This window comes from Lygodium microphyllum, chromosome 5 (genome assembly GCF_053477565.2).
Source record: "Lygodium microphyllum isolate KBCC chromosome 5, Lygodium_microphyllum_v1.1.10, whole genome shotgun sequence".
Taxonomy (NCBI): Eukaryota; Viridiplantae; Streptophyta; class Polypodiopsida; order Schizaeales; family Lygodiaceae; genus Lygodium; species Lygodium microphyllum.
The window spans coordinates 72,676,683-72,748,771 of record NC_141139.1 but is presented as its reverse complement, the minus strand read 5'-3'; the positions used below and the strand labels follow the sequence as shown (position 1 = coordinate 72,748,771).

At 38.8% G+C, this 72,089-nt stretch overlaps 1 protein-coding gene across 4 annotated transcripts; it reads right to left on the bottom strand.

Annotated features, from left to right (window-relative positions):
* Nucleotides 1–14,028: 14,028 nt before the first annotated feature.
* Nucleotides 14,029–48,769, bottom strand: LOC148035972 (protein NPG1-like). Of its 4 annotated transcripts, XM_087677962.1 has the most exons (7): nucleotides 48,624–48,769; nucleotides 32,463–32,686; nucleotides 31,621–31,834; nucleotides 19,251–19,491; nucleotides 15,998–17,199; nucleotides 15,760–15,904; nucleotides 14,031–15,031 (listed from the first exon to the last, which is right to left on the bottom strand). In XM_087677962.1, the coding sequence occupies exons 3-7, from the start codon at nucleotides 31,819–31,821 to the stop codon at nucleotides 14,709–14,711; spliced, it is 2,112 nt and encodes a 703-aa protein (XP_087534088.1). In that variant the 5' UTR covers nucleotides 31,822–31,834; nucleotides 32,463–32,686; nucleotides 48,624–48,769; the 3' UTR covers nucleotides 14,031–14,708. The 4 variants fall into 4 exon arrangements, with proteins under 4 accessions (XP_087534089.1, XP_087534088.1, XP_087534087.1 ...); XM_087677963.1 differs by lacking the exons at nucleotides 32,463–32,686; nucleotides 48,624–48,769 and adding an exon at nucleotides 30,650–30,797 and having other exon boundaries at nucleotides 14,029–15,031; nucleotides 31,621–31,752; XM_087677961.1 differs by lacking the exon at nucleotides 32,463–32,686 and having other exon boundaries at nucleotides 14,032–15,031.
* Nucleotides 48,770–72,089: the final 23,320 nt, after the last annotated feature.

Genomic DNA, 72,089 nt, shown 5'->3' with positions numbered 1-72,089 from the left:
CTCCTCTAGACTATCCCTTGATGCAAGTGTAGCCTTGGACGCCATTAGTATATGAATTGCTCATTATGGTGCTAGACTCCACTTAGCTTATGTGTGGTCAAGTGGAGCCAATTAGAATGGGGAAGTTTAGACCAATTTCTACTATGTATCTTATGCCAATCCAATGTTGAAAATGTATAGAAACTCATCAGATCTTGAAGCCACACATGTATGAGATACTCCATGAGCTCATTTTCACAATTTATAAAATGTACTATCACAATATCCAACGCATGAAAGGGGACCAATGGTGGGATGCAAGGTGGAAGCTATGGAGTGCAAGAGAGTTGAGAGATAGAGGAGCACATGAGAGTCACATGGGTACATAAAAAATGGTACCCTTATTCTTTCTTATCTTCACTTATATATATGACTATATAGTGTGTATGTATACAAGGATGCCTGTCTAGCTACTAGCCATTGGTCTTTACCTCAACATCCTCACCCTTAAATGATAATGCACCTTTATGGGAGAGTAAGAAGAAAGTGAAGAGACTCTAACCAATGCCCATCGACACTCTATCGTGTGATGCACTCAAAAGGTAAACTCTTCATTAGAAGATTTGCAGGCTTATCATCCGTATGTACCTTGACAAGCTCAATGTGCTTGTCCTCAAGCACCTCATTGATGAAGTGATACTTCACCTACATGTGCTTTGAATGGCACTTTGACTAGCACACTACAATATAGGTACCTCTTCTACACTAGCTAAGTCTCCCATTATATAAGCCATATAGATTCCTTGAAGGCTTTAGTGGCAACAACATATTTGCCTTAGTTGTAGATAAAGCTATACATGGCTATAATCAAGAGACCCCAAGAGACTACACCACCTGTGAAAGTGAAGACCAAATTTGTAGTAGACCTTCTAGAGTCTACACTCCTTGCATAATCATCATCTACATATCCAAGAATAGATGTGTCCTTTCTTTTGAAGCATATGCACATAGTCCTTGTGCTATTCAAGTATTGATACTCTTTACTACCTCCTAATGCTTCTTGCTAGGGTTTTCCATATACGTGCTAGTTACTCCCACTGCAAAGGCAATGTTTAGATGTGTAGCAACCATGGCGTACATTGAGCAATGAATTGTGGATGTATACGAAACCCTAGTCGTTTCAACCTTTTGGTCATCTAACTTGGGTTTGTCCACTTTCAAATATGGAGGCAATGAAACATTGATAACCTTCCATCTCTCCATATTGAAATGCTCCAATACCTTCCTAATGTATTCTTTTGAGACAAATAGAGTATCTTTTTGTCTCAATCTAGCATAATGCACATACAAAAAACATTCCCTGAATCTTTCATGTCAAAGGTTGCACATGCAATCTTTTCTTTGAAGCATCCACATCCATAATTGAATTCCTAGCAATCACCATGTCATCCACATAAAGAATGAAGATCATAAGGCTACTAGCTTGAGCCTTTCTAGCATATACACAATATTTGGCCTCACCTCTAGTGTATCCCTAAGATTGCATAAAGGCAATGAACTTATAATACCATTCCCTGGGAGTGTGTTTCAAACCATATAAGCTATCACGTAGCTTATACACCAACTTCTCCTTGCTTTCCATAACAAACCCCTCAGGTTGCTACATGTAAATATCCTCATGCAAGTTTCCATGCAAGAAATAGATATTTATATCCATTTGAACCAACTCTATGTCCTCTCTAGCAACCAAAGCAAGAAACATACAAAGATTGGTCACCACAATCCGTGACCATGACATATTCTAAATATTTGGCAATCTAGAAACCTTGATAGTAGACATGCATAAAACTAGGTCAATAGAAGGCTCTAACTCTCCCACTTATCTATCATGTAACATGAGGTTCTATCACCCTGTGGCACTCTCACCTTAGCATTAGTAGGCTATCCAAGCCTTGCATAATGTGGAATAGGTCGTACAATCTGCTCATGTTTTGGTGGCCTATCCTCATGAAATACCACTTTGCAAATCTCAATAATTTTAATAGGTTGCTTAATCATCTTACTCTCATTAAAGATATCATGTCTCTATATTGCCCTTCTAGATTTAGAATCCCATAAGAGATAGCCCAATTTCACTGGACTCTCCATAGCCAATAAAAATGTATTTCTTGGACTTAAGATCAAGCTTTTTGTGCTTGTCCCTAAGTATATGCATAAATGCCTCACAACTAAAAAAACACAAGTAATCATAACTAGGTCTCTTGTGAGACCATAACTAATCTGGCAGCTTATCATTCAAATTTCCAATGGTTTGTTAGGAGACCTACTGATAAAACACTTTGCTCTCTTTATAACTTCAGCCCAAAATCCATTAGTGAGACCATCCTTAGAGAGCATACTATGGACCCTTTCCTAAATGCTCCTAATCATATTCTCAACCACACCATTTTGAGTAGGATTCTTTGGAGCTATTAATTCCCTATTGATTCCATGGCTTGCAAAAAAGGTTTGTAAAGGCATGCAAGGTGTACCCTTCACCATTATCAATCCTCAAGAGCTAAAGATTCTTGCTTGATTGCTAATGACTTTTGAAATACATGCAACTTCTCAGTTTTCTTGCAAAGAGGATAAGCCCAAACCTTCCTTGTGGCATCATCTATAAAAGTGACAAAGGACAATGCTTTGCCAATGAAACCATGATCATTGGCCCAAACAATCACAATGTATCGAGTCAAGATATTATGATCTTCTAGCACCACTACCTCTCTTATGCAAAATTTTAGTTTTCTTTTCAAAGATATAATGCTCACTAGAATGAAGATCATAAGAATTTAGATAAGGAAAATAGTTCAAATGACACAAAGCTTCCATCCCAATGATTGACATATGCCTCAAACATTGATGCCATAACGAAATAGATGGCTGTTTAGGGATAGCTACAATGGTCTCTAACCTTGGAAACATGCAAACAATATAAAGTATCAGATTTTGGCCCTTTGGCCCATAACAAGAGACCCCTTATAAATCTTTCTTACATAATCACCAAATATCACTGATCGAAATTTTTGTCAAGTCTGAACATGGCATACATTTAGCAAGACCAAAGATGAATAATTTGTGTTTGACAAATCTATATCCTCAAATGCCAAAAATGTTGTAGGCATAGTTATTTCCATGAATAAACACATCCTCTCTTTCTTACATCATAAGTAGAGAACCACTCTCTATCTAGGGTAACATGAAATGATCCTCTAGAATCTGGAAGCCACTTCTAAGATATTCTATTATCCATGGTAGTTAAGAATGCATCACCTAAAGAGGATACATACAAAACATCACCATCATCACTTTGCATGAATTTATCTCTTCTATCTTTGCCTTGCTTTTCTCTTCCTTTTTGCCATCATTATGATTTGCCTTTTTTCTTGCTCTTTCACTTGAACTAGTCCTTTCTATGTGTTTCTTTTTATTATAGAAGAAGCATTCCATATCCTTTTTACTACATGACTTACTCCTTGACTTACCTCTCTCATGCGAGTCCCCCTAGCATTTGACATTTGTCTCACTATCAGTGCATTGGAGCTCTTTGATCTTGCATTGTTCCTTATATTTATATCCTCAAAGAGCAAACTACTTTTAACATTAGAACTTGTAAGATCAGATGCTTTAGCAAGTGCGAAGCTACTTATAACTATCCTAAAAGTGTCCCAACTCTAAGATAAGGTAATTGACAAGAGAAAGAATCCCAAATTGGTGTTCTTGGTTTTGAGCTTAAAAAACTCAAAAATACGAATCCATAAATACCAATATGAGGGAGATGCTCACTTGCGCATGCAAGCACATTTTACATATTCTCTTATCATGCACTTCTATCTTAATTTATCTCTTGCTCTCAAGTGATCTCACAATTTCTCATGATTAATTATTACTTGTGCAATAAAGGGAATAATGCATTGTGTGTGTGTGTGTGTGTGTGGCCTTTCATTAAATCATGAAATAAAACCTTTTGAGATGTCAATTGGTTGAAAATAGTATCGAGCTCATTGAGGTGATTAGACATCAAACCCCCTTGTCCATATAGAGATCAATGAGCTTATTCAACCAATAAACCTATAACGCTACACTTTCTTTTTTATATAAGTCACCAAGCTTTTGCCATACATCATATATACCTTTCGTATTCTTCACATTAAAATACATGGACATTGAGAGTATCGATATAACAATGGTGCATGCCAACTCTTCCAATTCCTTCCATACATCGACATCCATGTTCTCAGCCTTAATCCCACTAGATTTGGTTCTCTACACTTGCTTCTTCTAGGCCAATACAATGTATACTTATTCTTTCTAATATGAAAAGTTTGTTGTAATCCTCTCTTTTTAACATCATAAGTAGAGAACCACTCTCTATCTAGGGTAATATGAAATGATACTCTAGCATATCGAAGCCACTTTTGAGACATGCCATTATGCATGGTAGCTAAGAATGCATCACCTAAAGAGAATACATACAAAACATCACCAACATCACTGCTACATGCATTTATATCTTCTATCTTTGCCTTGCTTTTCTCTTTCTTTTTGCCATCATTTTGCTTTGCCTTTTTTCTTGCTCTTTCACTTGAAGTAGTTATTTTTATGTGTTTCTTTTTATTACAGAAGTAACAGTCCATATCCTTTTTACTAAACTTCTTGACTTGCCTCTCTCATGAGAATCCCCCCTATCATTTGACCTTTCTCTCACCATAAGTGCTTTGGAGCTCTTTGCTCTTGCATTATTCATTCTATTCACCTCCTCAAAGAGAAAACTACTTTCAACATTAGAACTTGCAAGATCAGTTGCTATGGCAAGTGCAAAGCTACTTCTAAGTGTCCTAAAAGTGTCTAAACTCTAAGATAAGTAAGTAATAAGAATGTGGCCTTTCATTGAATCATGAAATAAAATCTTTTGAGATATTAAGTGTTTGAAAATATTATTGAACTCATTGAGGTGATTAGACATTAAACCCCCTTATCTATGCGGAGATCAATGAGCTTTTTCAAGCAATAAACCTACAAGGTTGCACTTTCTTTTTTATACAAATCACCAAGCTTTTTCCATATATTATATGCACATTTTGTATTTTTCATATTAAAATAAATGGACTTTGAGAGTGTCAATATAACATGGAGCATGCCAACCCTTCTAATTCCTTCCATACATTTGCATCCATGTTCTTAGGCTTAATCCCACTACATTTGGTTCGCTACACTTACTTCTTCAAGATCGATACATTGTATATTTATTCTTTCCAATATGATTTTTTTTCCATGAAGGTACATTAAATAATGTGTTATCTAAACTAGATGAGGAAGCCATCATGACAAAAGCATGTATGGACACAAAAAACCACATGATATACCCAATTACAAGGTCAAAATAGACTAACATATGCAAATGGAGTGCCCTTAAAGCCAAGAAATGACTATCCAAATATCAAGCTAGCATAAGACTAATGAAAAAATGACATTTTAGCACTTGCAATGGCATAAATTTTTTTTGCAAGATTTTCCAAGTGCTTTGACTATCTTTACAGCATAAAATAGCCTCTAGAGACCAATTACATGCAAACTTCATTCACAAATCAATTTCAACCCACATAACCTTTGCAAAGTGAGCATATACTATTGTGGAAAATCCTTCAAGATGATAAGTCCATCAAATTCTACATGTAATTTGAAGTTGAGAGTAATTTAAGAACCTCCAAGTGCGAACTAGTCCATTGGCAACTGATGTCATTGAACCTTACATAAAGGTTCCTATGATAAAATGGATGTCTTGTGGCTTCTAGAAAATAAAAAAAAGTGGGATGACATCTCCAGCTTATGTTTCAATGACAAATAAGGCAATTAAGCTACTTGCACCAGTCTAGTCTAACCTTTTGGTGGTTCTATAAGCAGCTCAAGTCACCAAAATGCATTAACATAGATTGTCTTTTCATGAATAGTATCTTCAAATATTTGAATCAGTAGCACAAACCATAGACATTGAGATCTCAACAAATCCTCAAGTCTCTCTCTTTCCTTTTCTTTATTGCAAACACAAGTAGAGCCTTTGCTTAAGGCCCTAACTTGAGCCCCTTGCTCTTAAGAGACAAGTTGCCCCCTTAAGCAAGCTCCATGCTTGCATACATCAAAACTTTGAACCAGGATCTCTTCCTAAGCATCCAAAACTAATCTCTTTTGCTACAATCCCAACCATCCATGTTGCCCAAATTAAAGCCAAAATGGACTATTCTTGCTCTAAAATGAGCCTTAGTGCCTCAAGCACATATTCATTCACCATTTCTCACTTTACCCAATGATCAAGTCCATATAGGCCATCTCATAACCATGTGATCTATGAGGTTAGACCCCTTTGAATGTCTACACTACAAATTTCTACTAATTTCTAGTGCCCATCATTCAATCTCCTCGTTCGAATGTCTCACAACATTAGGAACTTGGGGCATAAACAGAGAGATGGGTATTTGAGTGACCTCCAATATCACCCTCTTTAATGTCCACCAAAAACCAAACAATTTATTCGATACAACACTAAGTTGATGGAGATGTTGAGTTAGCTAATCACTCCCAAGAGTTAATGAAGATGTTGAGCTAGCTGATCACTCCCAAGGGCCTTGCTAAATATGTTAGCACATTTGTTCTCTATACAGTAGTATTCCATCTCCATAACTCTATCCTAGTGAGCTCTCATACATGATAACAAATCTCTATATGCTTCATGTACGCATGAAACACATGGTTATTTCAATCATCGTGAAATTTTGATTCTTGTACTTCATATTTGTTGCCTCTCACATAGGAACTTCTATGCCTCCCCAAATTATTCTTAATCCAAACTTTTTACAAGCAGAAAACCATATTGCCATGTAATTAGAATTTATAAAAAATAATGATACTATGGATTTCTTCTTTTGTTGATCCAAGTTAGTAGCAATATTCAATCATGAATTTCCTAGAATCAATACCTCTGGCCTCACGATTTAGCACATGCATCCTCACTTTCCAATGGTTTGCTCATGGCTCATTTGAGAATGTGCTTACAACTCCAACTACATTAACTAAGCTTTGGCTTGGTATTGCATAAAAAGATAAGAATTACCATGATATTTTAATATTGGATGATTTCCATAAGTGCTGATGCATCCCTTGATGATAATTTTGCATTTACTTTTTCTTTTTGAAACCACTTTGTTACAATGTCATCTTGAATGCCTTCAAAATCTCACTAGCATATCTTCATTTTGACAAAGGAAGATTTTGCTAGGATTTTGAGGCATCTTAGTGCCCAACAAATATTGCATAAGCCCCAAGTTTGCCATTTCAAACTTAAAATTAGCATCTCCATAGTCTTCTAAAGGATATGCTCATAATCTCCTACGATGATCAAGTCATCTAAATATAAACCACCACTATATATAAGTTCACTTGTGCCTAAACACATACAAGTTAGCATCACAAGCAATGCTAGTAAATTTAATGCTTTTGGAAAATAGATGTATCCTTTGGTAATGTGCCCCTGGGGCATGTTTTAGCATATACAATGTGCCTTTCTAAGTCTATAAACCTTGTTTTCTTGACTAAGCACTCACACCATGGTGGGTAGGTGATGTATATCTCCTTCTTAATGTGTCATTCATGAATGTAGATTTCACATCCATTTGAAAAAATAGCCACTCCGTATGATAAATCAAAGCTAGTAATGCATGAATAGTAGTCATCTTGGCTAGACTTGCAAATATCTCTTAAAAATCACAGGCTTCTACTTTTGAGTAGCCTTATGTAGGAACTTGAAACTTAACTTCTTCAAAGACCCATTCGATCTGTATTTGGCCTCTTAAATGTATTTTGTACCAATCATGTTTTTATATTCTTGCTGATCAACTAAGTCCCAAGTCTAATTTTTGATGATTTTTCATTCTTTGATTGCATGGAAGCTTTCCACTTTGGATTATCCATAGTCTCATTTGCATTATCTTAGCCAACAAGATCATATTGAAAATGTGTTCAAAATCCCTCTCCGCTCCTCTGTTCTTGGGTCCTCCTTAATTGTTGGACCTAGATTCTTATCATCGAAGAGTTGTTTTGTGCACTTTGTAAGTGGCCTCCCTTATAGTTCCAAAGTAGCTTGTGGATGAAGAACTTCATCATTTGAGAACTCCTCTTACTTCTTATGGTAACTTTAAGCATTTGATGTAGGCATAATATGGGTTTGGTCTTTACTCAATGATAACGTAGGACACTTTCTCCCTGGCTACATGTGGTTGCTCCGCAAGCACCACATTACAATTGGGAATTATCTTCCTAATCTCATAGCTATAATTCAGTAAGTTTTAAACTCTTTATTGTACTAAGGAAAGGTACATTTCATGCTTTTGGATTTTAGCTCGGTTCTTTTCTTAAAACATCAAAGACATGACATTCACATCTAAATGTTCTAAAATAGGCAACAAAAGACTTCTTACTATAGTGTGCCTCCTCAAGTGTTTTTAACTTTAGCTCCTTAATGTAGCTTCAAGATATACATTACCATGTTGATTGCCTTACCTCAAAAGAATTTTGAAAATTTTTCCCTTCTAGCATGCACTTTGCTATCTCCATGATAGTACCATTGCATCATGCCATGGCACCATTTTGCTGAGGAGTGTAAGCTACGGTCATCTTACCACATAATGATCAATATGCATAAGCTCCATAGGAGTCTTCACTTGATTGATACTCTATTATGAAAATCACTTTATTTTTTGCTTGCCCAATTACAAGCTTAACATGTTTGTTGCGTTTCACCCAACTTAGATAAATGTGTAACCATCCTACTCTTTTGTATTTCTTTAAGCACTTTGAAGTCAATGTGGTAAAATCATTTATTTTAAAGATTACTAGTACCTCTCCCAATGGTGGTAGTAAGAGTTTGTGCTTATATAGTTTTCTTGGACATACACATTTTCTTGATCACATTGCTAGCACCATCGAGAATCTCTACCCCCATATTGTCAGAGACACTTTTGAGACTATGGTTTGTAATTTAGGCTATTGATAGCAAGTTCTTCTTTATTTGAGACACATGCAACACATCTAAAAGCTTCTTAAACTCTCCACTTACTATAAAAAATGAATCAATACGTAGTTGTTTGACTAGGTATTATCATAATGATAGGTTCTCTTAGAAGACCACTCTTTCTTGGTGGTCATGTGATGGGAAGCTCTATTATCTAGTGTTGAGGATTCATCAACCTTTGTTCCATTTTTATCAAATATTCAAAATAAATAAGACTCGTCCACTTTTGATGTCTAAGCTATGAAACAAAGCAACACAATTGCTAAGAATAGCTTGAGAACTCAACTTCAACATTGTTCATGGAGTCTTTTCCTTTGGAAGAATACTTGTAGTACATTCTTCTTGCCACTCTTTTTCTTTCTATATTCCTTCACCATGTGGCTACTCTTTCCATTGTAATGGTACTTTCCTTTGAGACTCTTCCTTCCATCCTTCTTATTCTCACCTTGAGATTTGGCCAGCAAACACATAATTTCCAACATTGCTTCCAAGATGGCTCTTTGGCCTTACATCCTCTTCTAATGAATATAGCATTAAACATCTCAAAAGTGAGAGAAGTTATAACTTGTGTTCAATGTTGTAAACCATCATACTTTTGTGGGGCGGACGGGGGGGGGCGGGGGCACTCGAATGCATCTCCTAGCCTACTCCTCAATGGTCTTTGCTATCCTAACCATTGCCATTTTGGTTGGGGTAAAGGCTAATGGCCAGAGAGTACTAGGCCAAAATTTGGGTGAGCACCCCTTATATATGTACACATTGTACATTCATATATAACTAAAGATATTTAATAATAACTCATCGGTTCCTCAATCCATTGGCTCCACAACTCGTCAGTTCCTCTCAACTGGTACCAAAGCATCACCTATGGGAGCTCATGGTTAAAGTGAGGAGTGCAAGGAGTTAATGCCTTTCGCATGATAGAGGAGTCTCAATGATCACAAATTCAATGCATATTCTGAGATTATTGTTTGCTATCCAAATTTGAAAAATGTAAAATCCTATCACCATGCTCTCTAATAAAAAAGTACTTCGATTAACTTGCCATTGAGGCTACGTTTGGGGGCAATCATAGCCTCATTTCAAAGTGTTTCGACAACCAATATGGGGTGGAAACATGACAAATCAATTGGATTTTCAAATTTCTTGAGAAGAGATTTGGTTCATCTATTGATGTACATGAGCATGGGGATTGCTAGGGGCAAGTTATTTTGTGGAAGCAAGGGTATAGGTCGAATGAAAAAGAAGGGGGTCTACTTGTTGGGACAAGGGCATGGCTGCTTCTTGAGTAGAAAACATAGAAGAAAAAGAAGACAAGGGCAATTTTGTTTATTATTGAGGCCTAAGTTTAGCCTTCGCCTTCCAAACTCAATTGTGTTATGCTAGAGGATGTGTTTGACTGATTCGTTGCCATTTAAGAGATGCCTAGGGTGATTTGTTCAAAAGGGTGCCAATAAATATGGGCCACTTGATTTAAATATTGGGCTATTGTATCCTTAAGCTTCACACAAAGGCTAATTAACCTTTAGTTGAAATAACAAGTTTGAGTCTTAGAGGACTTAAACTAGTTCAAACAAAATTAGTTGATCTAAATTTCTTTTATACTAGCCACATTGATTGAACTAGTTAATTTGAAGTTGTATTCACACTTGACTTGTAAACTGGATAAGAACCACTTGAGCAAGAAGCTATGTTCACACTACAAACAATTGAACTAGTTAATTTTTGCATCACATGCAGAGAATTATTTTCACATTGTAAAGCATTAGAAATGGTTATTTCAACAAATGGGTTCAACTTGTTTGTTTTCACATTGCAAAGAAGAAAACTAGTTGTTTGGATGTCTTAAAAGGTAATTTCTATGCATTAAAATTGGGTTAACTTGGTATTGTATTTGCCAATGGTTGGAAGTTGCGGTGGCACTTCGATTGTAATTGTATTGGTCTTCTTGGTTGTCTAATTGATATTATCTTGGTTGCTTCTTGCTTTGCATTTGTTAGAGTGGTTTATGGCCTCATAATCTACTTTGGAAAATACGAGGATATCATAATACACCCCTCTCATGATATCCTCATAAAGTAATGCATATGGGAAACTCTCTCTAATGGTGAATCTAGACCATACTAGAGAAAAGTAATATATTGCAATGTAGATATTCCTAAGTCAATCTATGCATGCTCTAATCCACATGTATCTTACTTCAACATTTCTATGCACCACATAGACTATACCTCATAGCCCTGCTTTAAACAAAACTGCTACACTACATGATCTTCTTATCCCTTCAAGCTTCCCAGGCTGAGGTCAATATGTATTTTTTGATTGATATCCATGTACATCATGTAAGTTGCTACCCACACATTGGTATGTCTTTGTATACATAGAAATATTAGTGTTCTTAAATTTTTGAAATTACCCTATGTTAAGTCTCAAAGCTCTATTACAATTGCAAACTATCATATGAGGTCTCGTCTGTTGCACACCATTATGCGGATTAGTGTGTGTAGTGATCAATTATCCATTACAATATACAATATAGTTTCTCTCTTTCCTTATCTCAAGGATGCACAACATGTACTTTCTCATGTATACCACTTGGAGAGGAGCAAAATCTTTATTTAAAAACATTTCCCCCTTTGACTGCTTTATTATATGTTAGGAAATCTTTCTTCTTAACCATATCTATAAATTTTAGGACTAAAATCTTCCCTTGGCTGTCCTTATTTTTTCTAGTGTGCCATGTAGCCATAATATGCACATGTATTTTGTCACTTAGTGACTTTATATCCTCATGCTAGGTGCCTTTTTCTACCCATCCCACAACTTATACTAAAGGTGCACATATCTTCCTTTTTATATCTTCATCAAGTGTGTCATTTATCAATGTCACTTTGTTCTCTAGCACTGTTCTTTGCTTCTTGACCATTTTATCCATTAAGTATTTTCCTTAACCATGTTTTCTATATTTTTCCATCTTTCTCTTTGCTCCTTCTACCACATTTGCTTATATATGCATATTCATTTTCAATTCCTTCATCACTAATTTAAGCTTTGGTTTTTCCCCATAATAATTTAATTAATAGCAAGCACTCCTTACATGGCATTGTGGAAAACCTAGAAAAAATTTCTATAGTACAATTTTCTAAAAGCTTGCAAGACTATGAGACCACATGTTAAGATTAAAAGCCATATAAATTACAATATGTAAATAGAACTCAAATTGTGAAAAAAGCAAGCAACTAAACTCAATAAAGAAGTTGTGCAATCATGGTAGTGCAATAAAGGACTTGGAAGAAAGATACAAAAGCAAACGTAGCACGTAATGGTTGTGCAACAACTCTTACCGAAAAAGGCTAATAATGATGATGAGCATGACAACACTAGCACTGCATAAGGAGCAAATTATCATCTTAAACATCCTAGGTTATACAAGGTGAGAATATGGATAATTGGGACGTTGATTGTTTGTCCTATTATTTTGTTCAAAGACATTATCAAGTGACTGTTTGGTGGAATTGTTTACTAAGTAGAGAATGTTGATGTTTATGCAAAAAATAATGGGACATTTGATGCAACAATTTGTGCTTAGAACATTAGTTAACTATTCACATGAATATTATGGAAAATAGTGGATTAAACATCACCTTAAAATCAACACTTGCAAAAAGAAATGTTTCAAATTACATAATGGTATTGATATATTTTGTGCAATGTTTGGTTATCTCCTTATCAAGCAATTGATAACATCCTCAAGTATATGCAACATACTACTCATGTTCAAAGTGTACAAATATAAGGTATTCTTGCATAGGGACTTGGTGATAATATCCAACCATGAGATACAAACTTGAGTGCACTAAACAATACAAATGATTACTTTGGGTTGCTTGAATAAGATCTAGCAACTGCTTATTTTCAAGGCCCTTAAAACTCTTGAGGCTACATGAATTGAATATAGTAAAAGTGTTTTCAAGCCCTTAACACTTAAAGTAGATTGTAAAATAAGCCATGTGTATGCCTAGTTCGAATTAACACCAGTCTCGTAGCAAGAAATCCACTTTTATAACAATTTGAACCCTTTACAAAATATTCAATTTGTAATCAATGAAAAATATTTTTAAAAATATGTTCAACATAAAATAATAGGTTTTTTTTTTAAAGATCAAACTAAGTTAGAAAGTACATACTTTTATGTTTATCTTTAAGAGAATTTTAATATTTCTAATAAAAAGCATCCCAATTTTTTAAAAATTAGACAAAATTTCATTAAAAATACTTTGATATGTATAGTATATATTTCCCTTGAGAGATTTGGAATTAGGTAAAATTTGTTAACCTTTTAAGAGCTCAAAATCGCATTGTTAAATATTGTTATGACCGATTTTCATGTAATTTTATAAATCCCATTTTTGTAAAAAAACAAAATTTCACTTGAAACTTAATCCAAATCTCACTCTACTATCTTACAATGTTGATAAAGTCTCATCCACTTTTGATATCATATACACATGTTATCTCAAAGATAGTGAAATACTACCCAAGCCTCTAAAGTGGCTTGCAACCACTTTTGTAAAAAATGACAAGACTAGTGTTAATAAATATAGAGTTCTTGTGGCAATATTGCCATGGTTCTAGTCCACTTGAAAGTTGGGACTCTTTTGAGACAAGTTTCATTAGTGGCTTTGTTATTTATAAATAACTAGTGTCCCATACCAACTTCATTGTTCTATTTGCATTTATGATTAAAGAACAAGGCCAATACCAACTTCATAGTTCTGAGTGTGATGGAAAGATCTTTGAAAATGTAGATTATGAAAGAGGATCTTTTACCACTTATCATTCTGAAATTGCATACACTCGTATAAGTGATAAACCTTTAATGATTAACAATTTATTCATGGAACATGTGCAAGATTTTCCTTTTGTGCAACTAATCTTCATCATTTCAGGACTACCAAAGGCAAAGGTCACTGCAACTTACACTAGTAGGGCTTTAGGCAGAAAGCTTGAATTTTCTGGAAAGATTGAATAAACTGGATTAATCCCTATGCAGTCAGTCATTATTCGTTAGGGGGAAAGTTTGAATTTTCTAGAAAGATTTGATATATAGTCATGGCAAACCATGGCCAATCTGCCCTAAATTTAGGGCTTTCTTTATGAAAAAGAATACATTCCCCTTGGTTACAGCATGTATGGGTTGTAACCAGTGCTAAGGGTTGTTTTATATGTGCCTTGAACTGACACATATGAAGAGGGGCAAGAGTTTTTGTGGCATCAAAAGCTGTGCTGTTGGCTGAATGTGGCAGCAGATACAAGAAATGAAGCTGATGTATATGATCAAAAGCTGAAGTGTAGAATGAGCACAGCCCCCAACCAGTAGATGGATATGATGGTGTGCCATCCATTTGAATGGCTACACCAGTCATTGCAAGAATTGAAGGCAACTTGACTGATTCGTGAGACCAATTTGTGTTTCATCAATTGCAGAACTTCAAAGATCTGTCCTATGATATAACTTGGACTTTGTGCACATCATAAATGCCAAGGCATGATGCCAATCATTCAATCAAACTAGCCAATTAAAGCTCAAGGGTAGCTTTTAGTAATCTGATTTGGTTGCAAGATTTCATATGATTAAGTGAAAGTCTTCCACTGGATCAGAGTCCTCAAGCAGATGTGCAGCATGAAAGCAATCTGCAGCCTCAGCAGCATGGCCCTCCATTTGCTGTAGTAGTCCTAGCTCATACCAAGCAGCAGAGAATGTCACATCTGCCTGAAGAGCATCTTGAAGAAGACTCCTTGCCACTGGTAGACCTTCTAGACCTGTGCTGTTTCTTAATATTCTGGCAGATGAAAGTTTACTACTGACATGATCTGGGTTGATGGATAGTGCTGTGTCATAGGCTAGCATGGCCTCTTTTGTCCGACCCTGTGCTTCAAGAAGACTACCTGAATTCCATGTTTGATGTGTGATATACTTCCAAATAATGTGCACTCACTCACAACACAAACTTGAATGCAGCGCATAGAAAAGATCCAGTTTGAGCATGACGCAGTATTAGCTAGTATCGCAATCCAAAAAGCAGCAGGCGGTCTCTTTCTTCTTGCTTGCGAGAAGCCAACTCATGATATAAGAATTATCATAATCACAATGCATTGTTGGCAATGTTAAACAATGTTGAAGGCAATAAGCATCACGCGAGGACTTAATATCTTTCTAGGTCTGTTATGATTCTGGATCAATGAAGTCTCTAAGTTACAACCCCTCATTTACTACCTTGAAAACTGTGCAAGGACTTTCTACTCCTGTCACTATCATACATTTGAGTAGACACCATCCTTCATTCAAGGGTCTTCACAACACAGACAAAGGCTGCTTCTATTCCCACACTTTGTATAGCTGATCTGAATATCATGCAGTGAATGCAGATACTATCTAGTGTCTTTATAGCTCAAAAAATGGAGTGAGTTGCATCTATCTTCCTGCTAACTGCTTGATTGGGTATTAGACCACCTCATATGTGCAACTATCATGCTGCACACTTAAGTGGTCCAAATTACGTAGCACAATACATAAAATTCTGTGTGTAATTGTCACAGGGGAAACATTTTTGCAGGGGAACAGGCATGCTTGGTAACAGTGAATTAGATAGAAAGTGCTGAACAGAGGTTATTACCTTTAGTGTGCCAGGATGAGGCGCACCATGGTTTGAGGAAAAACATTTTCTCCAAGCAAACTTCTGCATCACTCCATTTTTGAATGTCAGCATACAGAATAGTTAAATCTTGCCATACATCTATTTCAGTGACTCTTTTGTCTACCTGTCATAGATCAACCAACTTCCATGTCACTCATTGAGCTCAAAGAAACATACTTAAAAGAGCACCTCAACACTTTGGAAAAAAATGCATCACCTTACAGCTTGTATTAAAGCTCTTCTTTTGAGCTTGCAGAAGGGCAAGAATCAGCTGGTAAGTCTCAATTGCACTATTGACCTTGCCCTGCACAACTTGTAGCTTTGCTTTGGTTCTCAACAAGTCTGCTTGGTTCCATTTCCCAGTTTCTTCTAGAGCAGTCTCAACAATCAACTGTGCATCAGCATAGCGCTGTTGACTTGATAGGATGAGTGCAACTAGCCTCCAGCAGTTCAAATGTGCTCTACTGCTCAAGTCCAAGCATGTTTTAGCACAATTTAGTGCCATTTCTAGTTTTCGCTGTTCAGAAAATGCCATAGCTAGCTGAAACATAACTTCAGCATCATTTTTTTCTACAAAAGCTGCTGTTTGCAAGGCATTAAAAGCTTCTACTTGCAATTGAATTCGCTGATTACTTATCAATACTTGTTTTGCCTTAACTGATAGAGCTCTGCCAAGAGTTAGATAAGCTACACCTTTCATATAATCACACTCTCTGTCTGCATTCTGAACAGCCTTCCTTGCATATCCTATCCCTTCATCAAAATGTCCACTTTCTCCAACGCATAGCTTAGCAGCCACTAAGAGTCCCAAGATGTTGTTAGTTTGTTCAGTGTCACTTAAACACTTTTTCAGCAAGTTAAGTGCTTCATTTTCTTTCCCAGCTCCAAAGTAGCACATGGCCATGTTGTACCAACGTTCTGCTCTGGTGTAAGTCCCTGGTAGAACCTCCTCAAATTGATGTGCTAGTACCTCTAGCTGCCTGTTTACAGATAATGCATATGTAAGATGTTCCATGATATCAGGATCCCACATGATTTTTTTAAGGACAGACTTTCTCAACAGTATCAGCAGCAGTAAAATGGCCTCTTCTATATTATTTCTAGGAATGAAAGCCCCTTCTATGTGGAAGGCAAGGCTTGGGGCACTTGCTTCAACACCCCAGTATAGCAAAAAGACAGCAAAATCTTTCTGAATTCGAGCACAGCACTCGGGAGTGAGATTCCAATGGGTGAGCAATCCTCTCCTGTATGCAGCTATGGCTTCTTGATATAAACCAGCTTGCTTCCAAAGCTCTGGTAGCAGTTCCACAGCTTTGCTGATTGTTTCTTGAAGCTTACTCTCTCCAACCTCCTCTAGCAGTTCATGTGCTAATGTGGACTCGATCACGTTCAACAAGTTCTTGCACTCTTCAGCAGCCTCTGCAAAGTCAACAATGATTTATACGATTTTATCCAGTCTGCAAAAGAACAAGAAGGCCAAGAACAATGATTTCACATGTTCCACTCAGTCACAGAGAGAGAGAGAGTAATGTCTGCAAAAGGCCAATGTAGAGTGGCTTAGTTTGTTGTACGAGAATAGTTTCATGCATGGGTCTTTGACCCATGCTAGTCATCTATTGGTGAAGGGCGACATCGAAAAGGTTTAGTCAAAAGAAACTTAACATCGCCCAACCTTGGAAATGTAGTCAATAGGCAAATGTGCCATCACTTGACAAGACTATCTATCATACAGGTGAGCAAGTTCATGGCCAATATCCCATAAAGACCCCCTACAACGAGCTATTGTGGATTGCAATTAGCAGCTGACTGGCTAAGTTCTTTTGTGTGAATGTAGACAGAAATAAAGATGGGTTCTCGACTGACCATGCCTTTTGATGTAGGTATATTCGAACTTACAAATGTGGATCTAGTATCCTGAATTCTTTTCTTTACCCCTGCCGCTTCTGGCTATTTCAACCAATGTTGTCGATTACGGTGTCCCAAGTTTCCATGAAAACACACAATTGCGTCTCCATACTGTCTAACCGAGTCATCAATAATTCATATTGCTCATGAATAACTACGTGATCTTTCCACATTAACCTCTTCAAAGGGCTACTATGATTCGACAAGTGTGCTGCTTTTTCAGCAGATTCTTTTGGCGAATGGCAACTTATGTATTGGCAAATGCTTTGGCTATGGCCTAGCTATGGCCTAGATGTTCATATATTACTCACTTCATTGCCAATTGGAAAGAAGCGGGTCACCTTACATTGGTAACTCTGTTAGGCTACAGAGTGTCTGTTGAAGTAGCACCTCTGAAGTTTGGTCTTGTGTCAACCTCAAAAAGCTTTCATTTTGCACTGAAAATATATATCTGCAGCACTGTATTGAGTTTTCACAAGAATATCAGAGATGGGATTTAGGGCTACATCATAATTATTCATGTGCAAATGCAACCTGGCTCTCAACAATTGAGCTCAAGATCTGGAATTCGCATAAACCATCCAAGTGGTGAAAGCTCATTTGAGCAAGTTATGGGTAAATAAATAGCCATTACAACAAAGACTTTTTATGGTAACGCATTGCAGGTTCTTACCAGCTGGGGAAGCTTGGGCAAACAGAAAGATAGCTTTTACACATTGCTCTAGATTTGCTTGTTCCTTGGAAACACTGTTGCACTTGCCTTAGGATTGTCTTGGTGCCGAGGAACTTCTGTGATTTGCAGAAATTTTTGTTATGATTTGTCTCAAACTTCCACGAATCTCTTTTCTCTTACATTTCTAGGACTTTGACTAATATGACAATGTTTTTGCAGGGACAAACTATACGACTGTTTGAACTATATGGATTGACTGAAATCATAGAATCTTTGGTGCATCCATGATTGACAAGCACTTCCACTTTCATCCTTCATTGCATCAATCCTTGCACGACTGCTTCAAAATAGAACAGATTGATTGGTCTCACCAAGTCTGGCTTTTCAAAATTTTTAATGTACTATGTGTTTCTTCAAAGGATCTCTCATATCAAGAATTCCTCTTTAACCTCTTCAGGTTTCCAGCTAATAATATGTAGACATCAAGCACATTACTACTAATCAGAAAATTAGCCACAATTAATGCCTGGACGTATGATATAGTTCTCAACTAGAGTTTGAAACAATAAATGCTGTGGCTTAGCTACTACAATAAATCTGGCACTAGTGTCCACCAACTGTACAGCTCAAGCAGCTGCTTTATGTTTTCTCCCTTTGGCAATATCTATTGGACCTTTGCATGTAGCACATGCGTGTCTAGTACCCACTTCTTGTTAAACAAAACTGTTTGTGTGCATGTGTGTTGAGAGACATTAAAATGTGGAAGAACCAAACGAGTATCCAAGAAACCACTAAGTGAAAACATAAGCAGCAACACTAATTGTTTAGGGTGGCATAACAGTGAATGGGTGTCAAATTTCAATTGGGCATGAAATTGAAATGGTTCAAATACCTCTTGGCCTATCAAGCTCTTGCAGTGACTTTGCTTTCAAAAAGATGGCCTCCAGCAGCAAACAAGCAGCATGCGTAGACAAGGGATTATGTGATTTTCCTCTTCGATGTCGATTTTTTTCTGACAGAAAATGCTTCAGTTTGGAGACAATTGCACCTATATCAATGCCATCAAACACCTGTAGGGCAGCTTCAACATTGCCTCTTTGGTATTCAAGTCTACCCAACAAAGCTCTGGCTTCCTGCAAAATTGGAATCCAAACATGGTAAGTAGAAAGTATTACCAGGATATTCCTGCTGCCCAAAAGACAAGTGATGCCAATCAAAACCATGTCACTAATCTACACATGGCATCAATCAGCTACACAAACTTTTCCCTCAACAATTAAGTTCATCTAGATAATAGCTTGGCCTCTCTACACCACGACAAAGATGTTGTAGAAACAAATGCACAAAATCATTGTTAACACATCAACACAAATGCTCAGTACATGAACCAAAGAGATGCCAAGTTTGTAGATTTCTATCCTCCTAATGGGGCACATGGCAAAAGCATGTCCCACATGTAAACCTCCCTCCACCACAAAAAGTTATCTTGGAGAAGCCATTTGTGAGCATTCTGTATGTCATGCATGTAATCTCTTGGTTGTGAGCCACACCAAAGTTTGATGGACACAAGCTGCTCTTACACACTGTATTTTTTGCATGTATATATTTTTGCTAACCATCAAATCATGAGCATTTCCAGCTCCTCCTTGGCATTTCCATCCATCCTATCCATCAATTTTGGGACACACTTCTTAGCCTGCGATGTGGCAGACAAGGGGTCAGCATTTCTGCATTATTTTATGTGGGTCCGGACTGTTTTCAGCATTTTCGCCTCTACAGGCAGCAGATTGGCCAGTTTGGAGATCTATGTCTTGGTTTCTGGGGTGGACAATCCATCAGATCAGTCATCTCCATTCTCTCTCTTATCGCATGCATTCTCTTCACTCTCTGCCACATTCCAACACCATCATTGACTCAGTCCAACAGCATACACAGGCTGACTGTAGGAGCCTTGTATTCAGCTTTAGATCACTGTAGACATCTTCCTCCTTGCTCTACATTCTCCCCCTTCTTCTCTGTCCATGTTCACGATCTGCTTCCATTGTGCACTCTCACATGGTATCATTACCAAAAGAGAGGAACCGGAGCTACTACAAAGGAGACCTTTCCAAAGTGTTGTAAATCGCTCCCGATTGCAGCATTTTCAGCATGGTGAAGCATCTACTGCTCAGGGACTATTGAACACAGCTGATTGAGTTTTCACCTTCTCCATCCTAAAGACCCTTCTACAGCAGGCTGCTCTCAATGCATGGCGGACTGCTACAATGAGCAAGAGCGGGTGGAACATCGGTATGATGGGGACCATGAAGACCGCAAAGTGACAACTAGGATTGCAAGGACTAGTGTTACGACAACCAAGATCAAGAGGATCGACGCAAAAACCATCACATTCGTGCAGATTGAGAGGAGTGACAAGCACCATGGCGCCACAGCCATGACCAGCCTCCTTCCCACTCACATCCCTTCAAGTTTCTACCCTCAGTGGCACCAAGGGCCCTCGAGCTAATAGGCACCCTCTGCATAGGTGCCTCTTCTACCCTCCCTCCCGAGAAGTTGGATAGGCTCCAACTATGCCTTGTGGTCATGCAAGATGGAGCGCATCCTAGATACCTTTGATTTATGAGAGTCCATTACCTTGCCCATCCCCCACCCTACAATGGATCCCTACAAAGGATTCACAACCATAGTTGCCAAGATTTTCAAAAATGGGAGAAATGAAATGGGTTTCAATGGTTTTGTATGAATTTCCTAAAACATAAGAAATAGGTTTCATCCGATATGAAAATTATTGAGATTTACATACATATAGATGTTAGAATTTGCCAATTCTATGGGCAATGCCCAATGTTTTAGTTAGTTGGCTTCTAATGTGAACACAACCACATTAATAAGTCATCACCACTTCTAGAGTTAATTCTGGTTGAGTTAGGGATAGGTCTAACTTAAAACTTATTGTACTTTCATTCTATCATTCTAGCACTTGCAACTTTCGAGTATGAAACTACTATCCACTCTTGCTCTCTCTCTTGTGTTCTCTCTCTCTCTCTAGGGGTTTTGGAGGTATGGCCATACTATACCGGGAAGACCTCAAAGGGATAGTGCAAGTAATGAAAAGAGATGATGATGCACGATATTTATGGATTAGGATATATGCAGAAAGACCACGGGATATATTCATCGCAATATGCTACTTTCCTCCTGCAAATTCTACCTATGCCACACGAGATGGATCTCCCTTTGATGTACTTTATGAGGATATCATAAGATATGCTAGCATTGGGGACATATTATTAGTAGGATATTTCAATGCACGCACTAGAGATAGACAGAGTGACTTTTATATGCATGATAGTGCCATGTTCAAAGAGATCGGCATAGATGAAATATGCCTATGCAAGAGAGCCCAAGATAAAGAAATGAATACCTATGGGACACACCTATTGACTTTGGGAAGTGCACATAGACTACTCATCTTTAATGGTCTATCACAATGGACAGGATCTGACACTTTGACATGTTGGAATCACAAATGAGGAGCAAGTATTGTGGACTACTTAATAGGCTCACCAACATTGATACAAGACATCCAAAACTTTAAGATATCTAAGAGACCAATTGGCATAGCAACAGATCATGCTATTTTGACACTCGTGCTCTCTTGTATACATACGAAACATGAAATACCATGCCTCCCTAAACATCCCAAATACTACTTTACAGAAGACACCTCACACATCTACAGTGGTTCTCTACAGACCACTTTACATACATTGGACTTCAATAGATCATTGAAAGAATGTACAAGGGATTTAGCAGAGGCCATACATGGATCGGTCATGTATGCATTCCCACACACCTTGCCCCGATGTAGACCCACACGATCTACTACTCCCCAAAATAGATGGTATGATGATGAGTGTAGAGTCACCCGAGCTCGCTTACAGAGGGAAGTGGAGCTAGTCACTCAAACACATCGCCAAGCAAAAGTGTTCTTTAAACACCTTGTGTGGAAGAAGAAACAAGACTACTTAGCGAAAGCAGAAGCAGAGATATATCAGCTATTTTTGGAGCGGAATAGCAAAAGTGCATGGAAGATGTTTCATGAAAGACAACCCCCCATACAGATTACATCACTAGAGGCTTGGCTTGACTATGGGAGACAGTTGTATGACCTGCCAGGACAGCCACCTATACAGCCCCCACAAGCTTGTAGGCCAACACAATGGTCATTCTTCACATGGAAAATGGCTAGGGATGCAATTTATAGATTACAAAATGGGAGGGCACAGGATGAAGATGGACTAGTAGCAAAACATTTCTCACATGCTTGTGACATATTAGCACCCATATTAGTACATATGTTCAATAGAGCAATATGTGAAGGTTTCCCTATGAGTTGGTCAGACAATACTATAATTCTACTATTTAAAAGTGGTGATCCCTTGATTCCTAGCAACTACAGGACTATCATGATCGGTCATACTTTGGCCCAAATATATGGATCTATATTGGAACATGAACTCAATGAGTGGCTGAAATGCAAGGCAAGAGAGCACAAGGACAAGCAGGTTTTAGACGAGGATATACCACGCTAGACCATATTCTCACACTTAGAGCCATTATTGAGGAGGGTCAAACCCAAGACAAGAGGATCTATTGTTGCTTTGTAGACTTTCACAAAGCTTTTGATATAGTGCCTTGTACACGCATCATGCAGAGATTGCAAGACATTGGAGTACTAGAGGGTATACGATGGGGTGTCTATGCATTATATGAGGCAGTGACAGGTCATGTACGAGCACCTAGGGGGCTATCAAAGAGGATTGAAAGTACCATAGGAGTGAAACAAGGATGTCCACTTTCACCCACATTGTTTGGTCTATACATAGATGAAGTGTCTAATTACATAGACCGAGGAGGAGGAGCTGGAGCCAACCTGACAAGGGTGTTGATACTGATATCACTATATGCAGATGATATTATTCGTATTTCAGATTCACCGGAGGGATTGCAGTGCCATCTAGATGCTTTGCACATCTTCTGTAGAGATAAAGACCTCACAGTGAACCTTGGGAAGACCAAAACCATGGTTTTCAATACTTCAGCAGCATGGGTGACTAGATCTATGTACCAATTCACATTTGGGAGAGACATACTAGAGCATGAGAGAAGAATATGTCTATTTGGGAGTCACCTTATCTGGCCCACGTTTTTCGTTGAGAGGGGCATCAGAGACACATTTAGCACGTGGATACGCAGCACTAGGGGCACTCGAGAGTCAATGTGCTCATATACAGTTCCAGGAGCCCCACACCAAACTCTAGTTATTTGACAACCTAGTCACACCTACATTACTATATGGAGCAGAGGTATGGGGTTGCAGCTTGTACTAGAGGCATCTTAGCCCACTCACTGATCAGATTGGAGTAGAGAGGGATTATTATGATGGTTGGGATAGCATGGAAAGGCCATTGATCATGATGATAGCACGTATGATTAGGAGTAAGCCCTCCACCCCACATCCCATTGTCAAAGCAGAGCTAGGGGCAACACCTATAGTTACAGAGGCACTCTTCAGGGCAGTGACCTTTTGGCACAGACTATGGGAACTTCCACGCCATAGATACTCTAGATTGGCACTAACCTCATCTAGACAACTAGCAGCAAAAGGCGAGAAGAACTGTTGGTTTTCACATATGACTATTTGGATGAGCTTACATGGTTCGAATATTGACTGTCTTCCACCTTTGGATTATAGCCTTGACTGCCCTACACTTTCTCTCAGCCGATCAAAGTTGAACTAGGTGATCAGAGCTGATATCTTGAGGATTGAGACAGCAAGGAAATGGATCCATCCACCACTCCCTCTAGGATCGAGGATGGAGTTCTACAAGAGTCATTTCTTGTGTCTCTCTAATGATGGTTTCACTATTCAGCCAACATATATGGACACCCATCTCTCCCATAGTGTACGGGTTGCTATCGAACCGATTCGCACCTCCTCACATAGGCTTCAGATGGAGACAGGTAGATGGATAAATACCCAAGCAGAGGATAGAACTTGCCAGCTTTGTGGTTGAGAGCTTGAGACGGAGGAGCACTACATATGCAAATGCACAGTATACTATGACATACGAGGATGGTACCACTGCCTCTTCCATGATGGATTTGGACCCCTTCATCGCGCATGGAGTACGAGGACCAGAGATGCCTAGGTCTTTTTCTCCTAGAGCTCGAGAGGCCCCGAATTGCACTACTGCGAGACAAGAGGCCAGCTCAACCAGAGAGACACACACAGAGAGCAATGATAGACTTCTTCTACAGAGCCGACCCTACTGACTCTACCAGCCTAGCAGAGACAAAGCCACCCTGCCAAACACCTTACAAGCCACACCGTGGAGTCACATTGGATAGAGCCATTTCCCTTCATCAAGTACGATGACCTCGTCTACCAAGACCACGTCTGAGGAGGCCATACCACAGTCAGATTAGAGCCATTATCACGAGACACCGCAAACTAACCACCAGGCATATCAGTGAAGTAGCTAGGGACCGCATCATAGCTGAGATCATGTGTAGATCTTAAGATCAGCTACAGCCCATAGTCCCCACCACACTTTTGTACATGATTCTATCAAATCTCGTTCTCCTTTCCTTTCCTTTTCTATCGATGGAACAACACTACACATGGTTCAACCCTAGAATAGTCCCATTGTATAGTTATTTTCAGTATTGTTTCATAGGCCACCCACTTATTTGTAATGTTATCTTTACCTTACTAATGAGATGACATTAGACACGGATGTACTCTGGATTTTGTCTCATAGGCTACATTGGCCTTATATAGACGTTAATCTCTCTCTCTCTCTCTCTCTCTCTCTCTCTCTCTCTCTCTCTCTCTCTCTCTCTCCATTTCCAACATTTGGTATCAAAGCTAGACATGTGGATTTTGTTTCTCCATCGCTTAGCTAGTGCCACCCATGCAAACTCCATTGATCCAACAAAGGAAGAGAAGCTGCTGTTTTAGAGGGTGGAACTGCTGTTTTGAAATAGAAGTTACTATTGAATGAGGTGTTGCTACTATTTTCAACCTGCAAGCAATCTCATACCTAGTCTTACATGTAGCCCTACACACATAGCCTCTCTTAGCCATATTCATGATATTCTCAGCCCTATCCTCAACCTTGCTCGCCATTTTCTCAATCTTGCCCGTCATTTTCTACCAATCTATGTAAAATACAAAAACCCTAATTTTTTGAATTTGGGGGTTTTTGAGAATTTCTACAATTTCTCATCCATTTGCTTGTCTCACACCCAATTTGGAAGAATTTTTGAATTTCTCACACTCCGTGCCAAGAAATTTGGAGATTTTTGACCAACTTTCCCAATTTCTAAAATTTCTCGAAATTTCTTCAAAGAAATTTGAGACTTTTACCTAATTCAAGTTCCCATGTAGGAATCTCCACCGAAATTGCCAACATTGCACAATTTCTTCAACACTGATACAAGAAATTTGGGGCTTTTCAGTTTTTTTCCTCCAATACGCATCAGGAGGCAGACTCCAGCTACTACTGATTATTATTGGCACACGTCTCGAGGTAACATTTCTACAAAAACTCGAACTATAAGGTATAAAGTTATTCGATTTCTTTGAATTTTTGCAAAGAAATTTGGAATCTTTGTGCAACAAGCATTTCAAGGCAGATCAGCATTAACTTGTTGTGAAAGTAAGATTTGGCAGCAAATTTTGAGATAATACAATTTGGTGAGACTCCGCATTAAATTGTTGTTAATTGTTTTCTTTTGGACTCACATTTCAAGGCAAGTGCAATACATCAATGCATTGCTATAATCTACAGGCTGAGTGCTAATTTGTGAGACATTAGGCACATTTGGCAAGATTTTGGATAGTTTGGTACTTGCATTCTAATCTAGTGGGGATTTTTGGTATTCGGCAAAGTACATTCTATACTTCGGCATTGAAGTATTTGGTTGCGGATTTTTGTGCATCATTGAAAGCATGGCACATCAAGGGCATAATGATCAAAGCAGCATCCTAGGTGTTCTCACTCAAGAGGACAAACTTGATGTCACAAACTACTCACTGTGGACTTTCATTGTGCGCAACCTTCCTCTAGCGAAGAATTTGATGGACTATGTCACTAGTGATCTGCAGCAACGAGCAACTAGGAGGTCTTACACCTCAAAAACCTTAGCATAATGCTAGAGGATAGGTTGTTGCTATTGTTGCTCCTTCCCCTCCTACCAAGGATTAGCAGAGGTGGGACTCCAAGGATGCACAAGTACAATCTTTCATTGCCTTGTCAGTGAAAAGGGATATTATTCCACACATTCGGCAATGAAAGGACTATTATTCTGCACATTCGATCTTGTAGGACCTCAAAGACTGCTTGGGATGTACTTGAGCGCATGGTTGCAACACACAATGAGTCCAGGATATCACATCTCCAAAGAGAGCTAGCTAATGTGAACATGGATGAGGATGATAGTTTGACAAATAACCTCGAGGCTCACACACATACAAGATTTGTGTGAGCAGCTGTTCAATGTTGATGAGGCCATTCAAGATGCAAAAATACATGTGTGAATAGCAACAGTTATGATGTATGTGGCATTGGTTTAGTCATGATTACTGTTGCAAATGGTTCTGATTTCATGCTTCTTAATGTTTTGTTTATGTCCAGCATTACAAAGAACTTATTGTGCATATAGGCTTTTAATAAGCATGGCTTTCAAGTCATCTCTAAAGATAACACATGCATTGTCAAAGGCAAAGAGATGGATTATGCACTGAGGCTATCCAGCACCCTGTATAAGAGTCTCTTTTCATTCGATACGTATGATAGAAAATATCATGATACTCTAACAGTTACCACTCTTTCACATGCAATGCAAAATGGGAAGCTATGGCATGCTCACTATGGATATATAAGTTTCAATAGTCTAATGACCCTTCAAAGGTGTTAGATGGTAGATGCATTGCCTCCAATGGAGACCCCACCTCTTCATGCATGCAAGGGATGTATTTTGGGGAAAATGCACAAGTTTGCTTTCAAAAAGTATGGTGGAGTGCTTGTTGTCTCGATAATGTAGCTTATTCACTCTAATGTTTATAGTCCCACAAGAACACACGCACTTGGGGGTTAGGACAAAGCTCAGTAAGATGTACATTGGATGCAGACCATGCAAGAAGAGTTGGACTCTATTGCCACTAACTCTACATGGAATCCTCCCTCAACGTCGCACCTTTCCTTCCATTTACCAACACCACCCCCTTCTCATCCATGCCCACCTATTCCCTGCATGTTACCTCTTCACCCGTGTACGCCTTAGGTACCATCCCTTACCTCTTGCTCCCTTCCAAGCTTCTAGCATCCCTCAATCCTCATCAAGGATCACTCGGTCTTTTGAAGGGGATATCCCTTCCATCATGAGGAGAAGCTATCATCAAATACAAGTGTACCACAAGTATCTAAGGCTTCATAGCACAAGATCAATAGCCTTTTCTTATCCCCCAATGGTTCCAGCAATTGATGTAGGAATCTAGAGTCAATTATTTTCCAATGATCCTCCCAGATCAGCCAAGTTATTGCAACAACCTCAACATTCACTCTGTGTGAACCATGCTTTGATGAACCATGATATTGGAGGATTGTGAGCCTACTACTCTTTAACAAGCCCTTGCATAGGATACCTGGCATTGTGCTATGTAGGAGGAGGTCAATTCCATCAAACAAAATGATACATGGGAGTTGATTCTATATCCCCCTGAAGTAAAAGATCATGTGTGAAGTGGGTATGCAAGTCTAAGTCTTTGGCAAATGGAACCTTAGATAAGCATAAGGCAAGGCTAGTGGCCAAGGGTTTCATGCAAAAGCTTGCTTGGATTATGCAAAGGCATTTGCTCCAACTACCCGATTATCTACAATTGGACTGGTTTGGCCCTTGCAACCCATCACTATTGGCCCATATACCAAACGGGCATCAAATTGGCATTCCTCAACAACATGCTATAGGAGGAGAATTATGTGGACAAACCTTGGCCTTCTCCCTTTTTCCTTGGTCTTGAGGCCTACCAACTACCTCAAGGCATATTTACTTTTTAGCATCAATACATAGCCAAGCTTTTGACAACGTTTGGTATGGCTTCGTATAAGCCTATATTAAGCCCCATGGACCTAGAGTCCAAACTTTTAATTACAAGTGATTCGTTCGAAGACATTACCTATTACAAAGCTTGATTGGGCCTCTCATATGGCTCATCCACACGCACCCCAACATCTCTTTTATGTTAGCTTTATTGTCTTTGTTTATGCACACTCTCCTGCACATTCACCAATGAGCCACTCTTTGCATGTTGTAGTATTCTTTAGGGAGTCTATTCTTATGGGATTTTGTATCAAGAGGGGGCTACTCTCACTAGATGGAACAACTCAAATCAGGCAAGTGACATTGACATTTGGAGATCAATAATTGCTTATACTCTCTCTCTCTTGGAATTCATGGGAGCAATAAGAAGCACCCTACCATCGCTCCTTCCTTGATTAGAAAAGTATCGAGCTTTACGTTCTACTTCTCAAGAGGCAGCATGGCTCTACCACATTCTTGCAGAGATATGATTACCACATGTAGGACCTCTACTACTTCGGGTCAACAATCACAGCACTCTAGCTCTTGCAAAGAACCCCATGTTTCATGCCCGGACAAAGCACATAAAGGTTCACTAGGAAGCCTATTCCAAGGTCTTAAATTCTTCATCACATGCATCTCCTAAGCTTGCATCCAATCACAAGATGCAAGGGGGGGGTGTTAGCATTTTGTATGCCATGCATGTCATCTCTTGGTTGTGAGCTGTGCCAAAGACAAAGGAGCTCTGGCACGCTGTGTGTTTTGGATATGTGCATTTCTGCTGCCCATCAAATCATGATCATTTCAAGCCAAACGTGGGCCAACTTGCCTGCTCAATTTTGGGTCACACTTCTCAGCCTGCGAGAGATGGCAGTCAGGTGGCCAGCATTTCTGCATTATGTTATGGAGGTCAAACCACTTTCAGTATTCTCACCTCTAGAGACAGCAAGTCCGCCAGTTTTGAGATTTTTGCCTATTTATAGCTGCCTTCATTCCTGAGCTGGACAATCCATCAGGTCAGTCCCCTTCATTGTGACTCATCACCTGCATTCTCATCACTCTCTGCCACATTCCAGCATCCTCGATGCCACAGTCTAGCAGTATGTAGCAGCCATGTATTTTGTTCCTTTCTTTCTACCCGCTCTCTCCCGATGTTCATGATCTGCATCTAACTTGAGCTCTCACACCATCTTCCTCTTTAGTGGAAAAGTGTTTGGTCAAGACAATGGGCAAATTCACCTTTATTCCAAGGGGCGCAAGCACCAACCCCCTCCACATATAAAGTCTTCACACACCCATGGAACCTGCCCCACTTACTAGTCCATTATAGCAGAGTCTGCTGTAAGCAGACATCCTATCACACGTTGCAAAATATGCAAGTTCATTTACAAAACCAAAAGTGATCGATACTGTAACTTCTTATTGTACTGAACCATACTTTGTATTTGTAAGTTAGCCTTTACTCTTTGCTGGTCTAATTTCTCATTATACTGACCCATACTTTGTATTTTTAACCTAGCCTTTACTCCTTGATAGTCTCAAGTATATGTGGTTCAATTCTTTAGGGGAGCTCTTTCTCATCCTGCGTTTATAGGAAGCAGTCTATGTCAAAGAGATCTATTCAAAAACCTGTTAAGAATAAGCACACTTGCATACACCAAGTGTTTCTATATCAAGAGCTGGTAAGGTTTTGCACATTGTACCAAAGTAAACCACATCACTGCTTATACAAGCCCCTATCAATTCCTTCAAGTTTCAGTGTTGCAGCTGTGCTCCCCAGAAGCCTTATCTCATTAGGGATATAGCATCCAGTTCCTATTTGCCATTGGTTAAACTACTGATAAGGAAATTGCAATACAAAATCTGCAGCTTATTCCTCAGACCTACCCAAGAGTTCCCCCTTCTTACCACTATCAATGGAGCCCCTGTTTCCACACATATTGAGAGCTTCTCAGTGCTAGCTTAACTCTTTTAAAATTCTATCTCAGTATTTGGATGCCCCTGCATTAGTGTTTGCTACTGCTGCCACTTTTATTTCAAATACTTCTCGAAAAACGATCCTTGTATTGTTTGTAAAGACCCCATCAGGCAGCAAAGTTCACATATATAGTATAATATGTACTAAGAGGCCCAGATGACAACCAGACTTTCCAACATAGATGCAAAGTACTGCTGCTGCTCCCAGTTATGTGGAACTTGCATGATTAACCTCAAGCAACAGCTGCCAGTCCACAAGCAGTAGGAATGTGGCGTGACTGTATATCTGATGTAACCAGCATACAGCAGCAACCTGTAAACACAAATTTCTCTGAGCTGAACATAAAAGCATGCTGTTTTCAAAGGTTAGCATTTAGGCTCTGTAATGAATGCGATGTTAACCATTTATAATAGCAAGCACACCCAGTAGAGTGAGCAGTAAATCATTTAAAGATGAAAGATGAGCCTGCAGATTCCCTAACTCATACTTAACTGAAACAAGGCGTGTAGAAAAGGAGGATATAAGATGCTTAGCTCAGAATTCGCAACAGTAAATCAAATTGAAATTGGAATCCATGATTGTAAGGTTCCGGCTGAGCGCGCACACGCATGCACAAACTCGGGTAATATTGCCGCAAGAAACATGTGCAACAGGAGAGGAGAGCAGAGAAAACCACACAATCATCACTTGAAAAAGTAGCAGCTATACCAATCAGTCTGGACTTCCACTAAGCTTCTAAACCTTCATTTCACTGTGCCTAACTTGATCCAATTTAGGTATATCCCATTTGTGCAGTCCTGCTACAAAACCCTTCAACTATGTGCCCCGGATTTGACACAGCTGGTGTTAAACCTAACCTATATTAGTAAAGGCAATCACCTCACAGGCCAATATGGTATCACATGCAATGATGGTGATTTACAAACATGGCATTCATGTGGTAATTTAACAACATGGTATCATATGGCCTTTTGGTCTGAATGGGATTTCACTTACTGCAAATAGAATTTTAAGGATTGATTTTGAGGACTCTACCTAAAATGACAATGTTATGTTCACCTTCTTCAATCAATGCATCCAAATATCAATTCTGAAAATTTAGTACATGGACTTGTGAAGAGCAGTGTCCTTTGACCTCATTATTAAGGGATAGTGCTTCACGGAGTGACAATTCTGCCTCTTCTATGTTGTTTTCATCCAGCTGGGCTTCACCATCCTTCATCTTGGCTGAAAATCCGCTGCAAGATATTTGTTGTTTTAACAGTACCTCTTGTGACTGTGAGTCAGGCATTTCGTCTTTCAAAAATTGTTCTCTTGAGCAAGTGCATATCATCATGTCTACCCTGCTCCTGAAAATATGTGTATTCATATAAACAGCATGAGTTTTTTCTTCAGAAATGCACCATATATCTGCTTGATCATCCTTGAAAACTTGAAAATAACTGAAGCACAAGAACAAACCAGTTAAAGTCCAAAAAAAAATTGCTGTTGTTGCAACCTCTCGATGAGTTGCAATTCAGGCCACCAATGCATATTGCTGGCATGGGACTATGGTGCATAATGATGATGTTTAAGTCAAAACTATTTTGGCTTCTACAAAATGTTGACCCATATGGCGGCTAAGGACTGCAGTTACAATTTAGCCCCAACAAAATCCTTAAATGGTGCTTACATTTCAGCAAAGTGCTTTTGCTTTCCTGGCAGTATCTTAATATGAACTTCCAGTAAGTATGAAAATAAGACAACTGTCTACAATAAGTACAAAATTATCACCACAATATAGATACTGATCTGCTGTCAAGGGTACAAGTGAAGAAAATTCCTGGTTGCAGAAAATTGAAACCAGTGATAAAACACCACAATATATCCTGCTTGTCATGAAGAAATGAAAACTGGACGTGAGTCAGAAGCCATTTGGAGGTTAATGCTACCTAAGGTGAAAAAGCAATTTCAGAAAGGTGACCTCGCACAACTAACCTCACCAACAGGTTGCTCCTCTTGACACTCACTGTAGCTGCCTGCCATCTTGCCACTTCCAGCCTGCCATGAAGACAGCCCTTGCAGCCCTACAGGGCCTACTGTTTACAGCAACAGCTGGTCTCGCCAAGCCCACCACACCTAAATCCCATGCCACCTCCTCTCCTTCCGCTTCCTTCCCCCCTTGCCTCTTCTATAAAATTATATAGTGCAGCAAATAAAATCTGCGCAAAGATTAGAAAGTACATAGCAAATTAGAGAAGAACGGAGATTTCTTTAATTGCAATGAAAGTGATACAATGATGGCTTTGTCCACTTGTGCACTTCCATAATGAGGCTTAGATAGCGATCTAGATAGGTTCTAAGTAAAGAGCTCAAAGCTGGCTGGATGAACTTTGATTGGGAAAATAGACGATCACGGCCCTAAGAGACGATCCTTTTTATAGCCCACAAGGCTGGTTGGTCAGTCTAGTCGACATGCCGTATTATTAACCTTTGTTAATCAGCCAAGGAATTTTCTAGGGAATATTCCCTTTAGCATACCTTGCCAAGGGGGCAAGAAACCAATTAGAACCTGAAATAGGGATCCTTGATAACTTTCACAACCCACAACCTGATGTGATATGCCTTGAGCTCTACTAGTTTAGGTCACATTTTTACCATTTGATCGCATAGACCTCATCTAACATACAAGTCAATACCCAACCAATGTCTAGGCTCAGACAAGGCTTCTCCTCATAACAAGGCCCTTACAACTTTGAGCACCATGGATCATTGGTAACACCTTATGAGGGTGGGATATTAAGCATATCTATATCTTCAACCTTGCCAAATGCCTCCACCACGTTCCTTTATCCACTTCTCCCCCTTCTTCATTCTACTCTTCTCTCTTTCTTACATTTTGGCTTGTCACCTTCCCTTCATGCCACTCAACCCCAAGCCAGCAGTTTGCAAATTCTTAGCCATCTCCAGAGCTGTGTTCTTCCCACCAATTGGTGCCTTTGGAGAGCAAGAGTCTTCCATCATGGCATCTCAACAGTGAAATTTTGTCACAACTGAAAACACCTCTATCACAAGTAAACAAAGCTGAACTGATCAACCATCAAATTTGTTCGTGTCAAATGGAAGCCCTCGACTTTCTCTACCACCCCTTGATTTCTCAGCCCTTTTCCTCCATTGTGCAGTTGTAGAAAAGCCTAAAATCAGACCTGCAAAACTTACTTTTTGTGCTGAGATGCCCTATTGTCTCCATGTGAAGATAAACGAAATGTCCTTAAAGAAGATTTCTGCCCTACCAAAAGTTCAGATTGAAGACTAAGGCAGACGTGCAATGAAGATGAGTTCAGATCTTTGAGTAAACTACCAATGTATATTCTTGGCAACAAGTGCCACATGAGATCATGTGTCACCAAGTGGTGATACTTTTTACAATTGCTTTTCTTATTTACTTATATAAATATTTCATTTTTTTTCTTTTGTTGCTATTGCTTTTTACCCCCAGAGTTCTCTTGGAATAAGCGGGATCTTTGCATGGCCAGAAGAGGCAGCCATTGAGACCAATTGGACTAATGGTTTGTCTGAGCCTTAGGACCAGTTGCATATTGAATGGGCACTGAAGAATAGAATGCCAGTGGTTTGGGACTATGTGCTTAGCCACTGGAGATGGTGCACGACAATGAGCCTAGCCAAGATAGAAGATGCATATGTGAGAATGCTCACAGAATAAAAGTCACTATAACTAAGCCACATTACACTTTTGATGTGATCGCAATGATAAAAGTTGCACATAACAACTTGAGGAATGTAGGGGTCACCATCCCTAAAATTTAGGGAGTTACTATTTTTGGACCCCAAAATCTGTTCGAGTCATTGTCTTCGTTTTTACATGAGGATTAATTCTTTGGTCTGTGCCAAGGTCAAATTTTGCACTGATCATGGAGAACTTCAGACCAGAAGGTTTAAACGGGAAAATTGTTACATGTATGCCATGTGGCACAAATTCCCAAGAGAGAGAGAGAGAGAGAGAGCTTTTTTTTTTTTAAAAAACGTAATAGGCATAAGGGGCAGATGGGAGAATGAAATTTGGAGGAGCTGAGAGCAAATTGCTGCAAGAAAACCTGCCATGGAGAGTACTTCTACATCTCTGACTCAAGCACGGAGGTAGAGCTTGCTTCCTCTGATCATCTCTCTCTCGATTCTCAGAAGAAATGCTTTGCATGATGGATTGATTCCATCGAAGGTACAATTCTGTGTTTTCTCTGCTCATGTTGAATAAGAACAGTGAACTCTGCACATGCTGAATCGTAAGAACAATGAACTCTGCTCATGCTGAATAAGTTGAATCGTAAGAACAATGAACTCTGCACATGCTGAATCGTAAGAACAGTGAACTCTGCTCATGCTGAATAAGAACAGTGAACTCTGCACATGCTGAACAGTAAGAACAGTGTGCTGGACAGTAAGAACAATGAATTCTGCACATGTTGGATAGTAAAAACAGTGAATTCTGCACATGCTGGACAGTAAGGGATGTTGATCTGGATATGTTGTACCGTTCCTATGCAACTGGGATTTACTTAGAAGAGATGAAAACCAACTGTTCACAGGTTATGTATTTTGGAACATTACCATTTTTGTAATTTTCTATCTTTTTATTGATAAAGAAATTCCGAGAGGGGCGCCGGTCTTTGGGGCCAATCTGGTGTTGAGCGAGGGAGAGAGGTCTCTGTTTATGTGTGTGTATGTAAAGTCCAGGTGTTAATTGAAAGAACTACCACTTTATGTGAGTCATAGACCGGTTGCATCTTGTGTGTTAAAATACACGGATCTAGAGCATGGCTATGGCGGCTTGCAAGCATACATACACTAAACTCATCATGACATTGACTAAAGACCACAACTGTAACACAAGTGAATTAGGTTCCAAGATGAAAGCTTGGACTCATAAACACAATCTTGTGTAGTGGACTAACAAAGACAAGACACTTAACTGAAAGTACAAAGCATCATGACATTGTATTCATTCTATATGAAAAGTGATAGTCAATTACAATGCTTTATAGTTGTTGGATGGCTACATTTTTCCTCTCTGTGCATATGGGATTCAGTCTATCTGCATGTCCTAAGCCCAGAACTACCTCATACACAGAGGCTACAATAGGTGTGATTGCAAATATCTCAACGCCCCTTCTCAATCACAACCAGAAAGTACAAAGTGTGTAGAGGCTTTAATTAAAGTAACACTTGCAAAGTGTGGGGACACCAAAAACATGGCAAAACACCAAAGGCTGTCGCAGAAAAGGCTAAGTGTGGGTACCACAAACATAATGGTCATCCAAAGGCTGTAGAAAGGGCCTTACAGAGGCTGTAGTACAAGGCTACATGAGGAGCTGATTTGATGGTTGAATGCTTACTGAAAACTTCATATTAGAGTGGCCTTGGCTTGGTTTAAGTGGCAGGAGAGAAAAAATGAAGGAAAAATGAGCTTGAAGATAAGTGGCTATGGCTGTCCTGTCAAAACAGGGACCAGCGACTAGTAAATGAGCTCCCACGAGCTCCACAGGTCGAATCTGCTCAAACCCTTTAAGATGAAGGGCCCTCACTAATGGGTCTAACTCGCCCAAAGAGCGTTTGTACTCGTTTTGCCCGAGTTGAGAGATCTAAGCCTTCAAAGTGGTTGCTGTCAAAACTATGACCAGATTTGGGAAAATGTAAATGCCGGGCATGATGTGCATTAATCTCCTTGATTTTTGTACCAACAAGTTACGCCTTGACCTGAAGAACAACTCTCGAGAAGAAATCTCGAAGAGATATGGCATGATTGATGAGATATGGCTGCTCCAACAGAGGTAGGTAGGTGCTGTCCACAGACACAGTTATGGCAGCGACTCTGAAAAGAGGCAATGCTGAAGCTATAGTTGTCCAATCTCAATGATTGAGGTGCCACGGAGGAGCTCTAGAAGTAGAGAAACACTTCTTTAGAAGGAAGTTCAGAGAGATTTGGCCTATGGAGAGAGATATGAAAGCTTCAAGCTGACAGAGGGCTGCTGGCTATGGCTGCCATGGAAGCTTCATTGAAGGTAGGAATGCAAATGAACTTGGAGATAGGATCTAGTACTCAAACTAAGCTGAGCAGAGATGGAAAGGAGCTGAGAGGAGTGAAAGGAGAGTTGGGCCATGCTCAGCTGAGCTCTGATACCATGTTAAAATACGCGGATCTAGAGCATGCCTATGGCGGCTTGTAAGCATAGACTAAACTCATCATGACATTGACTAAAGACCACAACTGTTACACAAGTGAATTAGGTTCCAAGATGGAAGCTTGGACTCATAAACACAATCTTGTGTAGTGAACTGACAAAGACAAGACACTTAACTAAAAGTACAAAACATCATGACATTGTATTCATTCTATATGAAAAGTGATAGTCAAGTACAATGCTTTATAGTTGTTGGATGGCTACAGTTTTCCTCTCTGTGCATATGGGATTAAGTCTGTCTGCATGTCCTAAGCCCAGAACTGCCTCATACAAAGAGGCTACAATAGGTGTGATTGCAAATATCTCAACATTGTTGATGTTCAATGACTAGCTCATGAAAAGCTCAATTATATCTTGTTTTTGGGACAAATCTTGATGACCCAACCATCCAATATCTTTAGCTTATCAATTGATTAGTTCCATTAATATTCCAAAGGGGGTTGGGGTCATTCCCACCTCAATCCAGTGTCTATTGTCTCAAGCATTCTGTTGTGCTTTATGTTAGATACATTTCAATTTCAGCAGCTGTTGTAAATGCAATTACAAGAATTTGACATGATGGAAACTACACCCAAGCCCAAGAATTAAAGATTGGGATTAATCAATAGATCACTTTGTTATCCTATATTGTGTCTCCCAATCTAAAAGCATTGCTTGAATGATGAGAAGGTGAAGGGGAGCAAAGTCTCCTCCAAACTAGAAATTCTCTTGGTGACTTATTGCTCTAACTCGGGGGATAAATGGTCACGAGGAAGCACAACATAAGTGATGCTTGAATGGTGTCCTTGAGAATGTGAGAGGTGGACAATCCCAATGATCTTGGACGTAAGGAAAGTCACCTCCAAACTAGAAAAGTTCTCATGGATTTGCTGCTTTGACTTCAAGAACAAACAAACCCAAAGAAACGCAATAGCTAGAGTCTACAAGGAAATTCCCATGTAAGTTGTAAAGATCAGTTGTGCATTGTTTGGGTCTTCTATGTTGAGAGATGGAATTGTATGCTTTGATACCATGTTAAGAAACGGTAGGGTTTGCGAGGAGAAACACAAAGTATAAGGCAAACACTAGGACAAAGAAGACTCAAGTATCAAAACATAGAAGAAGAATGAATAAAGAATGATGAACATTGAATCATGTTGATACAATGGAGCAAAGCTCGGAGATGACTGCAGTATCTTGGTTGATCAAACAACACTTGGAAGGAATCTACACTGTGAAAGGAGCCAAACGTAGTTCTTAAAGCAAAAGTGTCAATGGCAAGGAAAGGGACTGCTTTATGGAGGGAGCGAAACACAATCCTCCAAGTAGTGGAATGTTGAAGTAGACACTAGAAGATGAAGGACAACAGTAAAGAGAGCAAAACATAGTCCTCAAAGCTATTGAAGAGAAAGGATACATTGAAGTCTCTTTAAGATGATGGTTGTTGAAACCAACCTTCCTTCTTGGAATGGATGGTGATAACCTGATTTAAGAGTTAATTACAGCAATAAATAAATGCACATAAAATGAAATATACACTTTACCATAACATTCTTGGACAGTAGACACCCTGTTGGCCCCAAAATTGGCGCCCCTTACAGTATTTCTTTAGCTTTCATTCAATTGGAAGAAGTACAACTCGAGATTCTTCAATCTCCTCCTGGTAACCAATTACTCTTGCTGTCATAAATGACCAGCAAGCCTTTTGGGTCATTTGCCCCTCGATTCACCCACGACTTCTTCTCCAATTTGACCCTTGGCTGGCCAAATGCTACCCCAAATCAATTCGGGATAGGCTAGCTCCTGAAATCCATTGATAATCTTCAATTATCAACTACTGATTTCAATCCCTTGAGCCTTCAATCTCTGGCACGGATCCCAAGGTGGCTGCTAAACCCTAATTTCTGCTGTAAATTAGGGTTTACTACAGAAATTACAGATCAGCCCACCAAAAATGGCTGAGATCCCCTCCGAATGGCTAAGAATTGCTGAGAATGGCTGAGCATAGGCTGAAGGAGATGAGAGAATGCTGTAGAGAGAAAATTCTGAGATTTGTCGCGAAGAACTGATCAAAATCAGCTGCTGCCCTACTGTACCAACCCCAAACAGATACATCAACAACAATAGGAGCATCAGAGACTGTGATCTTCAGGAGAAAGTGCATCAGCAGCAATTGTCAGCTTCCCAAGGTCAAGAATATGCAATCTCCATCACCAAAATGGTCTCCGATGGTTGGGAAATGGCCCCAAAATCTAGCAGCAACAGTCCAACACCTCTTTCCAACAGCTCCAAAATGGAAAAAACGAGATTTCCCTCTCCCTTCAACCCTACTTAGCCTTTTCCCCACTTGCATGGGAAAGTTTTGCCAAGTGGCAGCTTTCTTAATCCATTTTCAGTAATTTTTAGCCATTTAATTAATTCAGCCCTTAATCCATGCCCAGAAAATTGACCTTGCCCATCCAAAAATTAATTGGCTAGGCCATTTGCAACCCAAAGTGGTCCCATGTATTAATTGACCCTTAGACAAGCATTAATCCATTAATTAATGCCTAGTCCCTAGTGTCACCACTGACACTTAATGGCCAATTAATGGTCCTAGGGGCAAACTGACACCAAAATTCACCTAGAATCTATTAAGTGTAACTTGTTACAACTTTTGCCTTTAACACCCATCTTTTTCACAGGGTCTTTCGGCCTTCGATCGTGAAAAAGTAGCTTGCACCTCACATGTGCATCTTTTAATTGCACATTTGATTAATCCTTTAATCAAATGTCAATTAAACATAAGCAAAGCATCAAATTTTCACGTCCTCGTGACAGTTGTTATCTGTAGATGCCCAATATTCTCTTCAGTTCTTAAAGAACAAGCAAGAGATCTAAGTCACAGCTATTAGCTTGCCATTTTCTTCTATCAGTCTACCATCTCTTGGTTGTGAGCCCTAGTAAAAGTTTGACAAGGACATTGGAGCTTTGACTATGTTTTCCCTTCAGTTTTGTGTTTCTCTATGCCCTTCTAGAGACTGTGCAACCTGTCTATCAGCGATTTACCCCAAATTAGCTGCAATCAGCTCCAGATCTGCCACATCAGCATTGCACACTGCATTAGATGCAGTGCAGTTGGCCACCTGTCAGTCAGCCAGTTTCAGCATTATTTGGCTATTTATAGCCATTGTTAGGCTTTGGGCAGATCATTCATTTATTCTTCTATACTTGCTCTAATAGGTTGCAGCATTCTTCTTTGTATCTGTCAAGGACTGTTGGCTGCACTCTCTGCCTTTGTCACTGTCACCATCTCTGGTGCTGTCATCATTTTCCAGCCTGATCCAATGCCCTCACTAACACTTTGGGCTACATGCAGGGACTGATCAGTCCACCCTTGTATTCACATTCATTTCAGATCCAGTGCAGATTTCTCTTCTCTTTCTGCTGTCTTTTCTCCTCCTTTTCCCTCCGTGTTTGTATTCCTCTTCCATTGTACTCTCTCACATGGTATCATCGCCTAAGTGAGGACACAGGTTTCCTATAAAGAAGACCACCCTACTACTAAAAATGCAAATTTTCAGCTCACTGTTTGCTGCCAAAGACGCAAATTTTTTGAGTTTTACAAGTGCTTTCAACAAAGGCAGAACATCTACAATTGTTTCCTTGTAGTTGTAGCTGTTTATTCTTCCCCTTTTGGCTCTTCTTCAGCCAAAGGCAGCGGATTTAGTGTGTTTGCAGGTTTAGAGACGTGGAATATCACCAATTCCAAGGATTTGATAACTCAAATGAGAATTCTATTCCAACTCCCTCTAAGAGATGGCTTGATCATCGCAAAGATCAGCAGTTCGAGCCCCATTTTGAATGGAAACAATCTCTTCCCCACTCACATCGATCAAAGCAGCCCTCTCCTCCTCCCTCTTTATGTCTACCATAGGCTCATCCTTCTAGCCCTCGGATGCCCACGATGGCACCTTCTATTCAAGTAGGTTCTTCCTTCTCTCCCCAAAGAAGACCGTTTGGATGAATCTAATTACTCCCTTTGGTCTTGCAAAATGGAGTGTATTCTAGACACCTTAAATCTTTGGGCTTTTGTCACTGCCCCATTCCTCAACCCACGAAGGATCCTGCTATTGACTCATCTATGGATTGTGCAACCTTCAAGATAGGTTCAATACTCCAACCTAGTCTTTTGTTTGTATGAGCCTTCAAGTCTCTATCCTTATTCAAGTTCGCAAGTTAAAGACACCAGCACAAGTGTGGACAAAACATGCTTCTTTATATCATCAAAAGACCTTGAATAAAGTGATAGAGATGGTCACCTGTCACCTGCAATGTACAAGTGTGCTATCACAGTATGTGTAGTACATATAGAGCACCGTAGAAACATGCACTTTTACTCCCAACAACCTCTCACTTAAAATCAAATGTGCCTTGAGTGAGGAGAGAACAAGAAAAAGGTGACAAAGTACAAATGTATATAAAGTACAATAGGATGAGGAATAGACGTCATCTCATCCTACACCCATCATCTTCCTAAGGATGGTAAAAGATTCCGTTGAGAGAGTTTTAGTGAGTAGATCTTTAGGATTCTCATCAGTTGACATCTTGACAATCTCAATAGACTTGTCCTCCACCGCCTCCATGATGAAGTGATAGTGCATCTCAATGTGCTTTATCTTCACATGGAAGACTGAATTCTTGGCTAATTAAATAGCACTCGTAGAATGCAAATGTAGTATAGGAGTAACAATGATACCAAGGTCTGCCACTATACGGCCTAACCATACGACCTCTTTGCAAGTCTCAGTGGCTCTGTATAGATTAGGTTATATTTTTTGCACCCTAGACATCCAAGAAGCAGCACCTCCAACAAAAGTGAAGGCATATTTAGAGGTGGACTTCATGATTTGCATGTCCTATATAGTTAGAGTCAATGTACACCACAACTATAGTATCCTAGCCACCACATCAAATACATATATCTATAGTGTCTTTTAGGTACCTCATGATATCCTTCAACACATCCCAATATTATCGGCTAGGTGTAGCTATACAGTGTGCAAAAATTCCCACTACAAATGCTATGTCAAGGTGAGTGGCTATCATGGCATGCATCAAACTATCCACTACAGTTGCACAAGGGATCTTGGTCATCTCAACATTTTTCTCATTACACTAGGAACAATTGGCTTGATTGACCTTCACATGAGAAGGTAAAGGATAACCAATGGGCTTAACATCCTATATAAAAAAATCGTTTAAGCATCTTTTGTATGTATGCCTGATATGACAGGTAAAGGAGCCCCTTAAAGTGATCACCCATGATGCGCATATCAAGAATATGTGAGTCCTACCCCATATACTTCATCTCAAATCTCTTCTTAAGACGAGTCTTCAAAGAATCTTGGTCATCGTGAGCTCTCCCAGCAATCAGCATATCATCAACATAAAGTACGAAGATAGTAAGGCTACCATCACGAGCCTTCTTCATATATAAGCACAGATCCATATCACTATGACTATATTCTTATGAATGCATGAAAGCATTAAACTTATGGTACCATTCCAAAGGTGCATGATCAAGGCCATAGTGGCTTTTTCTCAACTTATACACTAGGTGTTCCTTGCCCATTTCCAAAAAGCCCTTAGGCTACTTCATATAGATATTCTCATGAAAGTTCCTTCGTAGAAAAGTCAGTTTCACATCCATCTGATAAAGGTGTAGATTTAACTATGTTACCAACGCCAAAGCCAATCATAGTTTAGTCATTTTGACTATAGGAAAAAAACTTCATCGAAGTCAATACATATATGCTTTTACTTAAAATCCTTAGTAACCAATCTGGCCTTATATATTGGCTTGGGATATCCAAGGGTACTCTTCAACTTGTACATCCATTTTCATGGCAATGCATGTTTCCCACTGGGAAAAGGAACCAAATCCGCAAGACGTCCCTTCTTATTGCAAAAGGAGCATTTGGTGGAGACAGTATGAACTTAAGATTTGCTCACATACTATTGAAGTAGATCCCTGACTAGTGCTGCCTTCTTTCTGATTTCTTTTCTCCTCATCTAAACAAGATTGGATGGTGCTTTTCAAGGTTGGATTTGGGATATTTGTAAGAGTAGTTGCAAGGGTTGGGAATACCTTCTTTACAGCTTTTAAGAAAATTGCAATGGTATCTTCATTATGAATTGGAGCTTGAATTGAGGATAGCTGTGTTGTGAGCCCTTTCATGTGAGAAATAAACTCACCTAGGTCTTCTCCTTGCTTATAGTCGGGAAAATTTTAGAGTTCTTTCTTGTAGCACCATAAAGCTTTTCAAGCTCATCCCATTTCTCCTTCGCATTGGGGAGTTGGTCAATGTGATGGATCATGGATTCATCTAGATGAAGCATGATTATGGCTTGGGCTCTTTCATCATCTTCTACATCAAGTGGGTATGGATCAATAACCTTGGTTCTTTTGATGAAGGGCCAATAGCCCTATTTTATCATTTTATACTTCACTAATACCTGCCATGGATGAAAGTTTTTTCCATCAAACTTACGGATTTGAGGTCTAACATTGGCATAAGCCATGGTCATGATAGGAAGGTCTTACCGATTGCTCTAGGCAATGGCAATGTCTAGTTCTTTACACAATGGCTAGTAAGTGTGGAAGCAAAAAGATGATTAATATGTAGCAGGCTTAATTGTGATGTGTTACAAGATGAGATGAGAGACAAGGACAATGGTCTATGTGTTTATAACCTACACATAGCCTTACAATGATAGTTAGGCACTTAATGAATATGCTTAAGATAGATAGAGACTAATCTTCTCAAGACTGAGATCTGGGGTAAAACATCTTCCACATGTTGATTAGAAACATGAATACGACTATGAGATGTAACATTAGTGCTTACAAGCACTCATCTCATAGTATATGTCTACAAGTCGGCTTTCTCACAAGCTTAATAATGTTCCACCAAGCGTCTTTGAACTTGAGATAGAGCTTTCAGATCTGCAAGAGACTCCACAGGACTTGAATTAGTGATTAGAATGACTATTAGTGTCAAAGAGGGTGATTAATGTTGAAAGGAGAAAGCTGGAAGCTTCTTGGCTATGGTTGCCAGACAACCCATAGCTAGGGTTTTGTTGTGTGTGAGTAGCAGGAAAGGAATTTCTCCAAACCCTCTTAGGTGGAGATAGCCCACTTGGGGGGACTAACCAAGCCCTATGGTGGCTTGGATGATTGTGTCCTTAGCAGGTTGCACCATCGAGTTGAACTGATTGCTGTGAAATCTGTACGAGATTCACGAATTAAAGCAATGGCGTCCTCTTAGCTGCCAATGTTGAGGTTTGTTGTGGCATACTGAAGCGACTTAAGTTGGAGAGCAACTCTCCAGAAGAAAGCAAGGCAAAATATGTTCTTTTGTTCACCCCATCCTCCAATAGAGATGGGTACGGCAGGCAGATATGGAGGTAAAGAGGTATAGTGAGAAAATGACATGCTGATGTGCACTTAGTGGGAAATGGAGTTGAAGGAAGCTTGTTGGATCAGAGATGGCTCTGATACCATGTTGAACTATAAGAGTGAGAGCGAGAGAGTGCATAAGAGGGAGAGAGAGAGCTCAAGTACAAGAAGATCTTGCTTAATGAGTTGCTCACAAGTACAACTGGTATACTCTCCTCTACATTGAGCGTGACCTTTAGGCTGTTTTAAATAGCCTTCGGGTGGCTAGGGTTAGGGTTTCCCCTTGCCCTCCAATTCATTCATACCTAGCTACTCTTATCCACCCTTGCATACATGGGGTTCACATGCCTCTCTCTCAACGAAAACACTGGTAATGTAGGGTCTGGATTTGTAGCACGTGTATTGGGGTTGCATGTAGAAAATGCAGGTTTGATTTGGTGTTGCCCAGCCAATAGAATGGCCACCTAGATACAATAATGGTGTTGCCCAGCTTGGTAGAGGCTGCCCAGGAGCAAAATGCAAATTTGCCGTAGTAAGCGCAACCTAAAAACAAGCTAGAAACAAGCTGCCTTGCCTTGCTTGACTCCAAGCGCAAGGGTTGCAACACGTGGGGATGATGCTTGGCAAGTTTTGTCGCGGACAACATGTTCCTCTATGAGATCTCTGGCTCCCATGCGTGGCTTTGATACCACATGAGAGTGTGCAACGGAAAGGAGGAAAGTGAACACAAGGAAGAGGAGACAAAGAGAACACAAGAGAGAGAAGGAACAATGTGACTGCAATAGTTGAAGGTGCAAGGCTCATAGAAGCTAGTAAATCCGGCTCTACTATAGCTTTTACTGCAAGTACAAGAGGGGGAAACAATAAGGGAAACGAGAAAGCAAACTACACAAAGAAACAAGATGCTCTATTCATAAAAGATAGTGTCAATGTATGATTTATGCAAGGGGTAATGCAAAGTGTTATACTCAAATAAAATGCTATGCAATGGTATCATTTGGATAGTGCCCTTATAGGGGAATTGTCCTCTTGATCATGCACCCTTTTACAATCATGGCATGATCATGAAGATGCAAATGGATGATGATACAAATTACAAATGTAACTGATAGAATAGTAATCAAAATCCTATAAGCACCAAGCTACCCCCTCTCACCATTGGACGATGGAAGAAAAAGCTATAAGGACCCCCTCTCCCCATCATGCTGATATCGAAGGGGAGAGAATACTCACTCTAATCTGTAGCGGCAAATATTGTAGGATTGACCAGCTTCATCAAAATGTCTGTAAATTTGTCGAATCATGATACAAACTCTAGGCAAACAGTGTACCTTGCTCCACTTGCTCTTGAGAAAAACAATAATGCATACCAGCATTCTTTGTCTTTGGACTACTTATGGGATTACCCACTAATGCTATCACACTCTAGTTATCGCAAAATATCACAATCACTATAGTGCATGAAAACTGTAGCTTTGCCAATACCTCCTCAAATGGATGGAGTCCGTGGTTTCATTGTAGAGAGCCCAATACTAGCCTCCACAGTAAAGGCAACAACTATCTCCTATTTGCAACTTAAAAACAATGTGTGTCATGCCCAAGAAGATGTAACCACCATGGAATCGCCAAGCATCAAGATCTCCTGTCCATTCAGAGGCAGTGTACCACTACAAAAGCAAACCTTATCAACATGTAGACCATAAGAATAAGTACACTTAACATATTTCAACACGTGCAATCATATAATCCAATGTGAAAGTTTCAATGCATTGAAAAACTAACATAGCAATAAAACTAAATAAGCTAAGTTTAGCCAACTGTAAATTAACCACAGAGTTTTCTTACCACAAATCAATAGATATGCTCATCAAAAAACTGTACATGAAGATCCTTAAAAAGCTTCATAAAAGGATCAAGAGGTATGATAATGGCCTGTATCAATACAACACTAATCCACTAACTTAAGAGCATATTTTTGTTGAGATACGAATTCCTATCCTCGTAACGAACAACTTTCATACCTGATACCCAAGAAATAAGATAGCTAATCAAGGTCGATCGTTTTAAATGTGGAGTGAAGTTAGACCTTTGTATTTGCTATGGTGACAGAATCTGAGCCCGCAATCAAAAGATCATCAACATACAATAAAATGTAGTTGACCCCCCCTAAAGTGATTTTTATGTATAGATGTGGATCATAAGGGGTAGTATGGTAACTATGAGATCTAAGGAACTCATCCATTCTATGAAACTAGAAACATGATACTTGTCTCAACCCCATAAACAGCTTTTCGCAAATGAAAGACCTTATCTTGATGATCTGAAATAGAGAATTTGGGAGCCTACTCCACATAGACCTCCTCCTCCAAATAACCATTAAGAAAGGCACTTTTGATGTTCACTAATGGATAGGCAAAGCATGATGGGCAGCTAATACAATCAAAAGATGAAATTATAAGGTTAACTCAGGCTAAAAACTTTGGTAGCTTAACAAGGGTTACTCCTTCCTTCGAGATATCACCAAGATTACAATCAACTTTCAAAGCCTCAACAACAACAATTTGACCCCATTTATCAAAAATGTAGAAGCCTCTTCCATCATTTGACCATAAGAGAGCAAATATTTAAAAGCAAAGGGAATTCCAAGGTATCCTTAGTTCCCTTCCTTCAACAACACACTTCGACGATGTGCATGTAGCGGATGTGGTGCTTGGGCACACTTGTTTAATTTATAGTTATAGCATACATACAATCCTATGACTCATGTTTGATACATCCAAAGTGAATATTCATCTTTCATGTCCAACACGCATGATCTGTTATGGAAAAACAAGACAAAATGCAGAGGGAATCAACATCCATATATATTCGAGCTCAAAAAGCCATGCATTTCATGACAAATTCTACCTTCACTTCTTACATAGGCAACCATGTACACAAACATGAAAAATAAGGTGTTTGACAATGAATTCACCTTTCATGAGAAATCAATAATAGGATGCTTTTATGCCATAATATCAAAAGGTCATAAGCCTCCTATCGTCTTCTTGCAAACTGGAAAGAATCACCTCTTATCTACAATGGAGAGGGCTCAACATGTCCCAAATGATCCCTTTCAAAGCCATTGGTGTAATTAATTTACCATCAAAGGTTTTGATAAGAGATACATAGAATTGTCCATTACTTGCAAAATATGACAATTTTTTTGCTCAAGATGCCTTTATAGATATCTTGTGGCTCCTTCATGAAGGTCTGCTTTCAACTTTGATGAGTTGTGCTTTTGCAGTCATTGCTGTGCTCTCCTTGGCTGGCAAGCTTGAGAGTATGGTTCAAATAGCTGAATTCTTTGACCATTATATGTGTGGATAACTTTCTCATTGCATATCAAAAGGAAATTTTATTGACTATGCTAAATCAACCATCACTTTGTACTTGTTGGTAGACTAACCATCACTTTGTAATTCTCTACATTTAAAAAAAAATTCCTTGTAAGAAGGCCCTTGCCTTGGCAGATCAATCTGGTAATCTAGTGTCTTGGCTCTATTGTGAAATAAGTGTCTCTTTTCTTTCTTTTGAAGCACAAATCACATTTGGATGCCATATGTTACAGGGCTGCAAAACATCACTAATTAATGGCTGCTGATGACAGATGAGTGCACATTTGATGCTACTGGATAATTCTATCTGCATGATAGCTATAAATGTACAAGACCATTCTCCTCCTCCTCACTTGACACAACATAATGTAATGTCTCAAATTGTATGAGAGATTGTATGAGTTGCATAGCATCCTTTGCACTGCAGTTTTAGAAGACTTGCACATGGAGAGAAGGATCGATACTGAGGTGTAACGACCTAGCTTTGATGCAACTCAATTCTTCATTACAAACAACACGTTCTCTGAGTCGACTTCATAGTGTGCTGCACAGGTATTAATGCATGCTTCGTGCTTCTGAATGTGCAAATAGGTGGTCCCTCACAAATAATGTCTCATAAGCAAATGAGTTTGGAGATTTCTATTAGAAAAACAAATCCTGGGTTTGCATAATTTACATTTGGATTTGGATGAATGGCATCAGATTCTTCACAATGCAGCACATTGGGAAAGCATGTAACCTTGCATTTGCTAGATAAGGACATGTGTCGCTAACCTTATCCTGAACATGACTGCCTACCTCGGCATTGTCGTTTGCTTTTGTGACTCTTTGAGACAAAAACAAATAGCGTTGATCTGCGAGTCAACATGCACAAAGCAGGCAAGCGGAGATAAATGCAGAAAAATCTCTCTCTCTCTCTCTCTCTCTCTCTCTCTCTCTCTCTCTCTCTCTCTCGGAGAGTTCTTACAAACTTTCAGGGACCTGAGATATAATCAGAATCCAGATAGGTTATCATGTCTAAGATTACAAATGACTACTCAAAAAGACAAGAAACAAAGGTTCCACACCACAAACGTTTCTGCATGCGAGGCGAGAAATCAATAACCTGATTGTAGCTCAAGCCTTCGAAAAGCGAGCGACAGAGATGGAGATGAAGAGGAGGTGCGCCAAGGTGCAGGGAGAGGATGATGTTGCCGCCAGATCTCCATAGCCAGCCGAAGAAAACAAGTAGGAACGTGAGACCCGAGAGTATGCATTTAAAGTTGACAGTATTTTATGGGGGCGAGGATTCCCAGAACTTTGACCCTTTTTGGGAATTCATTAAAAAAATAGTGGAAAATGGGAAGACGTCTCATTTTTTAATGTTCACGAGAAAACAGTTTTGGTACTAAATTCAAATTTGGCTGTGGAATTATCAAATCACATTTTTATAAAATCCTTTAACTCGCCAATTGCACCGTGTCTGGTTTCAGTTCAAAAAGTCCAAGAGTTCGACCACCATCCTTGGGTTAGTGCCCCAAAACCTTTGACTCAAATATTTGTAAGAATTTTAAATCTCATTACACATACTTGTCATTCATATTTATATCTACTAGCGTTCCTGGCGCGCAAGGAACGCTATGCCGCGAAGCGGGGTGCGCTTCACTTCCCTATCGCACAATGGATAATGCTATCACAAAAACATCACATGCTTTACTCTACTTTACTCACAACCCCTCTATCTCTCATCCCATTTACACCTCCCCCCTCTGTATCCACTCACTCACTCACACACACACACACACACACTCTCTCTCTCTCTCTCTCTCTCTCTCTCTCTCTCTCTTACACACATGTATAAAAGGCCAAATATGCATTTGCATCAAAAAGTACATAGACTCATATATACATGCAATGACCATGCACCAAACTTATAGACTTGTATCTATACTATACTTGCTCTGCACAACAATTAGAAACAACTTGTATCCTTAGATGTTACAATGAGAAATAACATTCCTACGGTCAAACGAAATTTAAGTTTGTCCAAGCTCTCAGTATTAATAACCCACACAGGTGAAGCAAAGCCCGAAACCAAAGTTTCTTCTAGCGACGGCACCAATAACCTTGCACCACAATTTCAAGTATCAACAAACCACAAAGTATCACTCCTTGATTGTGCCTATGCATCTACATCTAAATGCTACAAAACAATTTACAGCTTCCATAGGGTCTAACCAAAACGAAGCTTTCTTTTCTTTGAGAAATAAGTGGAAAATTTTTCACTCTCCAATATAGCATGGCCAGGCGAAGCAAGTCTAATCGCCACTCTTCGTCTTGTTGATGATACAGGGGACATAATAGTATTTCCACTCTCCAATATAGCATGGCCAATCAAAGAAGTCCGATCGCTACTCTTTGTCTTGTTGATGGTACAGGGGACTTAACATTAAAACAACAATACCTACTATGCGCAATAGGTAGAAGCAGCTCTACATGATCATTCGATGTTACAATTAGAAATAACATTGCTACATTGAAATGAACCACAAAGCGTAAGCATATCCAAGATTCAAATACAGATAGGTGAAGCAAAGGCCAAAACCAAATCTTGCTCCAAAGCCGAAAACTTCGTACCATAAATCCAAGGATCAACAAACCACGAAGTACCACTTCTTGATTACACCTATGAATATAGATATAGATACATCTACATCCAAACGCTACAAAGATGTTGAAACGCTACATCCAAATGCTACAAAGATATAGATACATCTACATCCAAACACTACAAAGATGTTGAAACTTTCCATCGGGCCTAACCAAAATGAAGCTTTCTTTTCTTTGAGGAACCACTGGGAAAACTTCCATTCTCCAACACAGCATGCTCAGGAGAAGCAAGTTCCATTGCCACTCTTCGTCCCGGTGATGGTACAGGGGACATGATAGTCTTTCCTCTCTTTCTTGCGCCTACAATTTCAAAAGCTCACAACGTAAACATGAACACATCAAACAATTGACAAATATCACTTAACAGTGGAATAACAATACCTGGCTTAATACTTGCAAACCACTTGGCAGGCATTGTCACAGCTTGATGTAGCGTCATAAAACAATTGAGATCCTTAAATTCATATGCCGGCCACCCCCTCGGTATTCTATCAGTGTGAGATCGCCGAAACCTCTTATCTTGCTCAGCTTCACCCATGTGCACTCGAAAGCACTGAGTATACCCACAATGCACCACCTCAATAAAGACTGGAAGCAAAATCTCTATATTGACATCATCATACAAACGCTCAACGACCCTTGCAAGCGTTCTTCTGATAATATCATCCGTTGTCACTACGCGCAGGTCACACTGCAGTTCCTTCTGATACTCAGAAGCTGGATAATAACCCCAGCTTGGAGTAGGAATCTCTGAAAACGTCAAGCAAACACTTATATACAGTATAGGGAATATATATATATACTCAATTACCATCGAGTATATGCCAACCGAATACAGCTTTGAGACTATCTCACATACACACCAAGCAAGGACTACAAAGCCATCAAAATTCAAATTCATCTCCGTATGCATCCTTGCAAAAAAGCAATGCACCTCATTGCATCTTCTAAAGTACCTCCTTGTACACAATGTTCGTCGTGACATTCATAGTGCTCCCATCCTCATCCAATAACACCCTCACACCACATGAGGATTTCACCCTTGAAAATGCAACATACAAGTGTCCATGTGTAAATACTGGTGTCTTTAAGTAAAGACCAACAACAGACAATGTCTGGCATTGCGACTTATTGATTGTCATAGCAAATGCCAATCGAATAGGAAATTGCCTCCGCCTCATAGCAAATGGAAATTGCAAGGTGCTAGGAATAAAAGTGATCCTAGGAATAAAAACTTGTTCCCCTACATTTGTCCCTGTTATTATTTCAGCATCTATCACATTTTTATTGAATGCCTTACACATCAACCGTGTACCATTACATAAACCTTTTGCTGGATTTAAGTTCCTAAGAAGAATAATAGGTGCATTTATCTTTAGTAACAATAGATGGGGAGGAAATCCACCTCCAAGATCCAGTGTATTTAAATACTCTACAGAGTACAAAAATGAGCTATCACCCGCCTCTGCAATTGAATCCGCACTATAGTACTGTATAGCTTCTCCTGGCATCGATTGCAACGCACAATGATTCAAAGAACCCACCTCCGCATTCCGCGCTGCAAGTATAGCACGCTCACTAAAATATGCCCCAAAGTCTCTCACCACTGACACTTCACCGTACACACTATTAACCAAGTTTTCAATAGAGCACCCTTTCAATACCATGCTAGATGGAATATGTAACTTATCACAATTCTCCGTAATACCCACTCCATCCCCTATCCCTTGAATCCAAGCAACAAATCCATTATCGGTTACACCACCAACGGTCGATATTCTCATATTCCCAGACAACCTTAGCACCTTAACATACTGCCATAAATGAGAGCAACACAGTGCCGCATTAGCAATATCTTCACGGGAGCCCTTCATCATGACGGGCAGGATTTGCCTAAAATCACCCCCAAGCAAAGTAACCTTTCCACCAAATGGTTTATCACAGCTCATAATATCTCTTAAAGTTCTATCAACAGCTTCAAATGCAAACCTGTGCATCATGGGAGCCTCATCCCATAAAATAAGGCTGGATTGCCTGAACAGTTGAGCAAGATTGCTCTGAATAGAAATATTACAGGTGGATCGAGTACATAGATCCAATGGAATTTTAAATCTCGAGTGAGCAGTACGACCACCCTGCAGAAGCAAAGCAACAATGCCAAATGATGTCGTTGCCAATGCTATATGACCATCATTGCGCAACCTAGCAAGCAAACACTTGTAAAGAAATGTCTTTCCAGATCCACCAGGACCATCCAAGAAGAAAACACCCCCAAAGTTTCCACCAATGGCACCTATAACTGCATTATATGCAATCCTCTGTTCATCATTCAACATTGCCTCCATACAAACACAAACTCTACGTTGCTCAGTATATCATATGCATATTCATCTTCTAAAAGAGGGTTAGCACACAACTGAGAATCATTTCGATGAGGTTCTGGCAATCCATCAAAGTCAGACAATCTTCTCCCATGTTGTCGCAAAAGATCCTGAAGATGCAATAAAGCCCTATTCGATGCCTCTTGTTGTAGAACTGCAGAAGACATATGCACATGCTCTAGCTGTAACTTATACAAAATATCCTCCACCATCGGTGACATAAACCTATCCCAGAGCTGACCAGGCTGCGCAGGCTCACAGAAAACCAAAATTGCAGCAAATAAAGCATGCAACTGGGCACCAATTTGTATAGATGCAGCCTCTTCCAAGCACACAACACACTCATCATCACCCTCTAACATGCCCTTTGCAATGCAGGCTTCCTTAAAGGTGTTGTACACCACGTTGCCAATAGTACGCAAATCATCAAAAGACATACATCCTGGAGACACTGTCAAGAGCATTCACAAGTAATAACGCTCACTAGATGTGGGCGGCACAAAGTATATCTGACCACACGTATTTCCACGCTTTCTCTTCGTCCATACCTTTCGTTGTGCATTCCACACCCAATACACCGGGAAGTCTTGATACCGAATAGCTCGAGCCTCTGGATGAATACGATTGCACACAAACCATTCTGTAAGAGTAGTTTTCCTGATATCTTCATTCTGCATAACATCTGATATATTGTCTGTATCTTGAAACACTACATAATTCTCATTAGGCAAGTGCACTTGCAACCGCTGTATATCAGGCTTCTCATTGTGCAATGCATAGTCATATATTCGCCAACACGCTTCTGAAGCAGAAACATACCGTGCATCTAAATAACTCTCGATCTCATCCACTTCACGAATGGTCGTACCATTTAACCCTGAGTTTCGAACAAAAAATTTGATTGTTGCATGATCATGTCCCTTGTATATATACTTATACAAATACTTAACAGCTGCCACCGTTGAGCACACCTCAACATTTATATGTGCATTGTATTTTTTACTCAAGTACGGATTGTATGGAACAATCCATTGATTATCAATAGTATTACCCTTTATTGTGACTGTCTTTCCATCATCTCGTCTTCTATAAACAGGATAGCCAGAGCTATCAATAGTTGTTACATTCACAAACCTTCGAGGGAAATTTTTAGTGCATCGACCATTGCGCATGCAAGGGCTCTTGGGATTCATTACACCGCAAGGACCATGGACATTGCATTTTGAGATAGTTTCAAACAAAGCTGAAAACTTTGCTCTATCAGGAAACTCAGCACAAACAAATCTATCATAATGGCATGCTTCAGAGGGTTTAAAAGGGTGCTCCAAAATCAACAAAGTATGAGAATGTGGTAGCCCCCGCTTTTGAAACTCAATCACACTAACATAGCCTGCAACATTTCCAAACAGATTCATTTTCAACAATGTATGCATCATATCAGCATGTTTTTTATGGAATACCCGAGCAGTCAAATCAAGACGATCATAAGCAGTCTGTCCAGGCAACAAAGCATTAGTTATCTCTAACCACTTTGGATTACATGTCATCATTATAAACAGATCAAGTTTTCCCTTACTTCGCACTATAGCCATGGCATCCTGATACAACTGATTCATGTGACTTGGCCCACCAGTAAAAGAAGACGGCAAAACCACCCTTTTTCCAATAGAGGCACCAACAATCCCCATGGGCCCATCATCCATCACTCCCACCATATCTGCCAAGCCCTTATAAACTTCCGAGCGCAAAACTGATTGATTTTGACGACACCAAGCTAACCTACATTGCTCTATACTACAATAAGCATCAACAATAAATTGTTGCAACAATCGGCCACCCTGCAACATGCACACCTCAGTGTCCTCACGCACTTGTAGTCGAAATGCATAAAATTGCATCTGAGTAACACAGTCCTTATTAGACAATCCATGTATATTAATTGGAACATTAACACCACTATAAGGTACATTTACATGCCAACCATCATCACCCATAGGAAAAAGAAAAACATATAGCATTGGCATATATGCCCTATGCAAGTTTGAAATAGCAATACATCGTCCATCTCGACTATAAACATGTATGTCTTGACGATCAAGAGTATTCTCATCGCCTTGTCCTGACATGATAGCTGCAACCTCAGTTGCCACTGGAGCTGAGTATTGTCTATCAGCACGTTGAACCCCAAAAATAGTCATTCTCAAATCATGCAAGGGATTGTTTTGCAATTGCATACCCACGGATCTAAAAGCTTGTGCATATGCATCATAGACTGAAGCTCCCCAAGCAAGTTTGGCAATAAATTAGGCATAACATCCAACCGATTAGATAACTCATGCTCAATATCATAAACATAAAGTTGTGCAAATCTTGGCCTTTCCTGTCTTTGCACATCAGGAATCAAAGGGCCTATACGATGATAAATGGAGCCATGCACTCTAAAGGTATAAGAATTTCCCACAACAGACAAAAGCTCATCAACATTGGCACCAAGCGACACAAATGCAAGAGCACTATTATATGCTCGTATATTATTTTTAAATACTCTACTTTGAGGATGCATACCATGCAACAAATCATGCAATAGTTGTGGTGGATCTTGCAACCGTGGCAACATTACTTTTCCATTTCGACAACAATGTTTACCAAACAAAACTGACCCCTGCACTTGAGCCTCACATCTCCACAATTTAGCCGAACATCGCTCACACATCTCAGAAAGACTCCCCATGGAATGCATAATCGGGTCTTGAAATAGCAATATTATAGTTGCAGGATGAATATCCATTGCAGGCAAAGCATGTAAAATGGAGCAAAAACCCCCATTTCGAGCACTAAAGGTTGGAGCATTATTAACACGTGACTCATCAATCACAGCATCTCCTAAGTTTTGGTGATTTCCAGCATCACAATTATAATCATTAGCAAACTGTTGCTCAACCAAACTGTGAAGTCCCTCACGTATCAAGCTATCATGATTTAGAGCCCCTCCTTGCAAAACGTTTCGGCACTCAACTATAGTAGAACACATCTCTTTATACCCCCTCCGGTCATGTCTTGCCATTTGAGCCCTAAGCCTAGTAATCTGTCGTCGTCTATATCATGTAGAGTTGAGTCTATGCCTATGAATACGCAACACATAATCCATGCTAGTTCTCTGATTATTTAATCCCATATGGTTTGGATTCTCACAAAGCCTGCACATCAAGAGAAAACATGCATTCTGTCAAGTAGAGACTTGATTGGGATTAGTATTTCCAAAAAGACTTAAAAGTAGAATCAATCTAGAATCACATAATCGAAAAATAGCACGACAATTTAAATCAGCACAATCCTCCTACGTGCAAGGAACAATAACAGTCAAAATTAGAATCATTATATATTTTTATCTATTCTATACAATTAGATATATCTAACCCAAAGATTTAAAAGAAAACTATAACTCAAACCCAAACATCACTCTTCAATATGAATGCGCAACAAACTATAAAACGTTAGGATACTTAAGACATAATAAGTATTTGTATAGACCAAACCTCAAGAAAGAGGCTATACATACATACATACATACATACATATATATATATATATATATATATATACTTACTTAAAAATAAAAACGTAATTAAAATTTACAAACTCTTGAAAAGAGGAAGAATACATAATCTTATTCAAATCCATAGCAAGTACCTAGACATTGAAACGTATTTTTCAAAGAATGTTACTTTATATCTATATCTATAAATAAACTATATTGCAAGTCATAATAATCCATATCTATAAATAAACTACAGATCAATGTTTACAAACTCTTTAAAAGAGAGAAGAATGCATCACCCCCAATAAATTGAAGCAAACACTGGAGAGAGAGAAAGAGAGAGAGGGACAGAGAGAATATTACAATTAGACCATAGAATTAGAAAATATTACTCGCATGCATTACACCATAAAAATGAATAAAGTTACTCACACGATATCAAGCGTCAAGAAAGAGACATCACACCACACTGTAGATACCCAATACAGTCTACTCAATTTAGTCTCGTTACAAAAAAAGATAGCACACATAATCAAAAAAAAAAAAAAACAGTGGCCCAAGCATTTCAATATCTTCATAAGCAAGACAACAATAGATCATAACCTTCATCCAAATGTTGAAGAGAGACAAAGAGAGATCCAACCTCGAGAAAGAGATATCACATCGTTACATTAAAACCAATATAAGCTTCACAAAAAGGAAACACACATCATCACAAAAAAAAAAACATTGGTCCAAGCACTTTGAAGTAAGATATAAGCGAGACGATAATAGATTATAAGCCTCCGCCAAGCGAATCCTTCTCAATTGGGACCGTTCATTTGACGACTCAATTGTTGTAGCAAGGCATTGAACCTATTAACGTTCATTTGGAACTGCAAAAATGGTAGTCGACAACCCCTCTGGCAAATCACAGGCTCGTGGCCATCTCCAAGCCCCCTAAACAATGCCCACATATCATTCAACAACAAATTCATCAACCTACTTGTCTCAGAGACAATTACTGAAAGTTCCCTCACTTCACCACCCAAACCACTCGAGACTTGTTAAAGAATACTCTGGGTATGCTTTGTCTCGCACACAACACTAAACAAACCCTTAGCTTGTTCATGTAACTCTGCAGAGTAAATAGCAAGTGCATGATCAACACGAGTGGATAAACTCATCTGCAATTCCATCAACTCATTCATCTTGGTCTCGAGGCGTTTAAACTCCAAAGAGCTTGAAGCAACCTTTGTGTTTCTTCGGATCATTGATGTCCTTGTGGATTTACTAACATGCCCTCCCTGTTGCCTCACCACTTCTTTCATCTTTCGCACATTAACTTTATTTACTCCATTGAACTCCACATTTTGGCTGCAACAAAATACACTAATGACTATCTCCAAAAAAAAAACACAATACCTTGGAAAAAATATACAACTTATTAGAATAACTATCTCCCATACCCACGCGAACGGCTCCAAGCAGGCAAGCGCCGAAGAGATGATGTTGTGGCTGTTTTCTTTGATTCAACCAAATCAATTGCATTCAACAGAGTCGAATGCACACTGTCTGGAACATCATCCATAGCTTTGCTTTGTTCCATGATGACCACACTACACTTTCAATAGAGTATAAGTAAGAGTCCCAATAGAGAAATCTCAATCTCAAAGCCATTGAAGACAAACACATTTTCAACCGAAAACCACAAATTGAAAGTGTATTGGACTCAAAGACAAAAGAATAGTCATACACAAACACGTGTAAATAATCATACATGAGCACATGACACTCACGAAATATATAGCCATGCCTTACCTCTTCTCTCTCTCTCTCTCTCTCTCTCTCTCTCTCTCTCTCTCTCTCTCTCTCTCTCTCTCTCTCTCTCTCTCTCTCTCTCTCTCTCTCTCTCTCTCTCTCTCTCTCTCTCTCTCCAGCCAAGCCCTACTAATGGATGTTCATTTGTGTAGATCCATACATACATCTTGCCAAAGGCTCAAATGTGTCAAAGATGAATGAATACCAAGGTGAAAATATGAAATATATATAAACTATTAAAATGAGATTAAAAAATCTTATCTTAATAATTTGAAAGAGATAGACAATGCTTTTTAAAATGGAGATTTTCAACAATCGAATAAAACACAACTCATTTAAAAAGTCTTGCAAAGATTATATATATCAAGTATGTGGCGATTTTCAATTTCAAAGAGAGAATGTTTTTCAAAATGGAGATTTTCAAGGACGCGCTTATACAGCAACGACTCATCCAAGTTAACATTGCCAAAAACCTATCTAGATAAACTTTAAAAGAAGCAAATCGCACATCAAGGGCAATGCTCTTGAGTGAAAGGCAATGACCCCACATGGTGATTCATCTGGGTCAACATTGCCGAAAACCTATTAAGGGAAACTTTCAAAGAAGTAAGTTGCACATCAAAGGAAACGTTTTCGTTTTTGCGAGCAATTAACTCACATACGCCATCCTCTATACGACCAGCACTGTCAATAAGATCTTTCATCTTCTCATCATGACCATCCAAGGATCCAATACATGGCCAATACTTGCGGACATGTTCATATATCTCCCCTATGTAACCCTTGATTTCTTCCAACTCATCCTTTATCCTCACCCCATCACAAAGGTTTCCTTCGTATTTCTCCTCCAAAATTCTCTCAATCCTTTGTAGACAGCTATCAATGCTCTCACCAAGAGAAATTGAAGCCCTTTGACGTCGAAAGAGTGCCTTTACTTGCTTCTCAAGCCCATCCAAGCGATGAACGACTCTCAAAAAACTAACCGAACTTTCATATCCTCCAACTTGCCTGAGTGCACGACGAACTGTCTTCTTCCTTATAACCTCTTTCCCTTTGTACACATTCCTTATAACACTGGGAGCGCACTGCACATCACTTGCTACAGACACTTTTTTTCCCTCCATGCTGCGCAAAACACATGCGTCAACATCAAGGTGCATATCAACTATTCTTATCTTATATTAAAAATTAGAAACAATGAAAAATCCTAGATGATATTAGATTAACTTCCAATGCATTTAATTTAAATATACGCTCATTAAACCATATGACTCGAGTGGGTCTTCAAGATGCATTTGGATTATTTGAAGCAAATTCTCATGGCTCCTGTATCTAGTCAAGGATCAAAGCCAACGCCACAATGACCAGTGAGTTGGTATTTTAGGTGGTGCACTTAACATTGCACGGTGCACACCACACAATATCCTTAGAAAATCACACCCCAAGACAATGCAACATTCCCCACCCCTACCAATAAAACAATCTCCTAAGTTTAAAAATGCCAATAATGGATTCTTAATGCCATGAAGGGTTACTACATCCACACCAACCCCACAAATCGTAATGAGTTCTGAAGGATAGTTGTACCTATATGTATATGCATATGTATATCTATATCTGTATGTATATCTATCTAATCTTCTATATCTTCTACATCTATATTTAATATCAATAACGGATACAGAGGGCTCAGGTGTAAATGGGATGAGAGATAGAGGGGTTGTGAGCAGAGGAGAGTAAAGCTGGTATAAATTGGTATAACTTTAGGGGTGGGGAGGGCATGACCGTTGAGGCCAGGAACGCTAGTTATCTTATATAATTTAGCTCCACATATCTTAAAGTTACCTTCCACTCCATGTCTTAAAACACATATCCTAAAATGTTTAGTAGCAAGATAACAACATCTATAAAATAAGATAACAATAACAATAAACTAATATCTATATCTATATCTATCTAATCTAATCTAATATTTTATATTGTTTTATCTATATCTATATCTATATATTCTATATATCTATTTATCCATATATCTACATCTACATCTACAACAATAAAATAATCTATAAACTAACAACAAACTAAAAAACCAATAATATGTAAATCTAAACAATAATAAATAATAACATTATATTATAATTATAATAATATCATCATAATCAAAACATAACATAATTACTATTACTAATTACTAATAACTATTAGCTATAACATTAACTACTAACTATTAACTATTGACATAACTAAAATAATAATATCTAACTCCAAATAAAATAATACCACAACAATAAAATAAACTACAAACTAACATTCACATTAACTATTTAACATTCACATTCACATTCATAACAATAAAATATAATAACTAAAACAATATCTCACTCTAAATAAAATAATACCACAACAATAAAATAATCTATAAACTAACAACAAACTAAAAACTAATAATATCTAAACAATAATAAATAATAATAACATGATAATCATATCATCATCATCATAATCATAACCATAACACAACTAATAAATAAATTATAGATATTAACTAATAATAATAATAACTTAACTAATTAACTATAATAATAATAATAATAACAACTACTTAACAATATTAACATAACATCATCAACATCAACATCTATATCTACTTATCATCAACATCATCATCAATCATCAATCATCAATCAATATCAATAATTAAGATCAACAACAATATTAACATAACATCATCAACATCAACATCTATATCTACTTAACATCAACATCAACATCATCAATAATCAATAATCAATAATTAAGATCAACAATATTAACATAACATCAATTATCAATTATCAATTAATAATAACAATAACAAAACAATAAGTAACATTAACATTATTTAACATTAACAATTAACAATAACATAACATCAACATAAACAATCAACAATAAAATAATAATAATAATAATAACATACAATAACTTAAGTAGTTAATAATAACAATAACAATCAACATTAATATTAATAATCTTAATAAAACAAACTTAACCATTAACAATAAGTATAATAACAATAACAATAACATCAACATCAACAAAATAATAACAATAATAATAATAATAACATACAATAACAATAAATAATCTACACCTACTTATCATATCATAACAATAACTATAATAATAATAATAATTCACATTCACATCAATCAAATATCTAACATTTAACATTCACATTAACATTCGTATTCACTATTTCACATTCACATTCACATATTAACACATTCACATTCACAATTTCATTTTACATTTCACATTCACATCAATCAAATATATTTAATTTAATTAATTTAACATAACATTTAACATTCACATTCACTATTTCGCATTCACATTCACATTAATCAAATATTTAACATAACTTAACTTAACAATATTGCCTTTCACATATAATAATAATAACTTAACTTAACAATATCAACATAACATCATCAACATCAACATCTATATCTACTTAACATCAACATCATCAATAATCAATAATTAAGATCAACAATATTAACATAACATCAACATAAACAATCATTAACATTAACATTAATTAACATTAACAATAAAAATAACATAAACAATCAACAATAATAAAATAATAATAATAACATACAATAACTTAAGTAGTTAATAATAACAATAACAATAACAATAACATCAACATCAACAACCAACAACAATAAAGATAATAACATACAATACAATAACAATAAATAATCTACACCTACTTATCATATCATAACAATAATAATAATAATAATAGTAATAATAATAACAAATCAACAATCAACAATAACAATACAACAATAAATAATTAATAACAATAATAATAATAACAATAACAATAACTTAACTAATTAATCTATATCTACTTAACTAATTATCAACATCAACATCCAACAATAATAAAGATAATAACATACAACAACTTAACAAATTAATAACAAATCAACAATAACAATAAATAACAAATCAATCAACAATAACATACAATAACAAACCAACAATAACAATAAATAATTAATAACAATAACTATAATAACAACATACAATAACAATAAATAAATAAGCAATATTAATATTAATAATAAAAATAATAGTAACAAATCTACAAATTAATAACATTAATAACAATAATAATAATAACAACAACAATTAAAAAATAACAATAACATTAATTAATAACAATGAACATCAACATTAACAATAACTTAAATCAACAATAACAACAAATAATTAATAACAATAAATAATCTATCTATATCTACTTATCACAATAATAACTCTAATATTAATAATTAATAATAATAATAATATAAAGTAATAATATAAAACAAACTTAACAACAACACAAACTTAACAAAAACAATAACATTAATTAATTAATTATTAATAACTTATAACTTATAACATATAAGTTAACTATTTTATAACTTAAGGCGGGATGACACGCAGGCAGGCAAGCAGGCATGCGGGCGGACACATAGGCAGGGGACGGGACGGGTGGGACGTCAGCGGGACGACGGGCAGGCACGGCAGGCACGGCACGATAGCGGGACGACAGCAGGACGGCAGGCAGGCACGACGGCGGGCGGGACGTCAGCGGGACGACGGGCGTCAGCGGGACGATGGGCGGGACGACGGGCGGGCGGGACGTCAGCGCAGCGGGACGGGGTCAGCGCAGTGGGACGCCAGGTAGGAGGGCGGGCGCGGCAGGCAGTTGGAGCGGATTTTCGACGGGTGGGGCGGTTGGAGCGGGACGTCAGAGAGAGAGAGAGAGAGAGAGAGAGAGAGAGAGAGAGAGAGAGAGAGAGAGAGAGAGAGAGAGAGAGAGAGAGAGAGAGAGAGAGAGAGAGAGAGAGAGAGAGACATTGACTTAGCAGGGCGGGGCCGGGGGGGGGGGGATTTTCGACAGGTGGGGATAGCTACTCTGAGGTGGGACGAAGGCTGAGGAGAGAGAGAGAGAGAGAGAGAGAGAGAGAGAGAGAGAGAGAGAGAGAGAGTGTGTGTGTGTGTGTGTGTGCGTGTGTGCCAACGAAGGAGCACCTGAGCGATGGAGCACCTGAGAGAGAGTGAGCCAGCGATTGAGCGAGCCAGCGATTGAGCGATGGATGGATGGAGCACCTTGCTGACGACGCCTGAGCGAATGGACGAATGGACGAAGCCTATGCGATTGGAGGAAGCTTGGATATATGCAAATCATTCTCATCATGAGAGAGGGAGGACGCGAGGACGTGGGGGGCATTAAAGCCACCTCAACCCCCATGCATGCACATGCAATTCAAATTCAAATCTTGTGAAGACCACGGAGGCTTGGGAAGACCACGGAGGCTTGGGAGAAAAATGGAGGTTCGGGAGACACCGAACCTCCAGCGAAAATAATAAGTAGATATAGATACTACATTATTATTTGAGCTACAGGTTCGGGAAAGTGTCGAACCACCACAGTGCTCCCGAACCTAGCTCCCAAACCAAACCAAAGTGACCATTAATGTCACATGATTGAGGGCAGAAGGAAAGGTAAGTGACTATTTATCTATCACATGATTGGGGGCAGAAAGAAGGAAACGTGGTCTCCTTCCACCACCTTCTCTTCTTCTCTCACTCTCACTCTCATTCTCACTTTCACTCTCACTCTCACTCTCACGGGACAGGAGGAGGCAGGCCAGCAAGCAGCAGGCAACAGGTCAGTCCTCTCTTTCTCTCTCTCTCTCTCTGGGCATTTTTGTGTTCTGTGTCTCTCTCTCTCTCTCTGCCACGCCTGTCTATCTTCAGGTCAGTCCTCTCTCTCTCTCTCTCTCTCATGGACACCTTCTCTCTTCGCCCCGTATGCTCCTCATTCCCCTTGACCTCTTCCTTGATGCGCCCCGTATCCTCCATGAAGCCCTACGCCACAGACAGACGTCAGAGAGAGAGAGAGAGAGAGAAGCGTGTTTACTTCTCTTCTCTCTCTCTCTCTCTCTCTCTCTCTCTCTCTCTCTCTCTCTCTCTCTCTCTCTCTCTCTCTCTCTCTCTCTCTCTCTCTCTCTCTCTCTCTCTCTCTCTCTCTCTCTCTCTCTCTCTCTCTCTCTCTCTCTCTCTCTCTCTCTCTCTCTCTCTCTCTCTCTCTCTCTCTCTCTCTCTCTCTCTCTCTCTCTCTCACGTCAAAGAGAGAGAGAGAGAGAGAAGCATCCTACGAGAAACATTCGTCCGTCCATCTTGCGAGAAACGCAATCCTGCAAAACATCCGTCCGTCCAGCGTGTACCTAGGCGTGAAATGTCCGTCCTAATCGTCCGCCCTGATCATCCGCCCTGCGTAAGAGAGAGAGAGAGAGAGAGAGAGAGAGAGAGAGAGAGAGAGAGAGAGAGAACGTGCTTCTCTCTCTCTCTCTCTCTCTTTCTCTCGCCTGCATTTATTTGAGTTAGTTATACTTGAGTTAGTTTACTTGAGAAAAAAAATTTGTGTTCATGAAATAACCACGGGTGAAATAACCAGTTAGGCTCACTAATTTTCAATTCACATTTGCATTGTTGCATTCCCATGTGTGCTAAGAAGACCATTGTTCACATTTGCATTGTTGCTCATGAAGAGGCATTAAGCTCCTTTGCTGCATCCACGAAGAGGCATTAAGCTCAGAGTTTAGTTAGTTTAGTTATTTAGTTAGTTTTGGTTGTTTAGTTACTTTTGGTTGTTTATTTAGTTTAGTTAGTTTATTTAATTAGTTATTTAGTTAGTTTTGGTTGTTTGTGGTTATTTAGTTTAGTTAGTTTATTTAGTTAGTTGATTAGATAAGTTAAATAGTAAGTTAGTAGTTACTTTAGATTGTGTGTTAGTTACTTTAGATATAGTTTAGGGTTAGTTAGTTTTTTTGTTTTAGTTTATATATGTGTTAGTTACTTGTGAGAGAGAGAGAGAGAGAGAGAGAGAGAGTTTAGTTTTGGTTGTTTGTGGTTAGTTAGTTTATTTAATTATTTTATATAGTTATTTAGTTAGTTTTGGTTATTTTATTTAGTTAGTTGATTAGATAAGTTAAATAGTAAGTTAGTAGTTACTTTAGATACAGTTTAGGGTTAGTTTGCTTTTTTGTTTTAGTTTATATATGTGTTAGTTACTTGAGAGAAAGAGAGAGAGAGAGAGAGAGGTTGGTTTGCTTGGTATGGTTTAATTTATTGCTATTTTGGTTTATTTTGTGTTGTTTGTTTGTGAGGATTGCTATTTCAGGTCGGTGATCTCTCTCTCTCTCTCTCTCTCTCTCTCTCTCTCTGGTTGTAAATTTGTTTTGATGTATTTATTGGTTTAAATAGTAAGTTAGTTAGTTAAATAGGTTGTTAGTTTGGTTAGATCTGTGGTTACTTAGTTTAGTTAGTTTTGGTTGTTTATTTAGTTTATTTTATTTAGTTAGTTTTTTTAGTTATTTAGTTAGTTATTTAGTTTAGTTAGTTTATTCAGTTAGTTGATTAGATAAGTTAGTTTAAATTATTTTTGTGTGTTATATATGGATTTAGTTATTTAGTTAGTAGTTATTTTAGATTATGTGTTAGTTACTTTAGATATAGTTTAGGGTTAGTTTGTTTTTTCGTTTTAGTTTATATATGTGTTATGGGTTAGTTAGTTAGTAGGTTTTACCTTAGATTAGTTGCTTAGTTACTTTAGAAGATTATGTGTTAGTTTAGGGTTAGTTTGCTTTTTTGTTTTAGTTTATATATGTGTTATGGGTTAGTTAGTTAGTAGGTTTTGCCCTAGATTAGTTGCTTAGTTACTTTGGATCGTGTGTTAGTTTAGGGTTAGTTTGTTTTTTTGTTTTAGTGTATATGTGTGTTATGGGTTGCTTAGTTACTTTAGATTGTGTCTCTCTCATTCTCTCTCTGGTTTTAAATTTGTTTTGATGTATTTATTGGTTTAAATAGTAAGTTAGTTAGTTAAATAGGTTGTTAGTTTTGTTGGTTTACTTTAGTTAGTTTAGTTTGGTAGTTATAGTTTAGGGTTAGTAAGGTAGTAGTTACTTTAGATATAGTTTAGGGTTAGTTTGTTTTTTTGTTTTAGTTTATATGTGTTAGTTACTTGAGAGAGAGAGAGAGAGAGAGAGAGAGAGAGAGAGAGAGAGAGAGAGAGAGAGAGAGATTAGTTTTGGTTGTTTGTGGTTAGTTATTTTATATAGTTATTTAGTTAGTTGATTAGATAAGTTAAATAGTAAGTTAGTAGTTACTTTAGATATAGTTTAGGGTTAGTTTGCTTTTTTGTTTTAGTTTATATATGTGTTAGTTACTTGAGAGAGAGAGAGAGAGAGAGAGAGAGAGAGAGAGAGAGAGAGAGAGAGAGAGAGAGAGAGAGAGAGAGAGAGAGGTTGGTTTGCTTGGTATGGTTTAATTTATTGGTATTTTGGTTTATTTTGTGCAGTTTGTTTGTGAGGATTGCTATTTTAGGTCGGTGATCTCTCTCTCTCTCCCTCTCTCTCTCTCTCTCTCTCTCTCTCTCTCAGGTTGTAAATTTGTTTTGATGTATTTATTGGTTTAAATAGTAAGTTAGTTAGTTAAATAGGTTGTTAGTTAGTTTAGTTAGATCTGTGGTTACTTAGTTTAGTTAGTTTTGGTTGTTTATTTAGTTTAGTAACTCAAGGCTCGGAAAGGGATTTTAGATCGTGGTAGATCCATACAAAGAGACATTGAAAACCTGGTGTTCCATGAGGAGATTCTAAGTGGTCATCGTGAACTAGGCCAACCACAGTTTGATATAGATGTGGCTAATGTTTTGCCATCACCGGATAGAACCATTAGGGGATTTCAAGCCCTATGACAATTTGGTGTGGATTTGATGAATACTTTGCCATCAATGGGTGGTTGCAATGGTCTTAATCATGTGACTTTCGAGTCACATGTTAATAATGTTTCAATGTCTAAGTGCCAACATGGGGGAAATCTTAATGGAGTGGTTTGTGAGAGTGTATCTCACCGTGTTGAATTTGTAAATGGGGATAATGAGCCAGTTGAACAGCATGTTGATTTAGATTTTGGAAATCACCACAATGTGAAAAATTCCGTGGCTAATGAGTCACGTGTTCATAATATTACTGTTTTTGATCCCTAAAGTGGTGGATTGTGCTCCATTTTAAATGCTTTGCCTGCAACGGATGTTCATCCAGCAATGTCAATACTACTATTTCAAGAGCCGGATGTGCATTCCATGGGGAGTCTTTGTGTGATGTGTGAAAGGTGTTCAGCTAAGTTGTGGAGATGCGAGACTCAGGTTCAAGGGTCGATTTTGTTTAGAAGACACTATTGTCGAAATGGAAAAGTAATGTTGCCACCATTGCAACATCCACCATAGCTATTGCATGATTTGTTGCATGGTATGCACCCTCAGAGTAGGATATTTAAAAACAACATACGAGCATACAACAACGCTCTTGCATTTGTATCACTCGGAGCTAATGTTGACGAGCTACATGTTATCGGGAATGGTTACACCTTTAGAGTGCATGGCTATGTTTATCACCGTATAGGTACTTTGCTTCGTGATGTGCAGCATCAAGAAAGGCCAAGATTTGCACAACTGTATGTTTATGATACCGAGCATGAGTTGCTTAATAGGTTGGGGGTTATGCATGATTTATTACCAAACTTGCTAGGGGAGCTTCAATGTATGATGCATCGACACAACATATATGCACGAGCTTTTAGGTCAGTGGGTTTGCAATTGCAAAATAATCCCGTGTAGGAACTAAGAATGAGTATTTTTGGTATTCAAAGAACAGTAAACAATACTCTGCTCCTGCAACAATTGAGGTTGCAGCTATCATGCCAGGGCAGGGTGATGAGGGTACTCTTGATCGTCGGGATATTCATGTTTATACTCGGGGTGGTCGATGTGTTGCTATTTCAAACTTGCATAGGGCATATATGCCAATGCTATATGTCCTCCTTTTTCCTATGGGGGATGATGGTTGGCATGTAAAGGTTCCCTACAGTAATGTTAGTGTTCATGTTAACATATATGAATTGTCCAATAAAAATTGTGTTACCCAGATGCAATTTTATGCATTTCGTCTTCAAGTGCACGAAGGTACTGAGGTGTGCATATTGCGTGCTGGTCGACTATTGCAACAATTTATTGTTGATGCTTATTGTAGTATAGAGGAGTGCAGGTTAACTTGGTGTCTCCAGAATCAATCAATGTTACGATTGGAGGCCTACAAAGGCTTGGCAGACATGGTGGGGGCAAACGATAATGGGACAATGCCGATTGTTGGTGCCTTTGTTGGCAAGAGGATAGTTTTACCATCGTCATTCACAAGTGGACCAAGGCATATGTATCAATTATATCAGGATGCCATGGCTAGAGTGCGATGTAAGGGAAAACCTAACCTTTTTATAACAATGACATGCAATCCAAAGTGGTTGGAGATAACTAATGCTTTATTGCCTGGGCAAAGTGCTTATGACCGTCCGGATTTGACTGCTCGCGTGTTTCATAAAAAGCATGCTGATTTAATGTATACGTTGTTGCGGAAGGATCTATTTGGAAAGGTTGCAGGCTATGTTACTGTGATTGAATTCCAAAAGAGGGAACTACCACATTCTCATACTTTGCTAATTTTAGAGCCATCTTTCAAACCTTCTGAAGCATGTCACTACGATAGACTGGTTTGTGCTGAGTTACCCAATGGAGTTAAGTTTCCAACCTTATTTGAGACAATTTCAAAGTGCAACATTCATGGCACTTGTGGAGGATTGAACCCTAAGAGTCTCTGTATAGTCAAGGGTAGATGTACTAAAGATTACCCGCGAAAATTGGTGGGCATGACAACGGTTGATAGTTCTGGCTATCCCGTTTATCGAAGACGAGATGATGGAAACTCTGTGATCATAAATGGAAATGTTATTGATAATCGATGGATTGTTCCATATAATCATTCTTGAGTAAAAAATACAATGCACACATAAATGTGGAGGTGTGCTCGACAATTGCGGCTGTGAAGTATTTGTATAAGTATGTGTACAAGGGGCATGATTGTGCAACCGTCAAATTTTTTGTTGGGGTTGATTTAGTCCGGAATGGTGGCGATGCTCACGAGGTGGACGAGATACAAAGTTATTTGGATGCACGATATGTTTTTTCCTCTGAGGCGTGTTGGCGAATCTATGATTATGCATTGCATGATGAAAAGCCTGATATACAACGTTTTCATGTACACTTACCTGGTGAGAACTATGTGGTGTTTCGGGATATAGATAGTATACCAGATGTTGTGCAGAATGAAGACCTCCAGAAAACTACTCTTACTGAATGGTTTGTGTGCAACCGCATTCATCCAAAGGCTAGGACTATTTGCTATCAAGACTTTCCAGTGTATTGGGTGTGGAATTCATGACATAAGATGTGGACTAGAAGGAAGCGTGGGAATACATGTGGTCGGATGTATTTTGTGGCGCCTACCTGTGGTGAGCTCTACTATTTGCGGATGCTTTTAACAGAGTGTCGGGGATGTACTTCTTTTGAAGATTTGCGTATTGTTGATAGTATGATCTGTGATACTTTTAGGGATGCTTGCATTGTAAGGGGCATGTTGGAGAGCGATGATGAATATGTTGTGTGCTTAGAAGAAGGTGCCTTTGTGCAAATTGGTGCTCAACTCCGAACTTTATTTGTTGCAGTTTTGGTCTTTTGTGAGCCAGCTCGGCCTAGCCATCTATGGGAAAGATTTTTGGTGCCAATGGTAAAGAATATCATGTATAGATTGTAGCTACAACATGTGCACGCCTCTCTTGGTGTTCTACAGCATGAGGCATCTAACATGGCTTTGTTGCATCTACAAGACCTTTTACGTCATGTAGGACGAAGACTCTGTGATTTTGATGGATTGCCTGAACCTCATCAACCAAAATCACAACTGCATGCTAACCCTCTTTTGCAAGATGAATATGCATACAACATATCAGAACAACATAGGGTTTCTGAATCCATGGAGGGAATGTTGAATGAAGGACAAAGAACTGCCTTTGGTGCAGTCATGGATGCTGTTGATACAGATACTGGGGATGTATTCTTTTTGGATGGTCTTGGTGGGTCTGGGAAGACTTTCCTATACAAATGTTTACTTGCAAAGATGTGCAGTGGTGGTCGCATAGCGTTGGCAACAGCATCATGTGGCATTGCTACCTTGCTTTTGCCAGGTGGTTGTACAGCTCACTCGCGGTTTAAAATCCCAGTAGAATTAAATAATCGATCCACTTGCAATATTCCTGTTCAAAGTGATCTTGCTTGGTTATTGAAAATAACAAGCCTTATTTTGTGGGATGAGGCTCCTATGACCCATCGATATGCCTTCGAAGCGATTGATAGAACTCTAAGAGATGTTATGAGTTGTAATAAGCCATTTGGTGGAAAAGTTGTTTTGTTTGGGGGGGGATTTTAGACAGGTCTTGCCGGCAGTGGTAAAGGGAACACGTGAGGATATTATTAATGCTGCATTGTGTTACTCTGATTTGTGACATTACATAAGGGTGCTAAGGCTATCTGGCAATATGTGAGTGTCGACAACTAGTAGTGTGGTGGACAATGGTTCATATGTTGGATTCAAGGAATAGGGGATGGAGTGGGTGTTACCAAAAGTTGTGATAAGTTCTGTGTCCCGCCTGGCATGATATTAAAATGGCACTCTATTGAAACACTGATTGATAGTGTCTACAGTGGCATGTCCAATGTGGGTGACTACACGTCGTATTTTAGTGAGCGGGCTATACTTGCCTCGCGGAATACAGAGGTGGCTACTTTGAATGATCCTGCATTGCAACTAATGTCAGGGGAGGTCATGTAGTATTATAGTGCAGATTCAATTGCAGAGATCAACGACTCATTTTTGTACTCTGTCGAGTATTTAAATACATTGGACCTTGGAGGTGGATTTCCTCCTCATTTATTGCTGCTGAAGATAAATGCACCTATTATTCTTCTTAGAAACCTAAATCCAGGAAGGGGTATGTGTAATGGTATGCGATTGATATGTAGAGCTTTCAATAGGAAAGTGATAGATGCTCAGATAATAACAGGGGCAAATGTAGGCGAACGAGTTTTTATTCCCTGGATTACTTTTGTTTCAAATGCTACACAATTGCCATTTACTATGAAGCGGAGACAGTTTCCCATTCGGTTGGTATTCGCTATGACAATCAACAAGTCACAGGGGCGCACTTTGTTCATTGTTGGGATTTATCTAAAGGCACCAGTATTTACACATGGTCAGCTGTATGTTGCATTTTCAAGGGTAAAATCTTCACATGGTGTGAAAGTGCTATTGGGTGAAGAGGATGGGGATATGACCACAAACATTGTATACAAGGATGCTCTCTGAAAGGTGCAGTAATGTGCATTACTTTCTTTGCGGAGATGTAGTTATTGACGACCATGTAGGGACATTGGTTTTGCATATATGTGAATTACTCTCTGTTGCTTTCTTTGTGGAGATACAGTTATTGATGAGCATGCAGGGACGTTGGTTTTGCATATGTGTGAATTGCTCTCTATGCCCTATTTGGTTGGCATATACTCTCTTGGAAGTATATTTTTTTCATATTTCACTATTCATTTAACTTTTGCAGATGCCTACCCTAGAGTGGCACTATTACCCAGCTTGTGACTATCAAAAGGAGCTACAGTGCACATTACTCACTATAGCTCTTGATGATATCATAAGAAGGACACTTGCAAGGGTCATCGAGCGTTTATATGATGATGTTAATATCGACATCAAGCTCCCAGTTTTTATTGAAGTTGTACATTGTGGATACACGCAATGTTTTCGAGTGCATATGTACAAGATTGACCATAAGAAGAGATTTCAACACTCTCATACTAATAAGATACCGAGGCATTGGTTCAAGTATGGATTCAAAGATTTGGGTTGTTTTGTGACACTGCATCAATGTTTGTCAGTACCTACGGAGTGGTTCACAAATATTCGACCAGGTATTATTATTGTTGGGATGGAATGATCTTTGTTAGTTGTTCCATGTACTTATATTGTAATTTTTGTTCTAATGCAGGTGGTAAAGAGAGAGATAGGACCGTTGCATCGCCCGTGCGATTACCAATGGAAACTGTGGGATCGTTCCCTGCTTCACCTTCACATATTTTGCTCAAGGATAAGGATTTTGTTAATGATTCCTCGAAGAAAATGAAGATTTCTTTCCATTA

What these genes read in the sequence shown, in the direction of transcription:
- LOC148035972 (XM_087677962.1), bottom strand. Translation starts at nt 31,821, where the DNA reads ATGATGATATGCACTTGCTCAAGAGAACAATTTTTGAAAGACGAAATG. An exon ending in GCTTTAATACAAGCTGTAAG is followed by an intron (nt 15,905 to 15,997) that starts GTGATGCATTTT and finishes GATCTATGACAG; the next exon opens with GTAGACAAAAGAGTCACTGA. An exon ending in CTCATCCTGGCACACTAAAG is followed by an intron (nt 15,032 to 15,759) that starts GTAATAACCTCT and finishes CATGGAATTCAG; the next exon opens with GTAGTCTTCTTGAAGCACAG.